The 72,089-nt window shown below is 43.1% G+C and overlaps 3 protein-coding genes across 3 annotated transcripts; 2 read left to right on the top strand and 1 right to left on the bottom strand.

Moving 5' to 3' along the window:
• The first annotated feature begins 46,402 nt into the window (after nucleotides 1-46,402).
• Nucleotides 46,403-51,622, top strand: LOC125511416 (homeobox protein knotted-1-like 3). Its single transcript, XM_048676782.1, has 6 exons — nucleotides 46,403-47,049; nucleotides 47,179-47,299; nucleotides 49,926-50,125; nucleotides 50,549-50,680; nucleotides 51,016-51,149; nucleotides 51,313-51,622. Exons 1-6 carry the CDS (start codon nucleotides 46,702-46,704, stop codon nucleotides 51,314-51,316), a joined length of 939 nt encoding a protein of 312 aa, XP_048532739.1. The 5' UTR covers nucleotides 46,403-46,701; the 3' UTR covers nucleotides 51,317-51,622.
• A 605-nt stretch (nucleotides 51,623-52,227) lies between these two features.
• LOC125511417 lies at nucleotides 52,228-56,041 on the bottom strand. Its single transcript, XM_048676783.1, has 8 exons — nucleotides 55,776-56,041; nucleotides 55,640-55,661; nucleotides 54,157-54,213; nucleotides 53,980-54,061; nucleotides 53,267-53,362; nucleotides 53,057-53,181; nucleotides 52,956-52,974; nucleotides 52,228-52,864 (listed from the first exon to the last, which is right to left on the bottom strand). The coding sequence occupies exons 1-8, from the start codon at nucleotides 55,876-55,878 to the stop codon at nucleotides 52,538-52,540; spliced, it is 831 nt and encodes a 276-aa protein (XP_048532740.1). The 5' UTR covers nucleotides 55,879-56,041; the 3' UTR covers nucleotides 52,228-52,537.
• An 11,397-nt stretch (nucleotides 56,042-67,438) lies between these two features.
• LOC125511415 lies at nucleotides 67,439-69,669 on the top strand. The gene is made up of 3 exons (XM_048676781.1): nucleotides 67,439-67,888; nucleotides 67,996-68,279; nucleotides 69,325-69,669. The coding sequence occupies exons 1-3, from the start codon at nucleotides 67,600-67,602 to the stop codon at nucleotides 69,376-69,378; spliced, it is 627 nt and encodes a 208-aa protein (XP_048532738.1). The 5' UTR covers nucleotides 67,439-67,599; the 3' UTR covers nucleotides 69,379-69,669.
• The last annotated feature ends 2,420 nt before the right edge of the window (nucleotides 69,670-72,089 follow it).

Raw genomic sequence — 72,089 nt, 5'->3', positions numbered from 1 at the left:
ATGCCCCAACCAACGCCTCTCTCTCCCCCCAACCGAATCATTTCCCTCCTATGCAATTTTCTGCTGCTCGTCGTCATCGTCTTGTCGACACATACTTCCAATACAACGCTATATACACCCATCCATACGCAAACCAAAGGACCCAGGCTTGCTTTAGAGTTCACACGGTATAGCTAACAAATTAAAAGTATACACGTGCATATCATATTGTTGCAAGTAAATTATTGTACAGTTAGTCGCAGGCCTACGTGTGCACTTGATCGATTGATAATGTTGCACCTGCAACCTTCGACATGAAGTTTGTTCCATGTAGGTTTGTAGAGTCCACACTCAACACAACATGGTGCAATTCGTCAAAGCAAGCAAGGAAGCAAGCTCACTTTCGTATTGGGCTATGATCATCTGATCATTAGGTGAAGGAACCCTGCAGTACCACAGCAATCTAGCACCACATCATGAGCTAGCAGCAAGCACAGTTTCCCTACCAAATGGAGATGGAGGTACGCACTGGCCACGTCCATCTCCATTTTCTCTTTGGCTTTCACTTTGAAGAAGCAGAAGCACTCTGCTTTCCGTAAAGCTTCATCAGGTCCTCCTACCACCCTACGTACTACGATGCCGCACTGTCCATTTCTGGGACTTGAAAAGAAGCATGTGATGTGTCTATGATGCTACTTTTCGACTTCCATGCATGAATGATGCCATGCAAATGCAATCCAAAGTGTAACGCTTCTTGCTCCAAAGTCTAGCTACTGCCTTTCTCGACGCCTTATAAAATTTGGCGCGTGTGGATTGGAATCATACACTCTAACTAATTCAATGTGGCGACCGGGCCACACCACTCCACTCGTGTCATCATTTATATACAGTATCTCCCTGTAGATGTAGTGGTGACGTATTTGAGTGAGAATTTGGGTGAAGTGTTGCACCTCTCGACTGTTCCTTAACACAACGTATAGATGCATGAAACTTTCTCTGCCTAGCTAGCTGTTGATGATATATTACAATGCAATTGGCAACTACGTATGTGACCGGCTTTGCTCCTACTCCCTCCGTCCCATATTATTTAGCACACATCCGTCTGAGCGTCAATTAATATGGGACGAAAGAAGTACATTATGCAGAGGACGCCTTCGGCTAGAAACAGTTTCTGCATTTTCTGAAAGTGTCATTGCAGAAAACATGACAGATATGAGGAACACGATGTGGGTCAGTCTAACAGCCAGGTATGATTGCTGAAATCATGTATGCAGTCACAAATTCAGAGGAGGATTCCAGTCACAAATCAAGTAGTGGTCGGGCCAGCCTTAGGAGGATGAAGCTGCGGCAACATTCTCACAAGTGAGTGCTCTGCATTTCAGATTATTACTGAAAGCAGGTTTAGAGCTTAGAGACCACAGAAAGGATGGTGATTGCCCGACTCCAATCTGCGGTCACAAATTCAGAGCAGGATTCCGTCCATGTAATGGATGATGATTAGCAAGGCCACAATTGTCGACAAGAAAGCATCGTTCTGAGATACTTCCTCTGTAAACTTATATAGGACGTTTTAAATCATAGTGCAGAGATGATTGGTATAGTACTACTTTGAGTAAATTGCATAAAACCACCACTTTGAGGGCTAGGTTTGCGAAAAACACTAGAATACAGATTTGCTGCAGAACGCACCATGTCTAGCGTAATTGCTTTGCAAAAACCACTGATCGGTGGATCAGACAGTGTTAAGTGAGTTTATGACAGGTGGGGCCTGTTTTTCGCCTACGTGGCACTCCAGGCCATCCCGACAGCCGGCAGACGGTGTTAGACGGCGATGTCGCCGCTGTTTGGTCCTAGCAGTCAAAAGCGTGAACCATTGCCACTTCTCCACCACTCTATCTGCTCTCTCTTCGCTCGTGCATCTCTCGCTCTCGCTCTGTTCTTGGTCGCCACATTCGTCGCCGCCGCAGCGCCATGGTGTCATGGAGTGATGGGTCGGATAGCAGCGAGCACACCGTGGAGTACATGAGCTCAGCTACCAACGACGACACCACTAAAGTCAGTTCTCAAAGTTAGGGTTAGGGTTTGATATTTGGGGATTTCTCGAATGAGCTTCTTTTCAAACTATGGACCAAATCTTTGTCATTCCTTTGCACTCCAGGTTCCTGCTAGCACCGAAGACTCAGATTTCGAGGGCCCTGAGACAAATATGTATGTTTTGTGCCATGGACACGGGAAGGCAGCAGAAAGGCGTGATGCTTTCAAAGTAATTCACACTGGCAGGGGGGTTCTTTATTCTGCAAAGAAGGTATGATCCCAACTTAACTAATTGGAAGTTGTTGATTAACTCAGCAGATCTGTCATTTGTTTGCCATGGACAGTGGATTCATTAATTGTTTACTCTGCCAGCATTGTTTAGTCTGGTTCTGGCAACATTGTTTAGTTAGGTCATTTTGTTAACTCTGCTAGGTTAGCATATTTTAAGATAGAAGATGCATGGGTTAGCACACCAGCATTATTTAGTCTCGATCTGGCAACATTGTTTAGTTAGGTTATTTTTTAACTCTACCATGTTAGCTTATTTTAGGACAGAATATTCATGGGTTAGCACACCAGCATTGTTTACTTAGTAGTTGTTTACTTTAGAGCAAACCATTGTTTTTCTTTAGGATGTTTGCTTTAGGACATGTTTAAATATTCTATCTTTAGCTTGCATGATCTGAATTTTAGTATAAAGTAATCTAGCCTATCATTGTAAGCAAGTCACTGTTATGTAATTCTTTATGTTAATACTGTTTTTTGGAAGGTAAAAACTATGGAAGAGTAGAATGGATTGATCCATCTTGGCCCAATACCCTTGAGAATGCACTGTCCAAGTTATGGTCTATGTATGAACAGAGTGAGATAGATAGGATTGAGGAATGTCTGATGCATTCATTTACTGTTCATGACCTGACACAAGAGAAGAAGAATCTCCAGGCCAGCTATCAGAAGTTGGTTGAAGATGTCAATGCACTTATGGATGCCCAGGAGCAGAGGGCAGTGATAGAAAGGAAAGATGCTGAAACAACCAAGTTGCAGGAGAAGTATGACACTGTGAAGAACATAGCAGCTGCTCAAGCTACTATCATTAGGAACATGAAGTTGAAGCTAGCTGAAGAGAGGAAGAATTTGCAGATCCACATTGATGAGCTCAAGAAGATAGTTGAAGAGAGCAATGTGAAGCTGGAGGGGATCAAGGCCATCATAAATGGATAAGCAGTGCAAGAGAAGAATGGGCAATATCATTTGGCATTTGCTGACCTTTTGCAGGGTGTGGTTTGGAATTTGTTGTAATGATAGTAGTTTAAATTCTATTAACTATGAGTACTCCTGAACTATGGATATGTAATCTTAAGTAAGATGTTTGCATTTGAACTAGTGCTGAATGTGGTGGTATTTGAACTAGTGCTGAATGTCAAACTATGATTATGTATGGATTTGAACTAGTGATGAATGTGGTGGTATTTAGAGATGGTTAATGTTATCTTAAGTAATCTGTTTGCAATTGATGATTTTGGCTTTAGTATGTTTCTGTTCAACTGATGATTCTGAGTTAAGTAGGGCAAGTGATGGGTTTTTTTTGTCGACACCGAGGCATCAAGTAGGACAAGTTAGGGTTTTTGGCTTTTTGTAGACGCCAAGGCATCAAGTAGGGCAAGTTAGGGTTTTTGGCTTTTTATCGACGCCGAGGCATCAAGTAGGGTCAAGTGAGGGTTTTCGGCTTTTTATCGATGCCGAAGCATCAAGTAGCGTCAAGTTAGAGTTTTTGGCTTTTTATCGATGCCGAGGCATCAAGTAGGGTCAAGTTAGGGTTTTGGGCTTTTTATCGATGTCGAGGCTTCAAGTAGGGTCAATAAGGGTTTTTGGCTTTTTGTCGATGCCGAGGCTTCAAGTAGGGTCAAGTTAGGGTTTTTGGCTTTTTATCGATGCCAAGGCATCAAGTAGGGTCAAGTTAGGGTTTTTGGCTTCTTATCGACGCAGAGGCATCAAGTAGGGTCAAGTGAGGGTTTTTGGCTTTTTTATCTATGCCGAGGCAGCAAGTAGGGTCAAGTTAGGGTTTTTGGTTTTTTATCGACGCTGAGGCTTCAAGTAGGGTCAAGTTAGGGTTTTTGGCTTTTTATCGAGGCCGAGGCGTCAAGTAGGGTCAATTTAGGGTTTTTGGCTTTTTATCGATGCCGAGGCATTAAGTAGGGTCAAGTTAGGGTTTTTGGCTTTTTATCGATGCTGAGGCATCAAGTAGGGTCAAGTGAGGGTTTTTGGCTTTTCATCGATGCCGAGGCATCAAGTAGGGTCAAGTTAGGGTTTTTGGCTTTTTATCGACGCCAAGGCTTCAAGTAGGGTCAAGTTAGGGTTTTTGGCTTTTTATCGACGTCGAGGCATCAAGTAGGGTCAATTAGGGTTTTTGGCTTTTTATCGATGCCAAGGCTTCAAGTAGGGTCAATTAGGGTTTTTGGCTTTTTGTCGACGCCGAGGCTTCAAGTAGGGTCAAGTGAGGGTTTTTGGCTTTTTATCGACGCCGAGGCATCAAGTTTGCCAAGTTAGGGTTTTGGGCTTTTTATCGATGCCGAGGCATCAAGTCGGGACAAGTTACGGTTTTTGGCTTTTTGTCGATGCTGAGGCTTCAAGTAGGGTCAATTAGGGTTGTTTTTGGCTTTTTATCGATGTCGAGGCATCAAGTAGGCCAAGTTAGGCTTTTTGGCTTTTTGTCGATGCCGAGGCATCAAGTAGGGTCAATTAGGGTTTTTGGCTTTTTGTCGATGCTGAGGCTTGTCAATTAGGGTCAAGTAGCACCATCACCATCATCACAAGAGTAACACAGTACTACTAGAATGCCATAGTAGTTTGACACAAGGTTTAAAACTGGAGTACCACTACATCAATTGATCATCACAGTAGTTTGACACAAGGTTTAGAACTGGAGTAGCACTACATCAATTGATCATCACAGTTGATCATCACAGGACTACTAGAATTCCAAAGTTTGACAGCATCAAGACAACATAGTTTCACACAACTGGAGTAGCAGAACAGTAGATATGTCTCCGTCGTATCTACTTTTCCAAACACTTTTGCCCTTGTTTTGGTCTCTAACTTGCATTATTTGAATGGAACTAACCCGGACTGACGTTGTTTTCAGCAGAATTGCCATGGTGTTAGTTTTGTGCAGAAATAAAAGTTCTCAAAATGACATGAAAATCAACGGAGAATTATTTTGGAATATATAAAAAATACTGGAAGGAAGATCCACATCCGGGGGGCTCCACCTGTCCACGAGGGTGGGGGCGTGCCCTACCCCCTAGGCGCGCGAACCTGCCTCATGGGCCCCCTGACGCTCCACCGACCTCAACCTTGACTCCATATATTCAATTTCGGGGAGAAAAACCAGGGAGAAGGATTCATCACGTTTTACGATACGGAGCCACTGCCAAGCCCTAAACTCTCTCGGGAGGGCTGATCTGGAGTCCGTTCGGGGCTCCGGAGAGGGGAATCCGTCGCCGTCGTCATCATCAACCATCCTCCATCACCAATTTCATGATGCTCACCGTCGTGCGTGAGTAATTCCATCGTAGGCTTGCTGGACGGTGATGGGTTAGATGAGATTTATCATGTAATCGAGTTAGTTTTGTTAGGGTTTGATCCCTAGTATCCACTATGTTTTGAGATTGATGTTGCTATGACTTTGCTACGCTTAATGCTTGTCACTAGGGCCCGAGTGCCATGATTTGAGATATGAACCTATTATGTTTTCATCAATATATGAGAATTCTTGATCCTATCTTGCAAGTCTATAGTCACCTATTATGTGTTATGATCCATTAACCCCGAAGTGACAATAATCAGGATACTTACCGGTGATGACCGTAGTTTGAGGAGTTAATGTATTCACTATGTGTTAATGCTTTGGTCTGGTACTCTATTAAAAGGAGGCCTTAATATCCCTTAGTTTCCAATAGGACCCCGCTGCCACAATGCTTATGGTTAAGCAAGAAGACTTCAATGCTTATTTTGGTAGAGAATTAAAACACAATGCTTATATGATTGAACACTTGAGTGATTATATGGCTAATGTTAAAGGTGAACTAAAACTTATTAGTAAACATGCTTCTATGGTTACCACTCAAGTAGAACAAGTACTTAAAGCTCAGAATGATTTGCTCAATGAATTTAATAATAAAAATAATGATAATGATGTTAGAGTTATGACTAGAGCTGGTAAAATGACTCAGGAACCTTTGTATCCTGAGGGCCATCCGAAGAGAATTGAGCAAGATTCTCAGAGAAATAATATTGATGCACCTAGTCCTTCTAAAATGAAGAAAAATAAAAATGATAGGACTTTACATGCTTCTAGTGAACCTGTTGTTGACACACCTCAGAATCCCAATGATATTTCTATTTCTGATGCTGAAACCCAATCTGGTAATGAACATGAACCTGGTAATGTTAATGATGATGTTCATGTTCATGTTGATGTTCAACCTAGTAATGACAATGAAGTAGAGATTGAACCTGCTGTTGATCTTGATAACCCACAATCAAAGAATCAACGTTATCATAAGAGAGACTTTGTTGCTAGGAAGCACGGTAAAGAAAGAGAACCATGGGTTCAGAAACCCATGCCTTTTCCTCCTAAACCATCCAAGAAAAAGGATGATGAGGATTTTGAGCGCTTTGCTGAAATGATTAGACCTATCTTTTAGCGTATGCGTTTGACTGATATGCTTAAAATGAATCCTTATGCTAAATATATGAAAGATATTGTTACTAATAAAAGAAAGATAATGGAAGCTGAAATTTCCACCAGGCTTGCTAATTACACTTTTAAGGGTGGAATACCTAAGAAACTATGAGATCCCGGAGTACCAACTATACCATGCTCCATTAAAAGAAACTATGTTAAAACTGATTTATGTGATCTTGGAGCCGGTGTTAGTGTTATGCCTCTCTCTTTATATCGTAGACTTGATTTGAATAAGTTGACACCTACTGAAATATCTTTGCAAATGGCTGATAAATCAACTGCTATACCTGTCGATATTTGTGAGGATGTGCCTGTTGTGGTTGCAAACATTATTATTTTAACGGACTTTGTTATTCTTGATATTCCCGAGGACGATAGTATGTCTATTATTCTTGGAAGACCCTTTTTGAATACTGCAGGGGCTGTTATTGATTGCACCAAAGGCAATGTCACTTTTCATGTTAATGGTAATGAGCATACGGTACACTTTCTGAGGAAACAACATCAAGTCCACAGTATCAATTCTATTGGAAAAATTTCAACAATTACTATTGGAAGTTTTGAATTTCCTCTTCCTACTGTCAATAAGAAATATGATATTCTTATTGTTGGGGACATGCATATCCCCGTTGAGGTAACCTAGTGTTATTCGAAAATTCTCTGGTTCCATGTTATTCGGAATGAGTTTGTTAACAAGACCTGATCAACCTTGTTAGTGGATTCCTTTTGATGAGAATGAGATGGATGAATTTAGAAAACACAACTCTCTGTACCCTCTTTTTACTTTCTGTTATTTATATTAAATAAAGCAAAAATAGTATTTTCTGTCTGTTTTCTGAATTATCAATGCAATAAAAAATACCCCGAAAATAAAAGTTCTCCAAATGCCCTAAAAATTAAATATGATTTTTCTGGAATATTTGAGAATATCTGGCACTGAAAACACAGCAGGGGGAGCAAGCACCTGGCCACGAGGGTGGAGGGCGCGCCCTACCCCGCTGGGCGCGCCCCCTGCCTCGTGGGCCCATGGTGGCTCCCCTCCACTTATTCCAGCTACCACACACTCCTTCCTCCCACAAACATCACCAACCAGCTCAAACCCAAGTCCAAGCTCATTTTGCTGCCATTTTTTATCTCCTTGCTCAAAGCTCGATTCAAAAAACTGCTTTGGGGGATTATTCTTTGGTATGTGACTCCTCCATTTGTCCAATTAGTTTTTGTTCTAGTGCTTTATTCAATGCAAATTTTTGCTGCTTAGGTGACCCTGTTCTTGAGCTTGCATGTCAAATTTATATGGTCAAAAGTAGTTTTAATGCATGATATATCCTCTACGCACTTGTAGGCAAGCTTTTAAATATAGGCCGATACGACCGATATATAGGCCGATATATCACTTTTGGGGCCTTACCAATATTAACATAACATATCATTTGGTAAATATCATTTTGCAACATATCATCCGATATGGACCGAAATATCGACCGATATGTCCGATATCTAGCCCGATATGTCCACCAATATAGAATGATATGTAGATGACAACAATTATTTATTAGAAAGCAGTGAAGTAAGATTATGCATTTACAACTTCATTATATATTATCAAAGTCATGCACAATGTTTCATACAAATTTATATATATCATATTGTTTTTAATCATAGAGTAAGGGTTTTGTGAATCTTTCCTTAATATTTTCCTAGTCAATAAGTAAATAAACTAGGAATCTAAAAAATTTATGTTAGATCATTGACATCATGCATTTTATTTTACTAAAAACAAATGTTTTGAAGAAGAAGAATGAAAAAAACTAGACATATTTTCTCTGCTATCTCTACATATCGTCCGATATATCACCCAATATCCGACATCCGATATGTCGAAGCCAAACCGATACGAACCCGATATCCGATATTTTGAAGCTTGCTTGTAGGAGTAGTTGCTATCAATTTTGTTGAGTTTGGTTCACTTTTATTTTAAAGTTACTAAAATTTCAGAAATTTTTCAGAGGAAGAAATATGTTTAGGAAAATGTACCAAGGTGGTCCTTCAAGGAAGTAAGGACCCAGGCTCGCAATACGCGATGCCGACGATGAACCACCGAGGGAAGCTCAAGTGTGGGCTTGTGAATGGCCTTCAGAGGACTTTATGGATCGAGCAGGAATCATATGTGCATAATGCTGTCTTGGGAGCTTCGAGGCAGATAAGTGCCGCCAGTACCACTATCTCATTGATTCCTTTGTGAGAAGGTTTGAATTTTCATCATCACACAATTCTCAAACTGTCATGTTTGATCTTTATGAAAATTCTTATACTATGGACTTAGAGGATTTTAATACTGCTTGCAAACTTCCACAATGGGGCAGCACTAGTGAGCCTCGCGAATCTGAGTTTACAGATTTTCTTGCTAGTATAACTGTGAGGGAATCTAGAGATATAACACAAGCTAACATAGGGAGCATTCATTTTCCTGCTATACATTATTTTGCTCTCTTCATAGGTAGGTGCATAAATGGTAAGGATGAAGCATGTCACATGTGTGTCCCTGACCTCAGTGTTCTCAGGAGTGTTGTATTAGGAGATAAACATTATAATTTGGGAGCCATTGTTGCATGTAGGTTGCATAATAATAGATTTAATGGAGATTTCTTTGGTGGAATTTATGCAACTCGTCTAGCTAATTTTCTTGATATACCCATACATGGGTATGATATTGAGTTGCCTCCTGTTTATTTAGATTATGAGGCCATGGTTCGTCATCAGTTTGTTGAGACGAACGATCAGTTCCTCCAGTACCGACTAATCTTTGACAGACGACGCACCTATCACGTCGCTCTCCCTGCTCCTACTTTCTTTGACTCTCAGGCAAAAGGGAGATATGTTATAACCAGGGAGGAGGCAGATGAGTATAAGAGGAGGACGGAGACGGCCCGTCTCCAAGCGGCAGCTCATGAGGCAATAGCTGCTGCATCTCAGCACGACCCCAACTATAACTTTGGATATCTGCCAGGCCAGCCGTGGCCATAGACCAACTTAGGCCAAAAGCCTAAGCTTGGGGGAGTACGTATTTCTCACCGACATTACATTCATGTTCACACACTCATTGCTAATTGTCGGTGCTCATAATTTTTCATTGTATCATCCATGCTAGTTTATTTTCCTTTTTTATGCTTTCTTCTTGTGTGTTTAATAAACCTTAAGAAAAACAAAAAAAATAGTTGTAGCTTTTACTTAGTTTACTTTCCATGCTTGTAGTAGTAAATAAAAAGAAAACCCAAAAAGATTTCTCGTTCTTCTTTTGCTTGTTGGGAGCTTTCCCGTGTAAATAGTTTTATTTCTTTTCTTTTTCTTTGGGGGTCGATAGGAGAAGACCATAATGAAAATATTGAGTGGCTCTCATATGCATTATTGTTGATCTAACAAAGAGTCCATATTACCTTGTCTTCTCACTTGAACTGAATGCTTGCACATTCCAGCTTAGTCCAATGCACGTGCACTATTATTATTATGACTGTCATTTGCATTCATTACTGTTAGTTTACATTGAGTATGATTTGACTAGATCTTTTTTACCATGAATTACAATGTCTAGTCAGTCCTTGATCTTTAAAGGTGCTCTGCATTTATGTTTTGCGGTCTCGGAAAGGGCTAGCGAGATACCATCCTGTTATATCATATCATGATTGTTTTGAGGAAGTGTTGTCATCTGAGATTTATTATTATTGCTCGCTAGTTGATTGTGTCATTGATATGAGTAAACATGGGACCTAAATGTTATTGTGAATATGGTTAGTTCATAATCTTTGTTGAAAACTTGAATGGTGGCTTTACATATTTACAACAACAAGAGCAAACAGAGTTTGTAAAAGTTTTTCTTTATCACTTTCAGTTTATCAACTGAATTGCTTGAGGACAATAAGCAAAGCTTTAAGCTTGGGGGAGATGATACGTCTCCGTCGTATCTACTTTTCCAAACACTTTTGCCCTTGTTTTGGACTCTAACTTGCATTATTTGAATGGAACTAACCCGGACTAACGCTGTTTTCAGCAGAATTGCCATGGTGTTAGTTTTGTGCAGAAATAAAAGTTCTCAAAATGACATGAAAATCAACGGAGAATTATTTTGGAATATATAAAAAATACTGGAAGGAAGATCCACATCCGGGGGGCTCCACCTGTCCACGAGGGTGGGGGCGTGCCCTACCCCCTGGGCGCGAACCTGCCTCATGGGCCCCCTGACGCTCCACCGACCTCAACCTTGACTCCATATATTCAATTTCGGGGAGAAAAACCAGGGAGAAGGATTCATCACGTTTTACGATACGGAGCCACTGCCAAGCCCTAAACTTCTCTCGGGAGGGCTGATCTGGAGTCCGTTCGGGGCTCCGGAGAGGGGAATCCGTCGCCGTCGTCATCATCAACCATCCTCCATCACCAATTTCATGATGCTCACCGTCGTGCGTGAGTAATTCCATCGTAGGCTTGCTGGACGGTGATGGGTTAGATGAGATTTATCATGTAATCGAGTTAGTTTTGTTAGGGTTTGATCCCTAGTATCCACTATGTTTTGAGATTGATGTTGCTATGACTTTGCTACGCTTAATGCTTGTCACTAGGGCCCGAGTGCCATGATTTGAGATATGAACCTATTATGTTTTCATCAATATATGAGAATTCTTGATCCTATCTTGCAAGTCTATAGTCACCTATTATGTGTTATGATCCATTAACCCCGAAGTGACAATAATCAGGATACTTACCGGTGATGACCGTAGTTTGAGGAGTTAATGTATTCACTATGTGTTAATGCTTTGGTCTGGTACTCTATTAAAAGGAGGCCTTAATATCCCTTAGTTTCCAATAGGACCCCGCTGCCACGGAGGGTAGGACAAAAGATGCCATGCAAGTTCTTTTCCATAAGCACGTATGACTATATTCAGAATACATGCCTACATTACATTGATGAATTGGAGCTAGTTCTATGTCACCCTATGTTATGGCTGTTACATAATGAACCGCATCCGGCATAATTCTCTATCACCGATCCATTGCCTACGAGCTTTCCATATATTGTTCTTCGCTTATTTACTTTTCCGTTGCTATTGTTATCATCACTACAAAACACCAAAAAGATTACGTTTGCTACCGTTACCACTACTATCATATTACTTTGCTACTAAACACTTTGTTGCAGATATTAAGTTTCTAGGTGTGGTTGAATTCACAACTCAGCTGCTAATACTTGAGAATATTCTTTGGCTCCCCTTGTGTCAAATCAATAAATTTGGGTTGAATACTCTACCCTCAAAAACTGTTGCGATCCCCTATACTTGTGGGTTATCAAGACTATTTTCTGGCGCCATTGCCGGGGAGCATAGCTCTATTCTTTGAGTCACTTGGGATTTATATATGCTTATCATTATGAAGAACTTGAAAGATCCAAGAACCAAGATTTATCCCTCAACTACAAGGGGAGGTAAGGAACTGCCATCTAGCTCTTCACTTGATTCACCTTCTGTTTTGAGTAAGCTTGCGACACCTAAACCTGCTTCTGCTATTAATTCTGATATGTTGCATGTTATTGATGATGGTACTTCTGCTATGCATGATACGTATGATGAAACTACTTCTATGCTTGATACTACTGTGCCACTTGGTGAATTTCTTGATGAACAACTTGCTAGGGCTAGAGAGAATGAAATTATTGAAACTGATAATATTGATGAAAGTGATGATGAAGATTCTCCCCCTAGATATGAATTACCTGTTGTGCCTGAGGGCTATGTTATGGATGAAGAAACTGCTAGAGATTTTCTTGCTTGCGATGATAGGAGTGATCTTAAGAAATTATTAGCTAAGATGAAACAAAAAAACTCTGAATGCTAGAATGAAATATGATCCTGCTTATGCTACTTCACCTATCTTTGTTACTAATAAGGATTATGAATTCTCTGTCGACCCTGCTATAATTACCTTGGTTGAATCTGATCCTTTCTATGGCTATGAATCTGAAACTGTTGTGGCACATCTTACTAAATTAAATGATATAGCCACCCTGTTAACTAATGATGAGAAAACTCACTATTATTATATCCTTAAATTATTTCCGTTCTCATTAAAGGTTGATGCTAAGACATGGTTTAATTCTCTTGATCCTGGTTGTGTGTGTGGTCCCCAGGATATGATTTATTACTTCTCAGCTAAATATTTCTCCGCTCATAAGAAACAAGCTGCTTTAAGGGAAATATATAATTTTGTGCAAATTGAAGAAGAGAGTCTCCCACAAGCTTGGGGGAGGCTTCTCCAATTACTTAATGCTTTGCCTAATCATCCTCTTAAGAAAAATGAAATACTTGATATCTTTTATAATGGACTAACCGATGCTTCCAGAGACCACCTGGATAGTTGTGTTGGTTGTGTTTTCAGGGAAAGAACACCAGATGAAGCTGAAATTCTATTGAATAATATGTTGACTAATGAAAATAAGTGGACACTTCCTGATCCAATCCCTGGTCCAATTCCTGAACCAACTCCTGAGCCAACTCCGAAGAAAAGGGGTATTCTATTTCTCAGTCCTGAAGATATGCACGAGGCAAAGAAATCTATGAAAGAAAAAGGCATTAAAGCTGAAGATGTTAAGAATTTACCTCCTATTGAAGAAATACATGGTCTTAATTTATCGCCTGTTGAAGAAGTACGTGGTCTTGATAACCCGACACGGGTAGTAAAGGTAAATTCTCTCTATAGATATGATAAAGTTGAAATCCCTCCTACTAAGTTTGCTAGCCACTGTTTGGATGAGTTTGATAACTTTATGGTTAAGCAAGAAGACTTCAATGCTTATTTTGGTAGAGAATTAAAACACAATGCTTATATGATTGAACACTTGAGTGATTATATGGCTAATGTTAAAGGTGAACTAAAACTTATTAGTAAACATGCTTCTATGGTTACCACTCAAGTAGAACAAGTACTTAAAGCTCAGAATGATTTGCTCAATGAATTTAATAATAAAAATAATGATAATGATGTTAGAGTTATGACTAGAGCTGGTAAAATGACTCAGGAACCTTTGTATCCTGAGGGCCATCCGAAGAGAATTGAGCAAGATTCTCAAAGAAATAATATTGATGCACCTAGTCCTTCTAAAATGAAGAAAAATAAAAATGATAGGACTTTACATGCTTCTAGTGAACCTGTTGTTGACACACCTCAGAATCCCAATGATATTTCTATTTCTGATGCTGAAACCCAATCTGGTAATGAACATGAACCTGGTAATGTTAATGATGATGTTCATGTTCATGTTGATGTTCAACCTAGTAATGACAATGAAGTAGAGATTGAACCTGCTGTTGATCTTGATAACCCACAATCAAAGAATCAACGTTATCATAAGAGAGACTTTGTTGCTAGGAAGCACGGTAAAGAAAGAGAACCATGGGTTCAGAAACCCATGCCTTTTCCTCCTAAACCATCCAAGAAAAAGGATGATGAGGATTTTGAGCGCTTTGCTGAAATGATTAGACCTATCTTTTAGCGTATGCGTTTGACTGATATGCTTAAAATGAATCCTTATGCTAAATATATGAAAGATATTGTTACTAATAAAAGAAAGATAATGGAAGCTGAAATTTCCACCAGGCTTGCTAATTACACTTTTAAGGGTGGAATACCTAAGAAACTATGAGATCCCGGAGTACCAACTATACCATGCTCCATTAAAAGAAACTATGTTAAAACTGATTTATGTGATCTTGGAGCCGGTGTTAGTGTTATGCCTCTCTCTTTATATCGTAGACTTGATTTGAATAAGTTGACACCTACTGAAATATCTTTGCAAATGGCTGATAAATCAACTGCTATACCTGTCGATATTTGTGAGGATGTGCCTGTTGTGGTTGCAAACATTATTATTTTAACGGACTTTGTTATTCTTGATATTCTCGAGGACGATAGTATGTCTATTATTCTTGGAAGACCCTTTTTGAATACTGCAGGGGCTGTTATTGATTGCACCAAAGGCAATGTCACTTTTCATGTTAATGGTAATGAGCATACGATACACTTTCCGAGGAAACAACCTCAAGTCCACAATATCAATTCTATTGGAAAAATTTCAACAATTACTATTGGAAGTTTTGAATTTCCTCTTCCCACTGTCAATAAGAAATATATTCTTATTGTTGGGGACATGCATATCCCCGTTGAGGTAACCTAGTGTTATTCGAAAATTCTCTGGTTCCATGTTATTCGGAATGAGTTTGTTAACAAGACCTGATCAACCTTGTTAGTGGATTCCTTTTGATGAGAATGAGATGGATGAATTTAGAAAACACAACTCTCTGTACCCTCTTTTTACTTTCTGTTATTTATATTAAATAAATCAAAAATAGTAATTTATGTCTATTTTTTGAATTATCAAAGCAACAAAAATACCCCAAAAATAAAAGTTCTCCAAATGCCCTGAAATTTAAATATGATTTTTTCTGGAATATTTGAGAATATCTGGCACTGAAAACACAGCAGGGGAGCAAGCACCTGGCCACGAGGGGGGAGGGCACGCCCTACCCCCCTGGGCGCGCCCCCTGCCTCGTGGGCCCATGGTGGCTCCCCTCCACTTATTCCAGCTACACACTCCTTCCTCCCACAAACATCACCAACCAGCCTCAACCCAAGTCCAAGCTCATTTTGCTGCATTTTTTATCTCCTTGCTCAAAGCTCGATTCAAAAAACTGCTTTGGGGGATTATTCTTTGTTATGTGAACTCCTCCATTTGTTCCAATTAGTTTTTGTTTCTAGTGCTTTATTCAATGCAAATTTTTGCTGCTTAGGTGACCCTGTTCTGAGCTTGCATGTCAAATTATATGGTCAAAAGTAGTTTTAATGCATGATATATCCTCTACGCACTTGTAGGCAAGCTTTTAAATATAGGCCGATACGACCGATATATAGGCCGATATATCACTTTTGGGGCCTTACCAATATTAACATAACATATCATTTGGTAAATATCATTTTGCAACATATCATCCGATATGGACCGAAATATCGACCGATATGTCCGATATCTAGCCCGATATGTCCACCAATATAGAATGATATGTAGATGACAACAATTATTTATTAGAAAGCAGTGAAGTAAGATTATGCATTTACAACTTCATTATATATTATCAAAGTCATGCACAATGTTTCATACAAATTTATATATATCATATTGTTTTTAATCATAGAGTAAGGGTTTTGTGAATCTTTCCTTAATATTTTCCTAGTCAATAAGTAAATAAACTAGGAATCTAAAAAATTTATGTTAGATCATTGACATCATGCATTTTATTTTACTAAAAACAAATGTTTTGAAGAAGAAGAATGAAAAAAACTAGACATATTTTCTCTGCTATCTCTACATATCGTCCGATATATCACCCAATATCCGACATCCGATATGTCGAAGCCAAACCGATACGAACCCGATATCCGATATTTTGAAGCTTGCTTGTAGGAGTAGTTGCTATCAATTTTGTTGAGTTTGGTTCACTTTTATTTTGAAATTACTAAAATTTCAGAAATTTTTCAGAGGAAGAAATATGTTTAGGAAAATGTACCAAGGTGGTCCTTCAAGGAAGCAAGGACCCAGGCTCGCAATACGTGATGCCGACGATGAACCACTGAGGGAAGCTCAAGTGCGGGCTTGTGAATGGCCTTCAGGGACTTTATGGATCGAGCAGGAATCAAGGAAGAATTTGACGTGTATGTGCGTAATGCCGATCTTGAGAGCTTCGAGGCAGATAAGTGCCGCCAGTACACACTATCTCACTGATTCCTTTGTGAGAAGGTTTGAATTTTCATCATCACAATTCTCAAACTGTCTGTTTGATCTTTATGAAAATTCTTATACTATGGACTTAGAGGATTTTAATACTGCTTGCAAACTTCCACAATGGGGCAGCACTAGTGAGCCTCGCAAATCTGAGTTTAGAGATTTTCTTGCTAGTATAACTGTGGGGGAATCTAGAGATATAACACAAGCTACCATAGGGAGCATTCATTTTCCTGCTATACATTATTTTGCTCTCTTCATAGGTAGGTGCATAAATGGTAAGGATGAAGCATGTCACATGTGTGTCCCTGACCTCAGTGTTCTCAGGAGTGCTGTATTAGGAGATAAACATTATAATTTGGGAGCCATTGTTGCACGTAGGTTGCATAATAATAGATTTAATGGAGATTTCTTTGGTGGAATTTATGCAACCCGTCTAGCTAATTTTCTTGATATACCCATACGTGGGTATGATATTGAGTTGCCTCCTGTTTATTTAGATTATGAGGCCATGGTTCGTCATCAGTTTGTTGAGAGGAACGATCAGTTCCTCCAGTACCGACTAATCTTTGACAGACGACGCACCTATCACGTCGCTCTCCCTGCTCCTGCTTTCTTTGACTCTCAGGCAAAAGGGAGATATGTTATAACCAGGGAGGAGGCGAACGAGTATAAGAGGAGGACGGAGACGGCCCGTCTCCAAGCGGCAGCTCATGAGGCAATAGCTGCTGCATCTCAGTACGGACCCCAACTATAACTTTGGATATCTGCCAGGCCAGCCGTGGCCATAGACCAACTTAGGCCAAAAGCCTAAGCTTGGGGGAGTACGTATTTCTCACCGACATTACATTCATGTTCACACACTCATTGCTAATTGTCGGTGCTCATAATTTTTCATTGTATCATCCATGCTAGTTTATTTTCCTTTTTTATGCTTTCTTCTTGTGTGTTTAATAAACCTTAAGAAAAACAAAAAAAATAGTTGTAGCTTTTACTTAGTTTACTTTCCATGCTTGTAGTAGTAACTAAAAAGAAAACCCAAAAAGATTTCTCGTTCTTCTTTTACTTGTTGGGAGCTTTCCCGTGTAAATAGTTTTATTTCTTTTCTTTTTCTTTGGGGGTCGATAGGAGAAGACCATAATGAAAATATTGAGTGGCTCTCATATGCATTATTGTTGATCTAACAAAGAGTCCATATTACCTTGTCTTCTCACTTGAACTGAATGCTTGCACATTCCAGCTTAGTCCAATGCACGTGCACTATTATTATTATCCACACTATTTGGTCGTGCAAGTGAAAGGCAATAATGATGATTATATGATGAACTTATTGAGATGAGAAAAACTTGTATGAACTCGACCTCTCTTGTTTTTTGTAAATATGATTAGTTCATCGTTCCTGATTCAGCCTATTATGAATAAACATGTTTGCAATGACAATTCGAGATTATAGTTGCTTATGCCATGCTTAATTAGCTAGGAGCTTATAATGGTTTACCTTGCGTGCCAACATGCTATTAAAATGGTTGTGATGTGGTATGATAGGGTGGTATCCTCTTTTGAACGATTCGAGTGGCTTGACTTGGCACATGTTCACGCATGTAGTTGAAACAAAATCAACATAGCCTCTACGATATTTATGTTCATGGTGCACTATATCCTACTCATGCTTGCATTCGGTGTTGATTAATTTTAATGCATGTTCATGACTGTTGTCGCTCTCTAGCTGGTCGCTTCCCAGTCTTTTGCTAGCCTTCACTTGTACTAAGCGGGAATACTGCTTGTGCATCCAATTCCATAAACCCCAAAGTTGTTCCATATGAGTCCACCATACCTACCTATATATACGGTATCTACCTGCCGTTCCAAGTAAATTTGTATGTGCCAAACTCTAAACCTTCAAATAAACATTCTGTTTTGTATGCTCGAATAGCTCATGTATCAACTAGGGTTGTCCGTATCTTCCATGTTAGGCGGGTTATTCTCAAGAGGAGTGGACTCCGCTCCTCACTCACGAGAAAATGGCTGGTCACCGGGATGCCCAGTCCCATGCTTTATGCAAATCAAATCAAAATAATTGCAAACAAAACTCCCCCGGGACTGTTGTTAGTTGGAGGCACTCGTTGTTTCGAGCAAGCCATGGATTGATGCTTGTTGGTGGAGGGGGAGTATAAACTTTACCATTCTGTTTGGGAACCGCCTATAATGTGTGTAGCATGGAAGATATCGCCATCTCTCGGTTGTTATGTTGACAATGAAGGTATACCGCTCAAAATATTATTCATATCTATTTCAAAACCGAGCTCTCGCACCTCTACAAATCCCTTCTTCCCTCTGCGAAGGGCCTATCTATTTACTTTTATGTTGAGTCATCACCCTCTTATTAAAAAGCACCAGTAGGACGCCAACTGTCATTTGCATTCATTACTGTTAGTTTACATTGAGTATGATTTGACTGGATCTTTTTTACCATGAATTACAATGTCTAGTCAGTCCTTGATCTTTAAAGGTGCTCTGCATTTATGTTTTGCGGTCTCGGAAAGGGCTAGCGAGATACCATCCTGTTATATCATATCATGATTGTTTTGAGGAAGTGTTGTCATCTGAGATTTATTATTATTGCTCGCTAGTTGATTGTGTCATTGATATGAGTAAACATGGGACCTAAATGTTATTGTGAATATGGTTAGTTCATAATCTTTGTTGAAAACTTGAATGGTGGCTTTACATATTTACAACAACAAGAGCAAACAGAGTTTGTAAAAGTTTTTCTTTATCACTTTCAGTTTATCAACTGAATTGCTTGAGGACAATAAGCAAAGCTTTAATCTTGGGGGAGATGATACGTCTCCGTCGTATCTACTTTTCCAAACACTTTTGCCCTTGTTTTGGACTCTAACTTGCATGATTTGAATGGAACTAACCCGGACTAACGCTGTTTTCAGCAGAATTGCCATGGTGTTATTTTTGTGCAGAAATAAAAGTTCTCGGAATGACCTGAAAATCAACGGAGAATTATTTTGGAATATATAAAAAACTGGAAGGAAGATCCATGTCAGAGGGGCCTCCACCTGTCCACGAGGGTAGGGGTGCGCCCTACCCCCTGGGCGCGCCCCCCTGCCTCATGGGCCCCCTGACGCTCCACCAACCTCAACCTTGACTCCATATATTCACTTTCGGGGAGAAAAAACCAGGGAGAAGGATTCATCGCGTTTTACGATACAGAGCCGCCGCCAAGCCCTAAACTCTCTCGGGAGGGCTGATCTGGAGTCCGTTCGGGGCTCCGGGGAGGGGAATCCGTCGCCATCGTCATCATCAACCATCCTCCATCACCAATTTCATGATGCTCACCGTCGTGCGTGAGTAATTCCATCGTAGTCTTGCCGGACGGTGATGGGTTGGATGAGATTTATCATGTAATCGAGTTAGTTTTGTTAGGGTTTGATCTCTAGTATCCACTATGTTCTGAGATTGATGTTGCTATGACTTTGCTATGCTTAATGCTTGTCACTAGGGCCCGAGTGCCATGATTTGAGATCTGAACCTATTATATTTTCATCAATATATGAGAGTTCTTGATCCTATCTTGCAAGTCTATAGTCACCTATTATGTGTTATGATCCGTTAACCCCGAAGTGACAATAATCGGGATACTTACCGGTGATGACCGTAGTTTGAGGAGTTCATGTATTCACTATGTGTTAATGCTTTGGTCTGGTACTCTATTAAAAGGAGGTCTTAATATCCCTTAGTTTCCAATAGGACCCCGCTGCCATGGGGGGGGGGGTAGGACAAAAGATGTCATGCAAGTTCTTTTCCATAAGCATGTATGACTATATTCGGAATACATGCCTACATTACATTGATGAATTGGAGCTAGTTCTGTGTCACCCTATGTTATGGTTGTTACATGATGAACCGCATCCGGCATAATTCTCTATCACCGATCCATTGCCTACGAGCTTTCCATATATTGTTCTTCGCTTATTTACTTTTCCGTTGCTATTGTTATCATCACTACAAAACACCAAAAATATTACTTTTGCTACTGTTACCTTTTATCACCGTTACCACTACTATCATATTACTTTGCTACTAAACACTTTGCTGCAGATATTAAGTTTCCAGGTGTGCTTGAATTGACAACTCAGCTGCTAATACTTGAGAATATTCTTTGGCTCCCCTTGTGTCGAATCAATAAATTTGGGTTGAATACTCTACCCTCGAAAACTGTTGCGATCCCCTATACTCGTGGGTTATCAACAGTACCAACACAACATAGTTTCACACAACACAACCAAAATGCCATAGTTTGATACAACATCAAGACAACATTGTCACCATTCTGCACCAGAGGCAGTCAAGTATCCCTTCATTCTATTGCTGGGCCTCCTGCCTCTCTAAGAACCATCACTTGGTCTTGGAGGCATGAAAGCTAACCTTGGTCCCTTTGCAGCAGCTGATGAAGATCTGGTTGCTAGTGCCTTACCGTTGGTAGCAGCTGGTGCCTTACTCTTGGGAGCAGCTGATGAAGATTTACTGGTTACTGCCTTACCCTTGGGAGCAACTGGTGCACTAGCAGCAGCTGATCTAGTTGGCCTCCTAGCTGGTGTGGTATTAGTTGCAGCACCTGATGCAGCAACAGATGTTGCCCTCCTTGCTGGAGATGGTCTACTAGCAGCAAATGTTGCCCTCCTTGATGATCCACCAGAAGTGGCAGCAGCAGAGGCTGCAGTCCTTGCAGGTGCTGGTGTACTTCTACTATCAGGTGGGTAAGAGCTGGTGCTTGGCTGCAATGAAACAAGTAGTTTAATATTAGTAAGTAACAAAGTAACAATAAATTTATACCTAATATTAGCAAAGTGGTTACCTGATGTATGTTATTTCTCATAGCAAGTGCAGGCTTGAAAGCATCATGGCAATTGGTGTACCTATGGCCCACCTTTTTACAGTTGGAGCAGGTAATTGAGGCCATCCTTGAAGTGTCTTTGGGTGCTGGCTTCTCAAACTGGCCCTTTCTCCTCTTAGTCTGTGCTCTGCCTTTGTGTTCTTTGAAAACAGGAGGCTCAATGTCCAAACTATCTTTCCTTGGCCACATGTTAGGGCCAGGTACAGGATATATTATAGGACTGTAAGCTGCCAGGTACATAAATTTTTTGAAGAAATCATAAACAAAGTCCTCTGGCTGAAGCTTAGCCTTGTGTATAGCAGAAATAACATGATTGCAAGGAATTGCTGTCATATCCCACTTCTTACACCCACAAGTCCTATGTGCTAGGTTGACAGCATATGTTCTCTCCCCACTAGTAACTTGGTAAAGGTTGGGGCCAGCCATCAATGATTGGCAGTTTCTAGACCACTTCTTTGCTCCTCTAATTTCTCTGCATATGTTGGACAAATCTCCCATCTGACAGTCTGAGTCTTGGTTCTATTTGCATTAAACTTGACCATTAACTTTGTTCTAATTCCATCAACCATGGTCCTTATTGGCTTAGCCCTGACATCTAGAACCCACTTGTTGAAAACCTCACTTAAGTTGTTAACTACTAAATCTGTTTTGCAATTTGTGTCCATGGCATGTCTGGCCCAAGTGTGCTTTGGGATTTTACTAAGCCAAACCCATGCTGCCTCACACTCTCGATTCAACTCATTCATTGCAACATTAAAACCATGTTCAGTGTATGAGTAACTTGCTTCATCCATGTATTTCTTTAATTCTGGCCCTCTAAACCCAACATTTTGAAAGTTCTGGTAAATGTGTCTGAGGCAAAACCTTTGTGGACAATTGAGAAAGACTATGTTTATGGCTTTAAGTAGGCCCTGTGTGAAATTAACTAAAACTTAGTGACTACACCTAAATGAAATTAACTACTATAAAGAACTAAATGAAAACTAAATGATTGTGTACAGAAAGTAACTACAACTAAATGAAAGTAACTACTAGAAAGAACTAAATGAATACTAGCACAAGTCGATTTCATTACCTTCTGCCTATCAGAAATGATTGTGTAGTTACCAAACTTTCCAGATTGGCCATCTAGTGCTACCCTCAGCTGATACAGAAACCAAGTCCAGGAATCTGTGTCCTCCTTGTCAAGAATTCCAAAAGCAATGGGAAATATATTATTGTTCCCATCTCTTCCAGTATCAGCAAGGATCTGTTGACCAGTAGTGAGCTTTAGGAAGCATCCATCCAGACCTATAACAAGTTAACAAGTCAGCGGGAACTAGTTGAAAACAAACATTAGTCAAACACACATTAGACCTATACCAAGGAATTACCTATCAATGGTCTACAGCCACTGAGAAACCCTTCTTTGCATCCATTTAGGCAAAAGAATAATGCATGAAACCTAGGGGTTTTGCTTGGATGCTCCCTCGGATATCTTGTTGTCACTATACACCTTGAACCCGGATTAGTATCTAGCACAGCCTGCAAATAATCCCTAATCCTAGTGTACTAGGCCTTCTGATCTCCTAGCACAATATTATTTGCTACCTTCCTAGCCCTGTATGCCATGTGGGTTGATATTTCCACTCCATACTTGCTCTTTGCAGTGTTAATTATAGTAGTGATTGTTGTGCATGGGTCATTTCTGATTGCTTCCTCACAAAATTTTGCAACCCACTTAGTAGTAACTTTTGTGTTCTCTGACACAAAAGGGCAAGTGTGCATCAAATACTGCTTCCCTATGGTAAATGTCTTCTCATTTGCAATCTGAGAAGCTGCTACATAAAAAGGGCATGTCTCATCTATGCATTGTGCTATAACTCTATCATTGCAATTTCTATGGTACTCATAGTTCATGTTCTGTGCAATGTGCATTGTTTTAAGTGCATTCCTCAACTGGTACACATCAAGGAAGCAAAGATGCTTCACAAATTGCTCATCCGGGTGAGATCTCTTCTCATCATACCATATCCTTTTCTTCATCTTCTTAGCTCTGCTTTTCCTCCCAATGGGCAAAACATATGACAATGCCTCTGCACCATCATCATCTTCCACACCCAAGTCCATTGGTTTCCTGTCTTCATCAGATGATGGTATTCAGTCCTCAAACAACTCCTCTACACTTGCATGTGATCTGCTTGTTGGGCCTTTTCTATGTTTCTTCTCCCTTTTCTTCTTCTGTCCATCTTGCCCTACCTGCTCCTCTTGTTCCTCTTCCTCCACTTCCTCATCCTCTTCCTCCTCTACATCCTCTTCTTCACTTTCAGGCTCATATAGTGCATCCTCCTCCTTCTCTGTCTCATACATTTCCTCAACATCTATGTCCCCTTCAAAATGAAGGAAATGGATCTTCCCTCTGTCTTTTCATCTCATCAAGCCTAGCAAGGATATCACCATATTCTTCCAAATTATCATCATCATTGTCCTCATCATTATCCATCACTGCAGCTTTTCACTTCAAAGAAGTGTCCTTATCTTTATTTTTCTTATTCTTCCTAAACATTTCAATTTCCTTCCTCCTTGTCTCCTCCATAACCTTTTCAATTTCCATTTGGTCCTCTGAATTGTTTACAGGATTTTCTTCCACTTTTACATAACCTAAAGCAAGTTGCTCCTCCAAATTGTTTGTGCTATGATGTGTTTGAAACTGTATGGGCATTGGCTCCACTTCTGCTGCTTCTGAACTTGTTGTTGCTTCTGAACTTGCTGCTGCTACATGCACATTTCCTGCACTGAACAACACTCTTTGTTCATCTATCTGATACAGTTTGGGCTCTCCAATTTCTTCTAGAGGGATTTGCTGCTCAATAACATTGGAGCTGGTGTTTATACTTGCAGCATTGGGAGAACTAGCCCTAACAACTGTCACATTCAATATCTTTTGATTTTGTAATGCTGTGTTATCTACAATTTCCTCAAGCTTGTCATCATCATCTATTTCTTCCATTCCTTCTATCCCTTGCCCAGGATCCCTGACATAGTACATGTAATCTTTAAATCCATAACCTTCTGTTTCTATCAGTGCTACTAGGTTGTAAAATGTTATGTTTGACATCGTCATAGATCTCTCAATATTGTCTCTGTCATGGAAATGCATCCTCAATTCCCAAACCTCATCATCCAGACTGCAAATAATATAAAATACATAGCAATATAAGTGCTTAATTATAATTGAATAACACTAATGAAACAGCTCATGTTATTGCACTAATACAATCATTTGTCACTTATAAAGCAGATAACAGGATAACTCATTTAACAGTGAACCTAACCAAATGTTTAACTTCACTCCAATTAACAGTGTACCTAAAATAAACTGAATGACACAGCACAAACATGCATTTTTCTAAGTTAATAATATCATAATCATATACTATACCAGGATAACTTTGTTGCTCATTTATAAAATCAACTAAATCAACTTATTTCTAAACTAATCTACACATGTCAACCCTAGGGCACAGGACAAACAAATCACAACATCTGAACTAATCTAAATAATGTCAACCCTAGAGCACATGACAACAAATCCACAGCATCTACTCCATCTGATAGGATAGAGCAATATGAACCCTAACCCTAGGAGTACACTGGCAACGCAATTGAATGGAGAACGAGAAGGGGAAGAGCAAAGAAAAGTGGATCTCACTAGACACCGCCATAGGATGGCCCGATGTGCTGGCTTCTCGTCGGATTGGCCTTCACCGCCGCGACGAATGCTCTCGCCGCCCGATATTCCATCGAATATTGTGGGTCCTCCTCCTCCGATTCCTCCGTCGGCTTGCTAGGGTTCGAGCTCCCGCAAAGCTCGCCTGGATCCACTGCTGGTCCTCCTCCACTACTTACAATGCGTGCGGCGCTACTGGGCGGAGCGCCGCCACCAGCAACTCCACCTTTCGCCGGACTACGCATCTCTGCAGTGCGAGGGGCAAGGGGGCGACGACGGCGGGAGTGAGGAGGAGGGGGGAATAAGAATGTGGGAAAAGAGATGGATGCGGGGATGACTAAAGATGAGACCTAATGCACCGTCTAACGCCGTCTGCCGGCTGTCGGGATGGCCTGGAGTGTCACGTAGGCAAAAAACAGGCCCCACCTGTCATAAACTCACTTAACACGGCCCGATCCGCCGATCAGTGGTTTTTGCAAAACAATTACACTAGACGTGGTGTGTTCTGCAGCAAATCTGTATCCTAGTGTTTTTCGCAAACCTAGACCTCAAAATGATGATTTTATTCAATTTACTCGTACTACTCTATATGATTGGTATGGCTGACGGCTTTGCAATTAGGTAGAGATGCTCTGGTACGGCGGCGCGCGCGACGTGGACGCGTGTGTGCGATGCATACACGCCATTCGAGCGGGAATGAGTCGGTTGCCCGCGATCTGACAGCCATGGATTGGAACGGTTGTACTGCGCCTACCATCGTCGTCACATCATGTAGGAGCACGATCTTGTACGTAGGTCGAAAACGTGTTGATTACTAGCGTACTACGTACGTTGGATGGGGCTGCCTGCGTGTTCCGTTGGCAAAGTCGGGGAGTTTGAAGCCGGCGAGGGTCCGGGCCGGCGGCGGCGAGAGAGGGTGCTGGAGAGCACGCGGCTGGCCGGCGGCGGCGAATGCGGATGGACGCGTGTGGCATCGAGAGACGGGTGGCCGAGGCAGTGGCTGCGGCGTCGCCGTCGCGGAACTCCACGAATGGATTTCATATAAGTAGTGCTCAAGACACCTCCTAATAACTACCGTGCCACTTCAAAAAAAAATAACTACCGTGCCGGAAGCCGTGCAGTGCGGTGCGAGACCAAGACCAACCACCGCCTCGGCCGTTCCGTTTCGCGTTAGGATAGGGTAGCTCCGCCTGGGGATATATCATATCGCTGTTAATTAAGCGTATGTACTTGCGGATTTAGTTGGGATTCTTTTTTTTTAACATGATTTACTTGGGATTCGGAGGACGTCTAGTCGTCCGATGGATCGGCGGCTCCTGTCACACTGTCACGTACTAGGACGGTAGGAGTACTATGGTAGTAGTACAGTACGCTACCTAAAAGAAAAGGTTGTAGCGTCGAATCACTAGGTTGAGCTTGTGACACTCCAAATTCACCGAGCATAGACCAAAGTCAAATGACTTATGTTATTGCATTGCAACGGGATATCAATATTCTAATACGTTAGCTTGTGATTTACCTGTCAATAATAATACGATTGTGTAAATAAATATTCATCAAATTCTGACCGTGAATTATCTTATATTTGGTTAGAAGTTTGGTAAGTAAATTAAAGTGGGATTGCTTTAGAAGGTAACTAAATTAAGGTGATTGATTATATCATATACGTGGAAGATTGGACGAAGGGGTGGTGGGAAGAAGACCCAGTTCTTTTGGTTGATTCTTGCAGAATATTGAGAAGCGACCCTCCACCCAACTTCTCCGAGAATCTTGTACCCATATTTTTTTCACAAAGCTAGGATTATAAAAAATATGGGTTCAAGATTCTGAGAGAAGCTTGGTCGAGGGTTGATTCTCAGGATTATGGGAGAATCGGTTAAAAGAACTAGGCCAATAGGTGAAATGAGAATCTTACATTTTTTAAGTAGTATGGTAAAGATTTGCTAATGCTTTATACTCTGCTTTTATACTTGATCCGGAAACAACGGCTTGCTTCTTTGCACCACATGAGATACAATTGGGTCGATAGAAAATAGCAAATCCACCTGTTGATCTTCTATCATCCAAGCGAACAACCCAATCCGCATGGGAGAAGGCACTGACAAGTGTGGAGGATGACTTGTTGAATGTGAGACATGTAGTCAATGTGTTCTTTATATACCTTAAGATTCGCTTGGCTGCTGACCAATGAGCTGTGGTGGGTGCATGAAGGAATTAGCATACTTTGTTAATTGCAAAAGAAATTTCTGGTCGATTAAGAGTCAAGTACTGAAGACCACCAACTATGCTTCTGTAAATAGTGATGTCCTCTTAGTTCAGAGGTTCTTTTCTGTCGGAGATAAAGGTCCTGAACTGGATAGTGGTGTTGGTGAAGATTTGCAGTTTTGTATTCCAATTCTATTCAACAATTTAGTTGCATATTTTGCTTGAGATAGGTGAATGACATCATTGTTTTCTTAACCTCAATACCCCAAAATAAGTGCAAGTCTCCCAAGTTCTTGAAAGCGAATTCAAAACCTAAGTCCTTGAGTTATGTTGTCACTACTCCATTAGATGAACTAGTAACAACAATATCATCAACATATATAAGAACAAATATGGATGTTTGGAGCTTGGTATAAATAAACAGAGAGAGGTGCCATATTTTGATGGAACAAACCAAAGTGCTTGGAGTTGTATACTCAACCGTGAGTACCATGCTCTGGGTGCGTCTTTTAATCCATACAGGGTTTTATCAAGCTTGCAGACATGAAACGGTGCATTTTTATCTTCAAACCCTGAAGGTTGTATCATGTAAACATCCTCATCTAGAACATCGTGAAGGACGTGTTCTGCTCATCTCGTTGTCTAAAGCTCCATCCCTTGGACACAACTATTGATAGTACAGGACGAATTATTGCAGGTTCAACAACATGATTAAATGTATCCTCATAATCTATGCCATACCATTGTTTGAAGCCCTTGGTGTAACGCCCTCGATGCGGCGCTATCTCCCACGTGTCGAAGCACGACTTAGAGGCATAACCGCATTGAAAGCAATGTCGCAAGTAAGGTAATCTTCACACAACCCATGTAATACATAAGGGAAAGAGATACATAGTTGGCTTACAATCGCCACTTCACACAAATACATGAATAAAGCATTACATCATCCAGATACAATCGGGGCCCGACTACAGAGCCAAAATAAAAGAAGACTACCCCAAATGCTACACAGATCCCTGATCGACCCCAACTGGGCTCCACTACTGATCAACTAGAACGAAACAACACAAAGGGCAAGATCTTCATCGAGCTCCTCCTTGAGCTTGGTTGCGTCATCTGCACGGTTCAATGGCACCTGCAAGCTAGTTTTGGAAGTATCTGTGAGTCACGGGGACTCAGCAATCTCACACCCTCGCGATCAAGACTATTTAAGCTTATGGGTAAGGTAAAAGGTATGAGGTGGAGCTATAGCAAGCGGCTAGCATATATGGTGGCTAACCTATTCGCAAAAGAGAGCGAGAAGAGAAGGCAAAAGCACGGTCGAACAACTATGATCAAGAAGTGATCCTAGAACAACCTACGTCAAGCATAACTCCAACACCGTGTTCACTTCCCGGACTCCGCCGGAAAGAGACCATCACGGTTACACACGCGATTGATGTATTTTAATTAAGATAAACTTCAGGTTTTCTATAACCGGACATTAACAAATTCTCATTTGTCCATAACTGCGGGCACGGCTTTCCAAAGTTCAAATCCCTGCAGGGGTGTCCCAACTTAGCCCATCACAAGCTCTCACGGTCAACGAAGGATATTCCTTCTAGCGGGAAGACCCGATCAGACTCGGCATCCCGGTTACAAGACATCCTCGACAATGGTAAAACAAGTCCAGCAAGACCGCCCGATGCGCCGACATCCTGATAGGAGCTGCACATATCTCGTTCTCAGGGCAACACCAGATGAGCGCTCCGTACAACTAAAACCAGCCCTCAAGTTTCTCCGAGATGGCGCTGCAAAGGACTCTAGTTTGGACCAACACTTAGACAAGCACTGGCCCGGGGGGGTTAAAATAAAGATGACCCTCGGGATGCGCGACTCCCAAGGGAAAAAGGCTAGGTGGCGAATGGTAAAACCAAGGTTGGGCCTTGCTGGAGGAGTTTTATTCAAAGCGAACTGTCAAGGGGTTCCCATTATAACCCAACTGCGTAAGGAACGCAAAATCCGGGAACATAACACCGATATGACGGAAACTAGGGCGGCAAGAGTGGAACAAAACACCAGGCATAAAGCCGAGCCTTCCACCCTTTACCAAGTATATAGATGCATTAATTAAATAAGAGATATTGTGATATCCCAACAAGTAAACATGTTCCAACAAGGAACAACATCTACATGTTCCAACAAGGAACGAACTTCAATCTTCACCTACAACTAACAACGCTATACGAGGGGATGAGCAAAGCGGTAACATAGCCAAACAACGGTTTGCTAGGACAAGGTGGGTTAGAGGCTTGGTTCAACAATATAGGAGGCATGATAAGCAAGTGGTAGGTATCGCGGCATAGGCATAGCAAAAGAGCGAGCAACTAGCAAGCAAAGATAGAAGTGATTTCAAGGGTATGGTCATCTTGCCTGAAATCCCGCAAGGAAGAAGAACGAGTCCATGAAGAAGACAAACGGACGTAGTCGAACGGTTCCTCACAAACGCGACGTTATCAGAATCAACCCGAATAAGCAACACCGGAAAGAAGCAAACAACATAGTAAACAAACCACACATGAACACGGTATGATATGCGGGATACGGTATGTGATGCATATGCATGATTTGCAAAGGAATGATTGAACCTGGACTCAACTTGGAAATCCAAGAGTGCCACTGGAAAGATGAGGTGATTTCGGTTGAAATCGATATAAAGATCACCGGAATCGGATGCACGGTTTGGAAATGGCAAGCAAAACAAATATGGCACCGGTCTGCGATAATCAGCAAGTGACCAACTAAATGCAACAAGATAAATATGCTACAACACTCAAACATGGCAACAAAATACATGGCAGGGATCCACTCAAGAAGCTTGACAAAATATGAACACTGAGCTACGGCTAAAACATCCATTAACAGGTTCAAACAAGCATGGCAAAAGTGCAAATGATAACAGGATTCAGACTTAGTGAAATTAACACAAGCCTGGAATTTATCATCAGGAAGCACACTTTAGAGTATGAAAACTACATGCTACAGGAACATATCATGGCAAAGCAAGGCATGGCATGAAGCTACTCAAAGCACTTAACAAAAGCCCCTTAGTGACCTTGAGCCAAAAGGGATCAGAAAATACAATTGCAAGCATGTGAACATGGCAAAAACATAAACAGATTCAGACTTGGTGAAAAACTGGAGCATGCAAATCAGTTAACGAGTAGGCATGTTTACGAGCTCGATGCACTCACTACAGAGCATGGCATGACAAACTAAGCATACACCCATCAAGAATACATAGCATAGAAGCTAGACATGGTAAGAACAACAACATAGCATGCACGGATCAGTAGCAACATCCTCGGCAAAATCGCTAAACAAGTCAACAATCTGTCAGGATTCACGATATAGTAAAAGTAGAGCTCGATTGACTCAAGGTAGGGTGCTCCATAAATGCAAAAAAAGACATGGATGGATAGAGCACCACAATGTTAACAAAACATCCTTAATGATCATCCTCAAAATAGGCACGGATCACTAGGAAACAACATGAACATATGGCATACCGACAAAAACAGAACAAGGACTTAGTGAAATTCTAAGTCCCTGAAATCAGCATTACCGATTACGCTACTTTCCAAGCTTGTGCTAGTCACCACAAATATCACAAAAATACATGGTAAGCACCTTTGTAAAGATGGCATGGCATATACCAAAACACATGTAGAGCTCAGGATCATAGCATGCACACATTAATCATGGCAAAAATGACAAATAGCTATTTGCTGAAACAGATCGGACAAATTCCTCACATAGCCCTCTTCCAATAGCATTTCAGGAATCAAGATGAGCTTAAATGAAAATGATGCAATGAGATAAAATGATGTACTTGTCGAGGCGAACATTTTGATATGCTACACGCGCAAAACGGAGCTACGGATGCAAAGTTATGATGCGTTGAAAAATGCAAAAAGATTAGGGTTAGAGGAGAAAAAGTCAACCGAGGGGGGATTTTCAGATCTGAGATCCGGATGGGGCGCGGATTCCGGGGTCGCCGGAGTTCCTATAGACGCCGGAGAACGGGGTCACCGGAGAGGAAGAAGGAGACCGGAGAGGCGAGGCGGCAGCGGCTTGCCGGGGCGAGGGGGGCGGCGCGGCGAGCTCCGGCCACCGGAGCGGGGAGCGGCGATGGCGGCCCGCGGCGGCGATGGCGGCCCGCGGCGGCGATGGCGGCGGAGGAGCAGGGCGCCGGCGCGGCGCCTTGCGTCGCTGACGACGAGCGGCGAAAGAGGCGGGTGGCGGCGTCTGGCAGGCGCGGGCGGCGAGGCGAAGTGAGCCGGGCGGCGGCGGAGTCGGGCCGGGGAGGGCCCGATCTGGGTTCCGCGGCCCGCGGCGGGGGCGCGTTGACCGGCGGCGGGGTCGGGCGACGTGGCAGGCGGGGATTGGTCCGGTGCGGCGCGCGGACATGTCTGACGGCGAGGGAGATTTGTCCGGGCGCGAGGAGGACGAAGCTAGGGTTTCGTGTGCGCGAGATTTCGGAGGAGAGCACATATTTATAGGTAGAGGGAGCTAGGAGAGTCCAAATGAGGTACGGTTTTCGTCCACGCGATCGTGATCGAACGACCAAGATGATGGAGGAGGTTTAGGTGGGTTTTGGGCCACTTTGGAGGGGTGTTGGACCGCAACACACACGAGGCCTTTTCGGTCCCTAGGTTAACCGTTGGAGTATCAAACGAAGTCCAAATGGCACGAAACTTGACAGGCGGTCTACCGGTAGTAAACCAAGGCCGCATGACAAGTCTCGGTCCAATCCGAAAACGTTTAACACCCGCACACGAAAAAAGGTAGAAAGAGGCACCGGGTGACATAGGAACGCCGGATTGCAAAACGGACAACATGGAAAATGCTCGGAAGCATGAGACGAACATGTATGCAAATGAAATGCACATGATGACATGATATGCAATGCATGAAACGCAAGCAATGACAAGGCAACAACAACGAATAACTGGAGGACACCTGGCACATCGGTCTCGGGGCGTTACACTTGGCCACAAGCCTTGCCTTGTAACGACGTATGGTGCCATGTGATATTTTGTTGATTCAATATACCATTTGCAGTCAATCAAGTTTCTATCTTGTTGAGTAGGAACTACATGCCACATTTTATTTTTCTGCAAAGCCATATACTCATCTTCCATGGCCGCTTTTCACCTAGAATCACCAAGTGCTTCCACTAGATTGTTAGGTTCACCAGTCATACAAGAAAAACTAAATATGGAGAAATTTTTGTAATTTAAACGAGTAATCTAGACTGTTGCAGGAGGGATCACAACAGGTGGTGGCGCAGGAGATTCACCAGCAGCGTCAGCGTCAGGTGCTGACGACCCCAATTCTGAGGGGGGGGGGTCATGTCACTGTTGCTATCGCGTGGGACCGAGTGAAGCTAGCTGGACAAGCGATGTGGGGCCAGGCAAATCTGGCGCTGGTCTACGAGCCCCGGCCTGCCATGCGGCGTCATCTGGCTGGCTCGGGGGAGCAACGTTGCTTTTGCGAACGTTTGCATGTGTGCGGGTGCCTGCACCGTTGTTCTCCCGATATGGACGCACGGAGGCCGTGGCGGGGCCAGGTCCTGCTAGGGTGGATCACGGAGCGGATCGACCTTGAACTCCGATGTCCAAATTGGGGATGGGAAACATGAAATGACATCCATTTTCACTGTGGTTTCCACCGTTTGTATCAAAATTTGAACTTGAGTTTGAATCTGCAACAGTAGACTGAATCAAAAGGGGGTGAGCAGCCAAAAGTTGATTAGTACTATTGCACAACTAACCAAGAGTGAAATGTCACTGATCCATTAACTCAAACTGTTTGCACACTTTAGGCCACAGACTCGGGAATTGATCAAATTTAAGAAATAAACTCATCTATTTGATCAAATAAGGCCAAACCCGATCCTGGAAAGGAAATAACTTGCCACGTGGCAGCCACATCATCGTTCCCTCGACCGCTCGTGAACTAAATATTATTTATGGGGGTCTATTTGCAAATTGGCCTGTTTTTCTCACAAACAATGCTAACAACGTTCATATGAAAAACATGTAAAAAAACTATGTATTTTCTATGATTCGATGTTGTGTTGGCAGCATACTCAAAGACTATTAGAACATGACCCAGTTTGTGCCTTAATATGCAGGAAACTCTATATATTAGACTGATATCTATGATGTTAACCTTTCTAACATTATGTACAATCTGCTTTGTCGATTTCCTTATCGTTCTTAGTTTCCTTCTGGCGATCCTCCATGTTAGCTCGTTTCATTCCTTTGCTATTAATTATTTTGGAAGCACTTTTAAAAAGATAAAAATATATAAGCCCGTAATGCATTGGGTAGGGCTTGAATCCACACCCACAAGATAAGGAGCAAAGTGCACTGACCGTGTGAGTTTAGGAAAGTTTGTGGGGTCGCTTGATCGACTAGGTTTTGAAAGTAAAAAAAACCTAAGCAGGGATCACGTTTCCACGTGTACATATACTATATATATGCTAATAGAAATCACTTTAGCTATATGTTAGTTAGCTAAATTTTAAATCTGGGTCAGTCAATTTCTTGGCTGTCGATTTTTCATCTGAGATTAGTGTTGTGTTTTTTTGTGTGTTTTGTATCTTGTTTCGTACTGAGAATAATTGCCTGATCTCTAACTTGGGTCAGTCAATTCCTTAATGGGCTGAGATTCATTAGTTGCGCGACCCAGTCTTTCCCTCTCTACCTTTGTTCTTTCTTAGCTTTTCTATTTTTATGCGTTTTATCTTTAGTTTTTCCCTTTCCTTATAAGATTTTTTTCCATTTTTCTAATTTGAGTCTTCTTGGATGTTGGGTGAGCATAAATGTATACACACAATACTATATAATATGTGCGAAATTGCATGATTATACGATTATTCTTTGCTTAGCACAAAAAGTTCAATTTCAGTGCGAAGTTTTGTGCAATTTTCCTTTTATTTTTTTCATTTTATTTTCTTCTTGAAAGGCAAAATCAATGCAACTACTCCAATGTTCCTCATAAAACTTCATTATTGTGATTTATTTAGTTATTACTTCATTTTTGTTCTTCTTTAGTAGTAATACCAATGTCATTACTATACGCTTACTCGAACATATATAGAAAAGCACATTTTTTTGTATACGCTGTGTGAAAATTTTGTCATTGTTTGTTTTAGATTTTTTTTCTCTATTTAATGGTAATACCAATTTAACTAATTAATGCTTGCTTTGAGAATTCATTATTTAATTTTAGTTTAGTTTTTATTTCTTTTTATTTTTTTGTTAAAGGGTCATACCAAAGCCACTAATTCATTTTTTCTTAGAAAGCTTCATTATTTTGATTTTGTTTCAGTTTTTTTTTATTATTTAGTCTTAAATAGTAATACAAATGCCACTAATTCATTTCTTATTAGGATTTTTATTTTTACAAAAAACTCGCTATTATATGCTTATTCTTGCATATTATAAAAAGTGCAGGTTTAGTGTTAACTATGTGGAAATTTTGACATTCTTTGTTTTAGATTATTATTAATTTTCTTTCTTTGTAAAGCGTGATACAAATGCCACCAATTCATTCTTTGTTACAAAACTTTATATTTTGATTTTTTTTGAGTCCATATTACATTTTCTTTGTTCTTCTTTAATTTCTTTCTTCTTAAAGCGTAATACAAATGCCACTAATTCATTCTTTCTTAGAAAACTTTTTTGCTTTGATTTTGTTTTAGTTTATATTTCATTTTATTTCTTTTTAAGGTAATACCAATTCCACCAATTCATCCCTTCTTTGGAAACTTCTTTACTGTGTAGATTCCACTATTATACGATTATTCTTGCATATTATAAAAAAAGGCACAGATTTTGCTTAAAATTTGTGCATATTTTCACATTGGTTGTTTTAGATTATTTTTTATTTGTAAAGGGTAATATAAATGTCGCTAATTCATTCTTCGTTGGAAAACATCATGTTTTGATTTTGTTTAGGTGTTTATTTCATTTTATTTCTTATTAATGGGTAGTAGTATTGTCACTTATTCATTCTTTCTTATAAAACTTCATTGTTTTAACTTTGTTTTAGTTATTTTTTTATTTTCTTTCTTCTTTAGTGGCAATACGGCCACTAATTCATTCATGTTTTAATTTTTTTTGCAAAACTTTCACTGATATATGCTTATTCTTGCAAATTATAAAAAAATGTAATTTACTTGTAAATGTTATGCAATTTTTTCCATTATCAGACTATTTTTATATATTTTGTTTTTCTAAAGGGTAATACCAATGACACTAATTCATTTTTTAATTGTTTTTGTTCAATTATTCTATAAGGTGACAACACCACAAGTATTAGAAGCTAAGGCAGCTGACCCTTTCTCTTCTTTTGGGTTATCAAGTAACAGCTCACAGTAATTAAATCCATGGTAATTAAAAAATTGAGTTCTAAGAATACTTACTTTTTTCTTCCCAAGGGGGTGTGTGTTGAGTAACCTTGAAGCCCACATCCACAGGGAAGGAGCACGGAGAAAATGTGGGTCGATAATGGTTGTAGGTGGACCAACCAGGCGACGAGGATTCGCAATTTAGCACCCTTCCTCTTCCTCTTCCTCTTCTTCTATACCCCCAACCAACGACTCTCTCTCTCTCTCTCTCTCTCTCTCTCTCTTTCTTCAACCGAATCATTTTTCTCCTACGTCAATTTCTGCTGCTCATCGTCGTCTCTTTGACACATAGCTTCAAATACAATGCTATATACGTCGGTCCACACACAAGTTAATAAATTGATCCGTAAACTTAAGGACCAGGGCTTGCTTCAGACGGTAGCTAACTAATTAAAATTATACGCGTGCATATCATATTGTTGCAGTGAGTCTGCAAATTAATGTACACTTAGTTGCATGCCTACGTGTCCACTCGGTTGATAATGTTGCCCTGGAATCTTTGGGATGAAGTTAATTAGTACTACGATATGAGAATAGGTTCCTAAAGTCCACACTCAACACAACATGGTGCATATAGTAATAGGTTTCTAGAGTGAGGGAAAGAGTCCACACTCAACACAATATGGTGCAGTTTGTCAAAGTGTCAACTCTATGATCGTCAGATCATTTGCTGAAGGAACCTGCAAGTAACCCTGCAGTACCTCAGCAATCTAGCTAGCTAGCTAGCACCACATCATGAGCTAGCTAGCTAGCAAGCACAGACGCCCTACCAAATGGAGATGGAGGTCGGTATACGCCGCGTCCCTCTCCATTGTCTCTTTGGGCTTTCACTTTGCTGAAGCACTATGCTTTCCGTAAAGCTTCAGGTCCTCCTAACCTACGTACGCACTGTCCATTTCCGGGACTTGAAAAGAAGCTTGTGATGATGCTTTTTTGAGTTGCTAGCTTGCACACACACACACACACACACACACACACACACACACACACACACACACACACACACACTGCATGCCATCCATGCCATGATGATGCCATGCAAATGCAATCCAAAGTGGGACGCTTCTTGCTCCAAAGTCTAGCTACCGCCTTTTCTGATGCCTTTTCAAATTTGGCGCGTGTAGATTGGAAGCGTACACACCAACTAATTCGATGTGGCGACCGGACCACACCACTCCACTCGTGTCGTGATTTATATACAGTATCTCCCTGTAGATGCAGATGTAGTGGTGGCATATTTGAGTGAGAGTTTTGGTGAAGTGCTGCACCTGTCAACTGTTGTTTAAAGTAACGTATTGGTGCATGAAACTTTCTCCGCCTAGATGTTCATATACAATGCAATTGGCAAGTACGTATGTGATCTGCTTTGCTCATCAATTATGGGGAACACGCTTTCGGCCGGCGAGAAACCATTTTCTGAAAGTGTCGCTGCAGAAAACATGACAGATAGGAGGAAGGCGGTGTCGGTCAGTCTAACAGCCAGGTACGTAAATGATTGCTGAAACCACGCACGCAGGGGTAGTCGTCAACGCCAAAGCCTTGCGAGGATGAAACTGCAGCAGCGTTCTGGGTTTCAGATTCTCTACTTTTGAAAGCAGGTTCAGAACTCAGGCCACAGAAAGGATGGTGATTGCCCGACACCAATCTGCATTCTGCAGTCACAAATTCATAGCAGGATTCCGTCCATGGAACGGATGATGATTAGCAAGGCCACAATTGTCGACACGAAAGCATCGTTCCAACTTCTAAGATAGTACAGTATAGTGCTGCTCCATATGATTGGCATGGCTGACTGCTTTGCAATCAGCTAGAGAGAGATGCTCTGGCCTCTGGTACGGCGGCGCGCGCGACGTGGACGCGTGTGTGCGATGCATACGCGCGGCTTTCGCGCGGGAATGAGTGATCTGACAGCCATGGATTGGAACACTTGTACCGCGCCTATCATGTAGGAGTACGAATACGACCTTGTATTGTACGTAGCTGGCCACAGTTCATTAGAACAAGTTGGTACGTGGGCGTCGAAAATCTGCTGATCACCAGCGTTGGCCTCCGGCTCTTTGGGCGAGCAGCGGTAGTGGATGGAGCTGCGTGTTCCGTCAGAAAAGTTGGCCGGCGACGGCGTGCGTCCGGCGAGAGAGGGTGCTGGAGAGCGCGCGTGGCACCGACGGGACACTCCCTCGACACGACAGACGGGTGCGGCTGCGGCGTCGCTGTCGCGGAACTCCACGAGCGGATGGATTTCATATGGTGTGACCCAGACACCTCCTAACCACCGTGCCGGAGGCCGTGCGCGCGGTGCCAGACCAAGACCAACCACCGCCTCGGCGGCTGCGCGGCCATTCCATTCCGCCGTAGGGTAGCCCTACCGAGCCGGACGCGCGCCCGCCACAGCCGGGGATAATATCAGATCGCTGTTAGTTAATTGTACTTGCCGGACCGGCGGATGGATTTCGTCCGATCGGCGGCTCCTGTCACAGGGTCACCTAGGGCGTCCTATATGGTACAGTAGTAGCAGGACTACGCTACCTGAAAAACAGTGGTGGCGTCGAATCGCGTACAGTGCTGCAAAGGACGACGACTACTGCTCAATGGTTGCAATGCAAAGGCAGAGAGTGATTTCGTCTGTCAGAGTACGCTTGTAGGGCAGGCACTGCTTTTCCTCCGTTCTGATTCAACAGCTGTAGTTTTTTTTAGCACCTAGGTACGATCTTCCTTCTGATGCAGTTCATAAACAGCAGGGCTCCTCTGCTGCTGCTGCTTCTATAACAATTATTATCTTCCGCTTACCAAACAAGCTCAATGGAAGTTTATTATCTCTCGAAACAGGCATTTGTCCAGCTTTTATATAGATAAAACAACCCACCGATGTGTACACATTCTATGAAGTTACCAATTTAAATTCTTTCAAAAATCAAAATGATACATTGTGTTTTAAAAATTGAGAAGTAAAAGGAAAACAAAATAAAAGTGATTGATCTGATTTCAAACTGGTATTGCACCATTTTTGGATATTCGATATTTGATTTGGTATTACAATTTTTTTATGGCTGTTCTAAAAAAATCTCAACAAAGAGAATCACCATACTTTTCACTACTTCAACATCTTGGATAATAAAGAATATTTCCCACATATTTTAAAATCATGTAGTTCTAATATCTTAGCATTTTATATTTAAATACATTGTCAAAGATAATAATAATCGATACAAAAGCTTTGTTTCATCAGGTTTTAAGATGGCGCAGATTTTAATTTTAATAACTTATAAACTTAACCGTTTAATATTTTCAAAGTCAAACAATTACATTCGCAGGGGGGGAGGGGCGAAACAAAAAAAATCTGCGATTGTTTTTCAATATAGAGAAATAAATACAAAGTTCATAGTTTATAAAATACAGATATTAAAAAATACTCTCTTTGTCCCATAATATACTCCCTCCGTTCGGAATTACTTGTCGCGGAAATGGATGTATCTAGATGTATTTTAGTTCCAGATACATCCATTTCCGATACAAGTAATTCCGAACGGAGGGAGTAAGATGCTACTACAACCAATATACTCATATACTCCCTCCATCCAGAATTACTTGTCGCAGAAATGGATAAAATAAGTCTAGATACATCAATTTCTTCGACTAGTATTTACGGACGGAGCGAGCATTAAAAATCTTATATTATGGGACAGGGGGAGTATTTACCAATTAATAAAATTTTCATTGTTTTAGTATCTTACCATTTTTTTATTAAAATACATCATCGATATGAAACCTTTTATTTCATTAGACATTATTATACTATAACAAAAGAATTAACATTGTATATTTTGCATTTGATACTTTTGGTATTATAGAAAAGTGAAATTTTTAATTTCTTCAAAATTTAAACTATTTAAAAATTTATGGTATAATTAACAAGTAAATGGGAAATAAATAATGAACAATATTCATCTCAATTATAAATTCGATTTCCAAATCAGCACCAAATGATTTTGGGATGTTCAAACTTTTATTTAGGTATACCATTGGTTTCATGTTTATTTTCCAATAAATATTTCAGTGTTGAAAATCTATTTATGTATGAAATTTTGGTTATTCCTAATTATTTTCTATGTATTTAAACTTTTACATAGTTTTGAAACTGCATCATTTTAAAATTAAATACATCACCAAAAAGAGTAATATATACAAAAACATTTAATTTTTCAGATTTGTATAATTACTACAGAAACATATATATTTTAGTGTTATATCTTTCAAATATTCCCTCAGTCCGGAATCAGTTGACGCTCAAACAGATGTGTCTATACAAAATATTTCAATTTTAGATACCTCCGCTTGAGCGTCAACTCATTCCGCACGAAGCATATATTTTTCATATTAAGCAATTTTTTATTTTGGAAATTTAATCGGTTGCAAAACTGAGGATTTTTGAATCAAAAGAAAATAAAATGTAAAAGTCAACAATTATTGTCTCTACTATAGCTTCTAATTTCAAGTTAGCATCCGATATTTTTTGAATATTTATAATTTCAATATGTATTTACAGCTTTCATGGTTCCTTCAGGATGGATATTTTAGAATTTAGAGATATTTATAAATATTGCATAGGTTCAAAATTTTGAATCTTGATGAAACACATCCTCGCATTAAAAAAATAGTTTCCCAGTATTGTCCATAGTATTCCCCACTTTTCCACCAGGTATCCACTCCCTGAAATACACAAACTCCTTATGGTAGCATGTAAATTATGTGCACATTCGTAGGGCCTTCATTTTATTTGTGCACGCCATCATGATGCGAAAAAAGGCGTCCCAGAAACAAGCCCGAATGTTTTAACCTATCAAAACTTAAATATGACTTCTAAGAGCATCTACCACCAGAAACACCTAATTTGGTGCCATATAAACAGCATAAAAACTTAGCAGTTGCGGACATCGGACATGCAATTTATTCATCCAAAAGGGACGAGCTAGTTCAAATTGAACCTAAAACAACTAAAATCTAAACATGCATGGCGAGCGGCCGAGGTTCACCACTTCTTGGCCGGGCCCTTGCCCTTGTAGCCTGGCGCGGCGGTCCATTTCCTCCATGTACGCGTCGGCGGGGGGAGGGTCGTCGACATCGTTGTCGATTGGTGGTGCCTCTCTTAGATGCGGATGAAATGTACTCGTAGAGGCAGCGGAGGAGGCACTGTCGCTCCTTCGCGTAGCGGGCCGCCTTGGCGGCGGCGGTCTCCCTTTCCCGGGCGAGGCACTCGTGCGCCTTGAGGCCGAGGCGAAGCGCCTTCGCGTTCTTGCGCCGAAGGCGCCGTGCGTAGGTCTCCGCCGTGGTTAGCAGCAGCTGCATGACCTCGCGGAGGAGTGCCTCCTCCGGGTTGACGGGGACAAAGCGCGCCCGCTGGCATGTTTGTCTCCTCCTTCACGAGACCGTCCCAGTCGATGGTATCAGGTTCGCTGCCGAAGCCCTCATCGGAGTTGGCCATGGCAGGGGAGGGGGAAGGTTTGGGAGGAAGCGGAGGAAACATGGAGCGCAAAGAACACAAGTGTGGACTGAGGTTTGACTAGGGTTCATCGGATGGGATAGGTTTCTATGTGGGCGTCCACATATCCGCCTCAGATTTGAGCCGGATATGAGGAGTGCCGGTCAGTCCGGGCATTTGGTCCGGCTATGAGTAGCCGAGTTGGGCGGCCGAAAAACGTCTGAGCACTGATCGAGCAAATTGTCCGGACGCTTAGGACGGGTATGGGATGTCCGGTCGTAGATGCTCTAAAAAACAACACACGGAGCACCTTTGAAACGCAAACGGACAATAGACAACTCATTTGTAGTTTTCATCAGGACAAAAGAATTTTAATTTTAATTGCCAATTAGTTCAAATTGTTTGCCAAATGATTAATCGGGTCGTGCAAACAGTAGTTTAGGCGTAGTTAATGGGTCAAGCGAGCTAGCAAGCTCGAATGAGTAGGCCATCCGTCGGTCAGCACTCAGCAGCGAGAGGCTAATTAGCACTGACCTACACGCCATGAATCGATCAGCACGACCAACAACCGGGTTATCGACCGATGGAATCATCCACATCCATCGTCCCGGCCGGCCGGGCATTATAAACGTGTGGGACTTCAATTAAGGTCGCTTGACCGCAACCGTACGCCGGTCGACCTGTGTGGTCCTCCCTCACCGTCGCGCGCACGCTCAGCTTGGTGCATGGCGCCATGGCCGCGGCCGACCGGACCGAATGGGCATCGCCAAGGTGGCCAAAAGTACAACCCGATACCCACGCATCCACTTGAGCTCCGTTCGACCGGTGACCACACTAAAACCCACTGATTAATTAGCTGCTAACTACTGTAGCTTGCTAGCTAGCCAGAGCTAGTTAACCGGGCCCCGGCCGCCGGCCACCAGCCACCGCCGTAGAAAATGATCGGAGCTGAGCAGTTGTCCTGAAAGGATTGAGAGATCCCAGAATCGCTTGGGGAACCAATTTTTCGCGCAGAGAGCCGAATTTCAGGATTCCGTGGAGGTGGAGGACTCGCTTAACTAGCTAGTTTTACAAAAAGTTAAGAGCAATTTTAACACGGTCCTTCTCACTTAGCTATGTTTGACCAAGTTTATAGAGAAATATATCAACATCTATAAAATCAAATAAATAAAATGTGAATTTATTCCGAAATATTTAGCTATCTCAAATTCGAATATTTACTTCATGATGAATCTAAGATACTGATTTGGTATTGTAACTATTGGTATTTTGCTCTATAAACTTGGTCAAGCAAAGAGAACTTTGATTTTTCTGAAAAATAATACACCTTCATTTCGAAACGAATTATCATTTTACAGAAGTAAAAGGCCTGAACCATTCTCTATTCCTTCCCGAGAAGTCATTTATTCATTTTCCACCTTGTAAATGAGCGTATAATGATGCAAGAGTAAGGTGGGCCTCTACAGAAATTTAAGCAGGGCAAATTTATGCAATTAAGGATGAAATAACATAGTATTGGCATATGAGTTTGGGCCAGGTAAACCCAGATGGACGGAGTATCCTTTATATGTTTGCATTTTCTTTGAAGCTCCAATTGGTTCTTGTCAAAGAAAAGGCAGAGGCAACTCGGGGCAGTGTCGCCGTAGGTGAGATTGGACCGAGACGAGGGTGGCAACGGGCTACAGACGTGCAGAGGTGGAAGGTTTGCAAACGCGGGGTAGGGCACCTACATCGGGAGAAGAAAATTGTGTTCCGTGGGGATAGAAGGGATGGGTAGAAGCGGAAGTAGTGCCGGAGATGATGATGGTTGGGTCACACCGAGGCGATGGGGTAGCGCTGGTGGCAACTAGCAATAGAGAATCCGACAGGCCGAGTTAGAGGGCAGTTCGGCAAGCCGGTGGGGGTAGCAACTAGCAACGATGTCACCGGCGATGAGAAGACGGATCGTATGAAGGCTGACAAGTTAGGATCCGCGGATGATAAGAATATGATTATTATGGGCCGTTGGATGAAAGCCGAGTAAACAAATATGAAAAAGGCAACATAGAACTTTTTTTTTTGCTTGTTAAGGCAACATAGAACTTGTTAATAGAAGGTCCCCTGCTTCGTTGTTAAAAGTAAACATGATGATTGATGTTTTATTGTGTTTTATTGATCACTGGGAGAATAGATTAGCTCTACATTGTCACAAAATCAAATAATATACTAGATTCTATCCCCACAAAGAACAGTTCACGCACAAACCAAATACCATATCATACAAAAAGTGCACCCCTGAAATGCTGCTGCCTTGCTAGCTGGTCGATGGATCAATAGAAAATAGAAGTTGACAATCATGGCAGTAGCACGCGTAAGGGAACGGAGCTACGCCGCCGTACCAGACGCCATATATTTAAAGTTATTATTACAGAAACCCTAAACAGCAGGCAGCATATATGTCATTATCCGTCTGTTAAGATATGACGACGACAAAGCTACAGAGAACCCGGCCCACGGCCATGGACCATACCGTGTTGTCTAGTCCATATACAAACAGCTGCCATCGATTAATCCTCCGACCGCCGCTAACCCGATACGATTGCCTGATTAGCGTCGCTGATCTCGCTGCTAATCTGGGTGCTTAAGCTCTAAGCAGCATTGGAAGCAACAGTGTAAACCTAAACCCAATAATGGGGGATACGACCAACAGCAGCCGGCCGGCAGAAGAAGCTGGCCGGCCATTCCCGACGCCAACCGCAAGGTTGGTAGAGAGAGGCCAACCGATACTCCCAAACACTACCAAAAGTATTTCCTTCCTTTTTCTTGAAACCAACTCCTAACCCTAATTATGCACGTACCAAATTAGAGGGAGACCAGGATTAGCTAATTGATTAAGCAGCTTATTTTAGATGGGTGCATGGATTCTATGCGTGATTGCAACTTCATTTCGTATTCGAATTAACAAAGAGATTGCTTGGTACTCCTATTCGGGGGAAAAGGGGATTTTGTTGTCTTGGAGGTTGGACGCCAGCAGGTGTGATGCTTTGATGTCAAAATGATCCATTATGTCCGACAAAAGGAAATTAACATAAAAAAAGTGATGCACAACCATAATAGGGCAAAACTGATTGATCAGGTCATTTTAGATGGGTGCATGGATTCTATGCGTAATTGCAACTTCAACTGATATATTCAAACAAAGAGATTGCTTCGGTATTCGTCTTCAGGGGAAAAGGGGGGTGTGATATGACCCTTCTAGGTCAGTAGGTATGATGATGTTTTGCCTATGTCAAAATGATACTTTGTTTAAAAAAGGAAATAGCTAAAAAAGATCACGGAAATGCATGAGAGGGTAAACGGTAGCCTCTACATCAGGTGATGTACACAGCCATAATAGTGTTGAATAAAGTTAATAGAGAAAGATAAAGTAAATGGGAGCCACAACTACACGAGGTTACAATAACCACGATAGGGATTGCATGCTACAATTAATTCCTCATAAATCATATTATTAGACCGTCATCCAAAGTGGTTGTAGTTCAAGCTACCATCTCCAAGTGGTTGCATATGGAAACCAAAATTTCACACTCCACGCTCCGTAGCAAGCATTGCGTACATACTGAGTTAACTAATCATTTCTAGGCTATATTCTTGTCTATTGACTTGTAATTTCGGTCTATATTTCAATGGCTGAAGGACAAGGAGACGTTGCTATTGTTCCCGGCGCTTTAAGAGATTGCCAAATATTTATGTTCTAACATGGATGGTAGTTTACTTGTGTAAAAATATATGATGTAATGCTTGAGGCCAATGGATGTGCTATGTAGTCACTCACTTTTTGGCGCCAAGTGGCGCAAACTTTTTAGCCTTGTGATTATTTCGATGCAGAGCCATGAGGAAACAAAGTTGTCACTATTTGACTTAGAATTTTGAAGTTAAGAGAGTGATAGTTTAAAAGAGGTGCTACATATGCAACATGCATGGCACTTCCATAGTGTGCAAGCCACAGACCTCACTGGCTCTTCGCTACGGAGGCTACATTTGTCAGTGGCAAGCCCCCTGAGGGCAGAAATCCCTTATAATTAAAGGAGGATGTAACACACCACTTTTAGTACTACATCGGCAATATATTGATTTACACTTTCATATACCTCACTTTAGCTCCAGACGTAGTAACACCTGATTTTTATTTTCTCTTTAATCGAAATACAATGTTCAGACATGTCCACATACTCCAATTAAATTTATCAAATATAATGTGCAATTTAATTTGGCAATTATTTAACTTGAATATTCGTAAACAATTAAAACCAAGAAATTATGAAATGTCTTCTTAGATATATTGACTTTCAAAGTGTCATCACTTTTTACTCCCAAATGGGTCGATATTTTCTTGGTCACTAGTGATGGGTCAAATGTGTCGTATTTTTTTTAACTATTTAAAGCCATCTCAAAGTCAAAGTTAAGCTGTAAAAGTGAAGTACACTCCTAACACTGTTTCACCAAATTTAGTAATCTTTTACCACAGAAGTAAGATATTTTTTACTGCATGCTTTCTAGAACGTTGTTTACATCATCACCAGTAGGTAGTACTTGAGTGGTAATTGTATGTATTCCATATGTAGTCCAAAGTAAAGTTGGTTGTCTACGTACACCATGCTGGAGTATGCTTCAAGGAAAACGGTTGAAAAAACAATTGGACACATGATCCATGCTGGCCAATAGATGCAACTAAGTTGCTACTTGAGGTAGTAGTTCTTGGGTGTGGGTTCTCCCCCCTTGGAACCCAAGGGAGAGACCACAATGGTGCAATTTGGTAGGCACCTTTCTTTATTCCAAACCCTCACCCTCCTTCCCCACCTTCTATCCCATCTCTCTTACCAGCCTTATCACGACCCTACCTTTTCCCCTACCCTCCTCGATCTCTCTCATACCTTAAACCCCACACTCTCTCTCTCTCTCTCTCTCTCTCTCTCTCTCTCTCGTGCCATAATAGAGTATAAATTTATTGGTGTCCTTGCATGCTAGTTTAGCTAGGAGGAGGGGGAGGGGTACAGTACTTGGTTGAGGTGATACGGCCCGGCTCACTTTCTTTTGCGGTTACCGCCACCTTAGGAAGCCTCGAAAAGACCCCTCACCATCTCCTTTGTGTCCTTGCTAACCAACTCTCCTCATTAAATCCCCCTCTCCTCCCTCCTCTCCATTGTACAGCTGCTGCTAGCTAGCTTAATTGGCGCGCTTGTTAGCTCTCCGCTAGCTACCTGCTGCCTGACTATACATACCCGACGCCACCGTCACACGCGCACGCATACACCTACCGGCCCAAGAAAAGCTCCTCTGGCCCCCCTCTATCTAGCCGGCGAACAGGAGATCGGTCGGCGCATGCAAGGCGTCGGTGACCAGGGAGGAGGCATGGAGATGAGCTTCGGGGGTGGGGGTGGAGGCGGAGGGGAGTGCTCCTCGTCGTCCGCGGCGGCGGTGGCGGTCGCGGCCGCGTCGGCGGCCGAGGCGGAGGAGCGGCAGCTGCTCAAGGGGGAGATGGCGGTGCACCCGCTGTGCGAGCAGCTGGTGGCGGCGCACGTCGGGTGCCTGCGCGTGGCCACCCCCATCGACCACCTCCCGCTCATCGACGCGCAGCTCGCGCAGTCCAGCGGCCTCCTCCACTCCTACGCCGCCCACCACCGCCCCTTCCTCTCCCCGCACGACAAGCAGGAGCTCGACTCCTTCCTCGTACGTCCTACCCTACCTACCACTTCTTTCCGCCATGGATCGACTGATGCGTCGTGCTCATCCTCATGTGCGTGCGTGCGTGCATGCACGTCGTCGTTGACGCTGGGTGTTGTGTCTGTGTTTGTGCAGGCGCAGTACCTGATGCTGCTGTGCTCGTTCAGGGAGCAGCTGCAGCAGCACGTCCGGGTGCACGCCGTGGAGGCCGTCATGGCGTGCCGGGAGATCGAGCAGTCCCTGCAGGACCTAACTGGTAAAAAAGGATTCTCTTCTCTACCTACCTGGAAATTTCATTTCTATACAACATCCATGTCTGTATTATATTCCTCTCTTTCCGTTTCTGTTTCACTTTTGGACTAAAAAGAAAGTGCTATCATCGGGTCATGCTTTGGTGCAATTTTATACACCCTTTGCTTGTTAGTTAGTGAATTTAGTATTTAGTTGTTGTCATGTCTCAAAGGTAAAAGGAAAACTGTAGTTGTTGTCATGTCCTCTTCACGTCGAAAATCTCAAAGCTGTTATGCCTTTCCTTCTAAGACTTCCCCTCTTCGAGCAGGTGCGTCGGTTGAGCATGTACCAAACATAAACAAACTTTATTATATATACATACTCTCTATGTATCACTATGAGATAAGGTTGCAGGTGAGGGAGAATACATTTGGGCCGGGGTTTACCAGGACTGGGTCGTGCCCTAGTACGACGGACGCCCGAGTGGAAAAGCCCAGCAGCCCGGCCGGTTAAAACCCTAACAAACTCCAAATTCCTCTTCTTTGAGCATAATTTTTTTTTCAGATGTAGAATGGCGCAAGCCTTGTGTTTAGGCATGCTAGGTAAAGTTAACAAGAAGGACATCACTGAAGCATGATGTTCGAGCCCTACTCCCAATATCTACGGAGTCACCCGTAGCCCTGCGGTCCTACCCGCCTAATCTTCCTCGCTGCACCTCCCCATTTTTGCACCCCGTCTACCATCACCCCCAGCCTCTTATGCCTCATATGGCCATTAAATCCTCCTCCATGAACCACCAATTACCTTCTCCTAACCCCGATCAGATGATCCATTCTAATCTCGAGGGTATACCCGTCCAACTGCCGATTAACACCGGGAGTGCCAGTCACACATCAAGATCCCCCGTCCACTTCTTCCTCCCCATTCTTTCTCCTCTCTGGAGAATCCCTTCCTCCTCCTTCCACACCACGGCGAGTTCTCTATGACCAGGAAGCAAAATTACACTCGATATTTCATTATAAGAGGAAAACCAAGGGGTCACTGTATCTCAGGTTAATATTGGTAAATGAAATCTAGTAACTGGTGAAAAAAATAACTAAATATCAAACTTATAACATGGAAGACTTCGGTAACAATGTGAAATTTTCTCTTGGCACCCCCTCTCACGCTCCTTGGTAGGTAAGAAGGGGCAATATTGTTCATGTTGTTTATACATAATCCCAAGCGATATTTTTTTTGTTTCTTTTTTGCTAGAGACCGGAATGACCGGTTTTCGGAAAATTCCAGAAATCTTAGGGGGGGCGGTTATTTTCACCCCAAAAGCATTTGAAAATTTTCAATTTTTGATCAAAATTTGTTGAATTCGAGGAAAGTTTGCCAAAACCATAAAATTCAGGTGGCTGGTATTTTGTCTTTCTGCTCCCTACCGGAAAGGCCTGTTTCTGTATTTTCCAACTGGAATTGAAAGCCCTGATCCCAAGGCCCTCCATTTTGCTCCTTCCGTGTATGCATTACAATTTCATAGCATGCTCCATATTACTTGCTTTTACTGGAACATGCAGTAGAAACTGTGTATTCAGCTTACAAGGTAGAAATAGACACCCAAATTTAAGCAAGGTGAACTTAAAAACTATGGGTGGTGGAAATATACGTTCACTCTCCCACCCAATTGAGCTCAACCATATACTCCGAATATGCACCGTATCTCAATCTCAACGAACAAAAGTTGATACCTTGGTATGAGCAAACACAAAAGTGAAGTAATTTTTTTTCTCAAAAGATTGTCGATGGAACAGGTGACTCTTGTCTAACTATCTAGCTATGGGCTCTTACTTGAGTATCACATGATCCTAGAGACAAAAGGTGTCCCATGACATGACATGGCCATACCCTTCGTGGTCGCGCCCTTATTATGACAAATATGTGGATTGCCCTTCAATTATATTCATTGCACTAGCTCTTTTGACAAGTGCGGTATCTCATATATAAAGCTAACTAGCTAGCATGGAGAAATATATGCGCTGAAATGGCTGTACACATAGCTTAGCATTCATGCAAACTTTAATAATTAATGGTTTCACAAAGTTTTACTACTACTAGCTTTTGTTTCTAACTCAAGCCACGCTCAGGTTTTGCCACCATATATTCATGTCGGCTCTATCTTGCTTCTTCCATCTCCAGCGCTTCACGTAAAACCTGAAGTTGCATGGGAAGCATCCACATGCATGCATGTGTCTCTACTCCACTTGATTAATCTGTTGATGCATGAGTAGTTTCCTGGCTAGCGTTTTTTTTCCCTCGATCTTTCTAGCGCTGTAGTGCGTCGAACTGTTGCACACAGCGACCATCTGCAAAATTCCAAACGCGTATAAGATCATGCGTCAAATCAGCAAGCCTTTAATTTGGCACTTAGCTTTCGTGCTTCATGTAGCCCATGCTCATGGCTGGTACGCTTGTCTAGCTTGATTCGGTTCATGTGTCGCGATAACGATTTGATGCATCCATGCCCCCCTTAATTAGCTATAGTTGCTCATCAAGGTTAATTAATTAGCTATAGTTTTCCCATTTATGATTTATCTAAATTACATTGTATATAGATTGCCCTATCTGAGTTTCATTGTTAACCCTTGCCATGTGGATGTATGGATCAGGTGCATCGTTGGAGGAAGGGACGGGGGCGACAATGTCCGAGGACGAGGATGAGGGGCCACCGATGATCATGGAGGCGGCGCCGATGGATATGAGCTCGAATGGACATGACATGATGGGCTTCGGCCCGCTGGTGCCCACGGACACGGAGCGTTCCCTCATGGAGAGGGTCAGGCAGGAGCTCAAAATTGAACTCAAACAGGTATTGTGAATTATAGTATGTTCTAGAAAGTGAGTTTGCTACAAAATTTACATGTTTTTACCACCATCCAAAATCAGATCCAGTACTCCCTCTGTAAAGAAATATAAAAGCATTTAGATCACTAAAGTAGTGATCTAAATACTCTTATATTTGTTTACGGATGGAGTATGTCTTAGTAGAATACATGCAATCATTTTCATTTACTAAACTTTGGATACGTACAAAATTGTTTGGATTTCCCAAGTGAAGATTTTTTTTTTCCTCAAGGGAAGATGCTGGCACCAAATTTGTCTTCAAAATACTTTCATGACATTACCACTCAAAATATCACTCACAGAGTCATATAACAGTAAGGGTGAAAATTATGTACTAAACACCATATCAAACCCTAAATCATATCAGTGTTAAACTCGTTCGTTGCAGGGCTTCAAGTCAAGGATTGGGGACGTGAGGGAGGAGATACTCCGGAAGAGGAGGGCCGGGAAGTTGCCTGGGGACACCACCACTATACTGAAGCAATGGTGGCAGGAACACGCCAAGTGGCCCTACCCCACGGTGCGTGCACCGTACCTATCATGCATGCATGCAAGAATGCAACTAGCCATCCACTGCTGCTGCTAGCTAGCTAGCTAAGCAGCTGCCATGCATCCTTAGCTGTTCTCCAACTTGTTGATTGAGCTTAGCTTGCACCAAAACTTGTTCCATCGGACAGCTTGCATGGTGTGCATGCCTCATACAATCTCATTCCTTGTCTGATGTTATGTCCGTGGTTTTAAATTATCATATCTCAATTGCACGATGTTTACTTTGTTTTGTTTCTAATGTTGTGTATATGTGCATGAGTAAGTCAATAATAGTTGCGTGGAATGCGTTTCGTTGTGTTTGTACAGGAAGACGATAAGGCCAAGCTTGTTGAAGAGACTGGCCTGCAGCTGAAGCAAATCAACAACTGGTTCATCAATCAGAGGAAGCGCAACTGGCACAACAACTCCCAGACATCAACCCTCAAATCAAAGCGTAAAAGGTGAGCCAACCGATATCATCATCTAAAAATCAAGATTCGTTCGCTTCGGGGTCGATGATTTCTCAATCAACTCAACTTCTGATCCATCAGTTAGAGGGCAATCTCTGGCCTCTACCATATAATGTTCTGATTTTTCGTTTTTGGCTTTGATATGTATGTGCAGGTAGCTAGGTTCAGAGCTGCAAAGTATATACATGCATATATATACCTGACGCCTAATCACACGAAAGATCTCGGTGACACACACACACACAGAGAGAGAAATAAGAAGATCTCGATTCAATTGTATATCTAGTTATTAGTCAGAGGTGACACCTTAATGACATACGTACACGCTACTAGTCTGACCACTGGCATACGCGTTGCAATTGTTGAGCTGATATTATATACTCAAAAGGAAAAAGAAATCTTCTTGTGGTTTTTCTGTTGTGGGTGAACGTACATACGTCTCCAAAAATTCGTTCTTGTGCATATATGTATATTGATCTGTCCATGCCCTTCTACGGCGTCTCGAATGACCAATGAAAAAGAGATGCGCACCTCTGCTTTTATCAAGTCTCTCTATGTATGTACTGTCCATAGCTGTTTTGTTTCAACTTTCAAAGGATGCTACATCTACAATCGGTGATAACATTCAACGGTGTACGTACGCGTCTTGATGCAGGAACGGAATCTCTAGTGCCGTGTGGGCCTTGTTGTATCAAATTAGGTACACCAAACTTGAATTGGACGACTGAAAATTAATTGGATAATTGGGCCTAACCACCGCCACAAGACAAAGTCCCAGACTTTTCCAGCGTATAAAGAAGCCTTCTAAGGTCTCAACCACATACACACATATATATTGTGCATCCTCATCATCTAAGCAGCTATTGTGCCGATTATAGTTATGCAAACTGTAGGCCTTACTGGTGCAAGAGACAAAAGCCAAAACCCAGGGTCAAATATCAGGGTAAAGCCAAGTTCACACACAGCTTTCAGGTTCAAATTGCTGACCGCATACTAGAAACAAGCAAAAATCTCCACCTAGAATGACATCACCAAATTAGATGAAACCTTCCAACACTGCAAGCACAGCTTAGTAACACACCACCGCTCATATTTATTCAGAGAACAACATACTCGGAATGCGAAGAGTTCACAGTTTTAACACCCAGAGGAACTACAAATGCGATGCAGTTCATAGTTGACCAATGACCACCCAGAAGAAATCCATACAGTTCACCACCCAGAGGAGACCCAAATGCGGTTCCCAATTCAGCACCCAGACCAATATCGACGAGTACCTTAACATCACCTATATATCACTACAATAGTCCTACTGTTTACATGTTCACCATACTTGTGTTGCCTCACCAACGAATACCACTCCGATCGCTGCATGTACTTTACTTTCCGTAGTAGCCCTGCGGAGGGGGGTAGGAACCAGGTGGGGGAAACGAACCAGGTGGAGGGTATGAACTGCCCTGGGCCTGGGGGTAACCTGCTGGCGGGTAACCTGCCGGTGGGTAGCCTTGAGCTGGCGGCGGTGGGTAACCCTGAGCTGGAGGAGGTGGGTAGGCACCATAAGGCTGGCCGTATGCTGGTTGTGGTGCATAGCCAGCGGGTGCAGGGACAGGCTGATCGATGCGTGACATCTGCTGCATTGGAGGCACTTGCATGGGTTGTGGCCCGAACTTCCCATCCCTCTTGTCCATTTCAACCTTGTGCTGTGTCTGCATTTGCAATTCAATGTCATAAAATGGATACATATGGGTTAAGCAGGGCGATTCATTAGGTCACGAGCAGATATGGACGTATATTTACCTGCATACAGGCGCAAACCCTGCAAGGATTGTGGCAAAAGATTATCAACATTGCAGGCTTATTGTGGAGAAGAGAAAAGATCAGAGGTATAAGAGCCTTACGAGCAGTAGACCATATCAGACAGGCAGGAAAGGATCTGGGAAGCCTCTGAAAGCTCCTCACTACCAACAATAGCAGCAACTATTGAGAAGATGCAAGCAACTTGTTGAAGGCAGAACATGAAACCCTGTAGTAAAAGGTGGTATTCAGTAGAGAATTGTAAACAGGAACCACAGAAAGAAATCTGTAACATAGGAGGGCAGTGACAGTACAATGATGCAGTTATCACACTTGGTTGTCTGTATGTTGAATTCGTCTTGAAGCAAGAAGCGGGTTGAAGCAACTGAATTACCAAAGCACAGAAACACCTGCAAAGATATAAATTCAATGAACCCAAATATAAGCTAAATCAGAAGGGCAGCGGTATCATTAGAAGTTTAACTATGAAAAATTGCACTTAACATCATTTAAGATCAAATGTGTATTGTTCTGTTCGATAACGGTGGTCTAGTTGATCAAATAAATCAAAGCTAGCTTATGGATCATCTCAAGCTAATTGGTTGAAAAAATCAAAGCCTGCTTATTTGACCCATCTCAAGCTAATTGATCTACTCATTGTTCTTTCATGCCAAAAGAAATACAACGAGACGGAAGAGATAGGCATACTGCACGGTGTTTGAAACTACCAGACATGCAACGAAATAACTAAGTTAGCTGAGCCTAGAAATACAAAAACTCCGCACAATCGGTACAGAATACTGCTAATCAAATAACCAATGGAAGGAGTTATCTATTATCAGATCCACATGAAAACTATTAGACATGTCAATATGTAATCCAACCGCATCAAGAAAATAAGTTAGGACAGGTACAGTAAGAGGGAACTGATACGTCTATATGGATCCAACCACATCAAAATCATCAGCTAAGAGAGGTATAGTGAGAAGAAACTTCAGGGCAAAAGCACATAAAATGGGCCATGTACCTCAGTTGCAAGACAGAATTCTGGGCATTTGCTTTCACCACACTTGCCACTACATGGCATATAGCCAGCACAGCACGTATACCTAAAACACACAGAAGCACGGAGGGGATCAAGGGGGTTGTAAAAAAAGCGACGCTTCTAACCGTGACAATTAGAACATAATATAATTGACACTACCTTGACATGTCATTGTAGAGAGCCCTTTTACGAAGCATGTATGATACGCATGGTCCACTGAACAGCAAATAGAGGAGATGTAGCAGATTAGAAAGTAAATAAAAATCTATATGCTGCAAAATGCTAAATCTATGAACCCAATGCCACCCATTATATTGTTCCACAAACTATAGCATCACTGTAAATATTGAGAATCTACTTGAGCATTTCAATTTTAGAACCCACTGCATTTGCAAAATGCTGGGTCTGCCACAAGATAAAACTTCCTAACATGATTGCTTGATTAGATATTACAACGAAGATAAACTTCCCAATATGATTGCTTGATTAGATACTCTACAGTGAAGATAAACTTCCCAATACGATTGCTTGACTAGAAAATCAATAATAAACTTACAAACATACATTGGACAGGAAATGAACATTGTTCACCAAGAAACCAACACTAAAGGAAATACTATATCAATATCCTTTGGCAAAATTCATTTGGTGTCGTGTGGACTAGTAGTAACTACTGGGTCTTATTTGAATGTAAACTAGCAGATCCAGTTAAATTGACCTCCAAATTTGTAAATCACATTGCAGCTGCAGAGGAAAAATTAATGCAGTTGAGGTGGTAATTGACTCTCATACTTCAGTTTTAGTCCCTGTGCAAGAATAACTTCACTTTCCATGCTGTTGCAACTCTCATGTATCACCGACTGTTCTAATTGCAATGTGCTTCAAAGAATGACAAATGTAACATTCTGGGTCTTACTATTTTACGAATATGAACTCTACTTGATTAGGATTCTTCTGAATGCAAAAGAACTGAGAGCACACTACCACAGCCAGCCTGAAATGATAAGAGGACCGCTGATTTTCACATGCATGCTTTGGCGTAGGTTCATCTCGGAAATGTTTTATTCATAGCCCCTGAAATCTGGCTCAATTTCAGAGGCCCAAACCGGTCACAGAATAACCAGTCCTGCCTGGTTCTGAGAAGCAATTGGCCGTCAACTGGTAACTGCTAGTAAGTACGAATCTAGGCATCTTCATGATCGCTAGTAACGTCAACAACACAATGCAGAACAAACAGAGTTCCCGTGTATTATGCCAAAATTCCCTTAAACCCAACCCAGTTCACGAAAACACGGACAATTCATCCCAGATCAAGCAGAAAAGGGTGGCTCAAAAACCATGAGACGGGAAGCACGGCGTTCGGGTCAGGGATCGCTTACCACCATACAAGAGGTCGTCGATCGTACTACGAAATAGCACATAACTGCCACCTAGTACTACGAATCTAGGCATTTCCATGATCGCTGGTAACGAAACAACACAATGTAGAACAAACAGGGCGCGCGTACTCGTCGAAACCCCCTTAAACCCTAACCCAATTCGCGGAAAACACGGGCAATTCGTCGCAGATCTAGCGGAGACGGGGGTCCAAAAAGAGACCCTGAAATGGATGGCACAGGGTTCGGGGTCGAGGATCGCTTACCACCAGAGCGACAGGCAGCAGTCTGCAGGGGAGAAGAGCGCGGGTCAGAGACGGGATCAACCCAGGAGGAATCGACGAGCGAGGGGGCGAGAGACGGCGGCGGCGCCGGCGCCGGCGCCGGCGATATTTTACTTACACGGGAAGTCGGCCTGGATGGCGTTGGGGAGGTCGGTGTGCCAGAGGTTGCGGTAGCTCTGGCGGAGCTGCATCTTGTCCAGATTCGCCTGCGACGACGCCATCGCCGCAGTCGCCTGCTTGCTTCCGCCTGCCGGCGCGCGCGGGGGAGGGCTCCGGTGGGGACTGCGGAGGAGATCTGGCGGGCGGGGGCGGGGGCTGGGAAGGGGGAGGGGACGACGCGGCTAGGCTGGAGTCGACGGCGGGTGGGGAATGAGTAGTGCGCTCCGCGTCATTCCGTTCCCTTGGGCGGAGGAAAAGAACAGTGCGGGTGTGGGTCCCGTCGTCCGCCCACATGGTTGGCGGGCCCGCCCAGGGCCGTTCCACCCAGTCAACGGGCCCAGCCGTACGATGTTTTCAGAACTGAAGGCCACGTCGCGAAAAAAACAATTGTTCCGTTAGAAAGTTCGGCCTGATCACACGGGCCGGGCTCGTATGGACAGGCCGTACAATCTGGTGGACGACAAAGCGATGCCGCACGCAACCTTTTTTTAAGTTAATTAATACCACAATTAGCCGAAATCACTAATTAAGGAGTACTCGTTACAAAGAACACTTCACTTCCCCGGATCATGTGCGTCACTTATCACAACTTGGGAGTTTTCCTTTTTTCGTAGATCCGTTTATTCAAAACGTTTTATCTTTTTAACCGTGCGTTCAAATCTCGAACCGTGTTCATCATTGGATTCCTCGTGTCGAGATCTTCAAAACTAGATCCCATGTTGATAGGTTTTGATGAACTTTTTTTTCACGAAAAAACTGGACGGAAAAAACCGGGCGAAAAAACCGAACCGGGAGCACGGTTTTTTTCCCTTTCCGAAAGAGGCACGCCCGTGCCTCTCGCGAAATCACAACCATGCCTCTCGTGAAAGCAAAACCGTGACTCTCGTGGAAGGAAAAAACAGAAAACGCGTTTTTTTTCGTTTCCGAGAGGCACGGCCGTGACTCCCGCAAAGACACAACCGTGCCTCTCTGAAAGCAAAACCGTGACTCTCGCGAAAAAAACAGAAAACGCGTATTTTTTTCCTTTTCCTAGAGGCACGGCCGTGACTTTCGCGAAAGCACAACCGTGTCTCTCGCGGAAGCAAAACCGTGACTCTCACGAAAGAAAAAAAATAGAAAACGCGTTTTGTTTTTTCACTTTCCTAGAGGCACGGTCGTGACTTTTGCGAACGCACAATCGTGCCTCTCGCGGAAGCAAAATCGTGACTCTCACAAAAGAAAAAAGCAGAAAACGCGTTTTGTTTTTCCCTTTTCCGAGAGGCAAGGCCGTGACTCTCGCAAAAGCACAACCGTGCCTCTCGCGGAAGCAAAACCGTGACTCTCACGAAAGAAAAAAAATAGAAAACGCGTTTTGTTTTTTCACTTTCCTAGAGGCACGGTCGTGACTTTTGCGAACGCACAATCGTGCCTCTCGCGGAAGCAAAATCGTGACTCTCACAAAAGAAAAAAGCAGAAAACGCGTTTTGTTTTTCCCTTTTCCGAGAGGCAAGGCCGTGACTCTCGCAAAAGCACAACCGTGCCTCTCGCGGAAGCAAAACCGTGACTCTCACGAAAGAAAAAAAATAGAAAACGCGTTTTGTTTTTTCACTTTCCTAGAGGCACGGTCGTGACTTTTGCGAACGCACAATCGTGCCTCTCGCGGAAGCAAAATCGTGACTCTCACAAAAGAAAAAAGCAGAAAACGCGTTTTGTTTTTCCCTTTTCCGAGAGGCAAGGCCGTGACTCTCGCAAAAGCACAACCGTGCCTCTCGCGGAAGCAAAACCGTGACTCTCACGAAAGAAAAAAAATAGAAAACGCGTTTTGTTTTTTCACTTTCCTAGAGGCACGGTCGTGACTTTTGCGAACGCACAATCGTGCCTCTCGCGGAAGCAAAATCGTGACTCTCACAAAAGAAAAAAGCAGAAAACGCGTTTTGTTTTTCCCTTTTCCGAGAGGCAAGGCCGTGACTCTCGCAAAAGCACAACCGTGCCTCTCGCGGAAGCAAAACCGTGACTCTCGTGAAAGAAAAAAAATAGAAAACACATTTTTTTTTTGTTTCCGAAAGGCACGACCGTGACTCTCACAAAAGCACAATCATGCCTCTCGTGGAAGAAAAACCGTGACTTTCGCGAAAGGAAAATAAGAGAAAACGCGTTTTTCGCGCAAAAAAATCAATTTTTTTGTTCGAAAAGCTAAGAAAGACCTGGGGAAAATCAAAACGTCAAAAAAAACCCGAAAAAACCGTTTAAAAGCTGAAAACGCGTGCGAAAAAATTAAAAAAATTCAAAATCCAAAGGAAGCATCCAGAGCGCGACACGTGGCGAATGGCTCAAAGCGCGTCAGGTGGCGTTGATCGTTGCGAGGCTCCCGAAGGAGCGCTCGTTAACTAGTTGCTCCCATAATTAGCTGGAAACAGAGTCATATACAACTAAAAAACCTCAAAGAAGTAGTCCTTCGACTTACCTAACAATTTTCGAACTTGGGGCCTTTGCACGAGATGAATCAAACGCACGCGCGAGATAACCAGCAAACCTGAAGGGACTATCAGTTCAAAGCTGGGATAGATTCTTATTATCTCATTCACAGAGATGAAGAAAAAATAGAAGACGAAAAACAATGCGTTGAGGCGGGGCTCCGAACAAATCGAACAAAAGACCTCTGGTATGATTTTCGTGTGCGTTACCATGACGACATGCATTGCTTTACGTTCAAAACGGAGACCAATAGTTTTTATATTAAGAAAACTAGACAATTCCCCGCGCGTTGCTGCGGGAGTTGATTGCAATATATCTGAATGAGACTTGGTTTTAAATGTGAATATTCAGATAAAGGATAACCGGAAATGAAAAACTATATGATCTATTGTACTTGATTAGTTTATTCTTGTAAAAAAATTGGGGTGAAGGGCACGAAGTATGTTCTCGTACCATATCAGGAAACGTATGTAAGATCTGGTGGTTGAAATGCAGGCCGTGTGTGTTGATTTCTCCCACCATACAAAGAATTTTTTCTGAGGGGTACCATATAAAGAATTAAAATTTAGGGGAAAATAAAATGCAAGGCTATATACTCAATCAGGCAAAATTAAATTGAAATATTAATCAAGCACACAAAGATTCAAAATTTGCAATGAATGGAAACAATATGTACCTATAGGAGTCGTAAATCTGTAGTGCCTGAGTATGCATCAGGGGTAGAACAACCAAGATGACTGCCACAGTGTCCAAGTCGCCGGGCACCTAAAGATGTCCAAACTTCTGATTCAACCACCAATATGTCATGCAAGTCTATCTATCCAATCCACCAAAATTAAATTTAGAAATTAATCAAGTATACAGAAGTTCAGAATCAGCTATTAATCAAGCACATGAAAATTTAGAATTTACAATGGATAGCAACAGTATGTACCTACAGGAGCGGTAAATCTGAGGTGTTTGTGTATGTTGCAAGGGAAGAACAACCAACATGACCGGCCGGGCGTCCAATTCGTCCAGTGAATGAGGAAGTCCAAATTTATGATTCAACCGGCAATATGTCATTGGAGCAAATTGGTTGAGGTGAAATATGGACTTTTAAACGGGAATTCATCAGGCGATGTGAACAAATGATTTAAGATGGAGCACCGACTTTAAATAGGAATTCATCAATTTATTGTGGAAATCGCGGGGAGAGGAACTGAAACGTCAATCATCAATTACCTGCAACAGAAGTGATTTTTTGTTGTTACGAGAAGCGGGTTGTTTTGTGGCCTTATATGAAAATGAAAAAGATAAATACCGTGTGCCATTCGTAGCATTTGGCTGCATATGCATGGAAGCAGTGGGATGTGTACTGTTGGTGTTAGCAAACAAAAAAATAGTGAAGAAAACAGGAGTACATGAACATGACCTGTAATTCCAGAAGCGTGGTCGGCTTGGGATTTGTAGTGTTGGTGTTAGCAAACGAAAAAAATAGTGCCGAAAACAGCAGTACATGACCTCCAATTCCAGAAGCATGGTCGGCTTAGTACATAGGTCACCAACCTTACCAAGTAGAAGCTAGGCGAGGCAAAATTTTCAACCTGCAGTCCTTATAAAAGAGGCAAGGTGTCTTAGACACAATGGATTCATCGCGTCACATGCTGAAAGTAAAGGCCGTGATGCTAATGTGATAAGCTATGTGCCAAACCTGAAGGTGGAGTCATGGGGTCGTTGCAGATCAAGCCGGACTGCTCGCTGTCGGCAACGGTCGCGCAGCAGAGCAATATCGGGAGAGGCTCTCCATCGATAGTTCCCTGCTCGATGATCTAAGGTTCTGGGTTGCCGGCCACTAAACAACGGACAGCCCACGTCCCAACTGTTGGAAATATGCCCTAGAGGCAATAATAAATTAGTTATTATTATTATATTTCATTGTTCATGATAATCGTTTATCATCCATGCTAGAATGTATTGATAGGAAACTCAGATACATGTGTGGATACATAGACAACACCATGTTCCCTAGTAAGCCTCTAGTTGACTAGCTCGTTGATCAATAGATGGTTACGGTTTCCTGACCATGGACATTGGATGTCGTTGATAACGGGATCACATCATTAGGAGAATGATGTGATGGACAAGACCCAATCCTAAGCCTAGCACAAGATCGTGTAGTTCGTTTGCTAAAGCTTTTCTAATGTCAAGTATCATTTCCTTAGACCATGAGATTGTGCAACTCCCGGATACCGTAGGAGTGCTTTGGGTGTGCCAAACGTCACAGCGTAACTGGGTGGCTATAAAGGTACACTACAGGTATCTCCGAAAGTGTCTGTTGGGTTGGCACGAATCGAGACTGGGATTTGTCACTCCGTGTAAACGGAGAGGTATCTCTGGGCCCACTCGGTAGGACATCATCATAATGTGCACAATGTGATCAAGGAGTTGATCACGGGATGATGTGTTACGGAACGAGTAAAGAGACTTGCCGGTAACGAGATTGAACAAGGTATCGGGATACCGACGATCGAATCTCGGGCAAGTATCATACCGATGGACAAAGGGAACTGTATACGGGATTGATTGAATCCTTGACATCGTGGTTCATCCGATGAGATCATCATGGAACATGTGGGAGACAACATGGGTATCCAGATCCCGCTGTTGGTTATTGGCCGGAGAGTTGTCTCGGTCATGTCTGCATGGTTCCCGAACCCGTAGGGTCTACACACTTAAGGTTCGATGACGCTAGGGTTATAGGGAAAGTATGTACGCGGTTACCGAATGTTGTTCGGAGTCCCGGATGAGATCCCGGACGTCACGAGGAGTTCCAGAATGGTCCGGAGGTAAAGATTGATATATAGGAAGTATGGTTTTGGCCACCGAAAGTGTTCCGGACATCACCGGTAGTGTACCGGGACCACCAGAGGGGTCCGGGGGTCCACCAGGTGGGGCCACCAGCCCCGGAGGCTTACATGGGCCAATAGTGGGAAGGTACCAGCCCCTAGGTGGGCTGGGGCGCCTCCCACCAAGGCCCAAGGCGTCCTCAAGAGGAGAGGGGGCAAACCCTAGGCGCAGATGGGCCCTAAAGCCCACCCTAGGTGCGCCCCCTCTCTCTCCCCCTTGGCCGCCTCCCAGATGGGATCTGGGGGCTGCCGCCACCCCTAGGGAGGGAACCCTAGGTGGGGGCGCAGCCCCTCCCCTTCCCCTATATATACTTGAGCAAAGGGGCCGCCCAAGACACGATTCAATCTCCCTGTTGGCGCAACCCTACCCCTCTTCCTCCTCGTCTCTCGTAGTGCTTGGCGAAGCCCTGCTGGAGTCCCGCGCTCCTCCACCACCACCACGCCGTCGTGCTACTGCTGGATGGAGTCTTCCCCTACCTCTCCTTCTCCCCTTGCTGGATCAAGGCGTAGGAGACGTCACCGGGCTGTACGTGTGTTGAACACGGAGGTGCCGTCCGTTCGGCACTAGGATCATCGGTGATTTGAATCACGATGAGTACGACTCCATCAACCCCGTTCACTTGAACGCTTCCGCTTAGCGATCTACAAGGGTATGTAGATGCACTCTCCTTCCCCTCGTTGCTAGATTACTCCATAGATTGATCTTGGTGATGCGTAGAAAATTTTGAATTTCTGCTACGTTCCCCAACACCAACATCCAGACGGACGTTGGTCGAGAGCTTCCAAACTCCATAGGACATGCCTAAGTAGGTCTGAGCATAGGAACAACATACGCATGGATTGAATCAACTTGCTCCTCGACGACCCGGTGTGCGTGGCAATGGAACCGCGGCAGGGTCAGCGCCCTAGCGCCCAGGGAGGTGTCGAAGGCGATGGAGACCGATGACCATGCGAGAGGAGGGGGATTCAAGCCGAGATTGGATGGGGATCGCCGGCTAGCAACCGTGCGGGAGGAGCAACCTTCACATGAAGATTGGCTGGGATCAGAGCGAGGCAGGGGGAATTGGTAATTTTCTCGATGGGAGAGGAGGGGATCCGTCGCTGTATGTAGTTGTAGGCAGACTCGCAGGGGAATTTTTATTTTTCCTGATGAAGGGAAGACCGAGAGGCCGAGACGGGCTGTTGAGAGAGAGATAGCTATTGATCGATTGATAGGTGTTTGCAACTGAAGCTGACATGGCATCTTGATGACGTGGACAGTGTGCATGGTAAGAGAATAGAGAGAAGTGGGGAGCAACTTTTTAAGAATTGTAGATATGACCAATGGCCATGACAACCAGCACCAGTTATTAGTCAGTGTGATTTACTGAAAGTAAGAATTAAACAATTTTTCCAGTGTTATTTGCTCAATTTAGGATTTTAAAAAAATTGTACACCATTAAACAAGAATTAATCTCATACATTATGTTAGATTAACTAGAACAGTGGCCTGCAACATGCGCAAGCAACCTCTTCTAAATAGTTATCCTTCTTATCTAGTTTATTTCCAAAAAAGAATTATGCATATTTAGATGATTGTCTTAGATGACTCATTGCTAACGTCTTCCCCCATAATGTGCAATAGAATAATGATCCATCTGCCTTCGATATTATAAAACATGCTTTGATAGAGAAATCCAAACCTTGGCCAATAACTAATATTATTTGATTATAAAATTTATTTCATTTTCAATAAAATTAAACCTACAAGTATATGGTTTAATTATGTGACATAAAATTGATTTCATTGATTTGGTGTTAAGATCTATCTCTAAAGATTTGCGGGTTTTTTAGGGTTGATTAGCGATTATTAGTTAGTGGAAAAGTATATAGAAGAAATTATTATTCACAGGTTAAATTTGAATAATGAAAATTGACCATGTATATCACAAGGGAGAGTAACATTCTTTGATACTATAAATTTGCAACGACATATATTTCACATCTGAATGAATACAACTAAAGTATAAAAACAAGAATTGTTGGTATTGTTGAACCATGAATTTTGTCCATTGGTTATTCAATGCAATAATTCTCTGTTAAGGCTGAAAAGAGGTGAATCAGCTAACTTGGAGTTTAACGTTTCATAATGACTTATTCCCCCAACAACAGATCATCTTTCATTTATCTACCAGATCACAGCAGTAGTTGCAGACAATTCTCAGAGTTTAACAATGTCACTAAATTGTTTGTCAGACTACATGACAATTTCAACAACAGTTTTAGTAAACTGTTTTTTTCTTTTTGAATCAGAGTTTCATTAAACTGTTTCAAGCACGAGAAAAATAGTAGTACCTCACTAAAGTACACCCCCAAAATATCATTTACAGGAAAAAAAGATGTTTCTATTTTCCAAATTAAGCAATGCATGTTGTCTTGGTAAAGCATTGGGCGTTTCAAACAAACGTTGTGCGTCAGATTTAACAGAATTGTATTAAAACGTTGTGTTAGATAAGTTTAAGGACCACTTCTTTGGTTTTTTTTTTAGTTTTTGTATGTATGATTATGTTCCTTCGGGTACAAGTTTATGTATCAATAGTGGTATTAGCTCTTTTTTTTTACTAGAAAAGAAAGCTGCACGCAAGCTGACTCCATGGATTCCTCCCAGACTGCTCGCAGCTCCCGGTTTCAGTGGAAGACACTTCGCCCATCCCTGTGCTTGTTGTCATCAGAAGAGAACAACCTGCTGTAGCACGTAACGCGCCGTGGACGACGTGTCGTTTCGTCACGCTTCTTTTCTTCTTCCTTCTTCTTGATGAGAAAGTTTTTGGTCAGTCACTCGGACGGCACGCTCGCCCGTCTCCGCACCGCGTGAGCAACCCAACCTGGGTTCGGTTCAGACCATGCGCCTCCCCTCCCCTGTGCTATCAGCAGAACCGACGCGACACGACCCGACACGACGACGCGGAACGCGCGAACCGCACGTAGTACGATACGAATTGCGCGGCAAGAGCGACGGACGGAGCGAATGCTTTGCTTCCTGCCCAAGGACAAACCAAGTTGCCTGCCTGCCTTCCTTCCCCAGCAAGTCGAGAGTCGTCCTCTTCCTCGCCGCGGCACGTTCCCTTCCGCTCCCCGTCACAAAGTCAGAACTGATCCCTCCCGGTCGAGGGTCGCCGTCGACGGTGAGGTCGGGCCTACCAGGAAATCGCGCGGGCCGGCGTACATCGTGACCTAACCCTCCAACGGCTGCCCGTTAAAGTTAAACTACTCCGGCCGCCCCTGCATCGCACTGATGTCACTCGCACACTTGCAATATACAGAAATAATGTGCCGATCAGCTGATTGTAGCACAGTACATCATTCACTTGGTTGTTGTCTGGTTCGATAACTATCTGCCGTCCCGGCCGCCAGGGTAAATATGTTCCGGCAGAGGGTCTTGCCATCTTGGCAAGTGATCGACGAACGTGGCTGCAGGAGGAGCCTGGGACGATGGCGTTAATTCGGTTTGCCGACTTGCCGTCGACTAAGCGCCCACGCAGGCAGGCCAGTGGTTGGGGCAAAGCAGGAGGAAAGGAGCCGCCCCTTGATCCCCTTTTGTTCACCAAGCTGCCGATCCGGTGAGAAACACTGTGGATAAGAACCGGATTCTGATCGATCCTAATCACGGCCTATAAGGACCAAAAGCAAGCACTACTTTAGACCCCAAAAGAAGCTTCTTAACGCTTGCATGATGCAGCCGGGGAGAGAGGGTTTAATTTGATAAATCCATCCGGTGGAGCAGCCCATGAGGAGGGGAAGAGAGCGAGAGGAGATGTCAAAAGAGGGGCAGATTTTTTCGAGCGGATAGAGAAAAGGAGCAGATGTATATATATATACAAATAAAGGCGTACGTGATGCAAGGCGCACTATAATTAAACTAGAATTGCAGAATAGCTCAGGCATTTCAGGTGGCGGTGACGTGGTCTTTGCCTTATCCACTCGTCGCCCTCCATTTGGCCTCGCAATGAGGGGGCATCTATCTAGATCTAGTCCTTAGCCCCGCTGTAATAATAATAATAATCATCATTTTTAGTTTTTTCTGCTGAAGATACCCCAGCCAAACAGCTGGGAGCAGGAGTAGTACTGTAGTACGCAACATGAGTTGATGCATGGCTGATCGGGATGCGCATGGTTTTGTCTGTCTGTCGTGGCTACCAAGGATGCAGCATGGGGCCTCCTGCCTCCATCGATCGATCGTCCTTTCCAACTTGCAGGCTCGCGGCATGATGAAGCAGCTCACGCTGGACCATGCACGAGACATCATGGCGATCCATCTAGACCGGACGCACGCACGCACCAACACCAACACCAACTCCAACTCCAAATCGGGCAGCGGCAGTGGTGACCGGTGACCGGTGAGAGCACTTGCCTGCCTGTGCGCTCTTTATCCGTTTCACATGCGTTCACGGCGTGCATGATTCATCGTTGATTAGTCGTAGATTCAAAGACACACCTTTTTTAAGTTTTGAGAGGGGATTCAAGGACGCACCTGGTTGCATGTGAATTCATGGATCTGGCCCGAAATTCCTGACCAGGGAAATTGAAAGGAGGAGAGGCGATGCGTGAAGCGAAGACCAACTGCAGTGAGAGAGTGCAACCAGTAGTTTTTAAAGTTAAAAAACAATTCTCTTCTGCTTAATTAATACATGAGGCCTCCGTTTCGAAAAAAAGAAAGTTAAAACACGGTACCAAAGTCTCACGTCAAACGGATGGATGACAGAGGACTGATCGCGCCCGTTGAATCGACATTCCATCAAAAAAAACTCTGGTGTGGCGTGATCATCAGCGCGAGGAAACTTGTATTCCTCGTGCGCTTCTCCCTTGTGGTGGTGGATAGTCAAAGGGGCAGGAGGGGACAATCGGGGTGACGTCCTGAACCGGATCCTCTCAAATCAGCTGTCAGGTCAACGGAGAGAAGCCGGTTCATTATTACGAGGGAGAAAACGAAGGCACAAGCAACTGTGAGCAAGAAAAGAAAGTACTCCTCCCTGGTTGCTGCGTTTCGACCGATCAATCTCTGCACAACACCCGGGGAAACACCTCGATCAATCTGCCTCATGCACGTACGAGTGCGTATATGGCCGTATAACCTCCTTTTCAAAAAAACAAAAACAAAAACAAAACGTACGAGTGCGTATATGGCCGCCGATCGTTTTTCCATGTCCCCAAGTGCTCCGGTCAACTCCTAGAACTGAAAACCCTCGTCAAATTTTGGACTGGAATAAAGGAGGAAAAGTAGTTCTACTCTCTGGCCGCTCGTACTAATCCACGGCCACGGCGGATGAATCTCTCTCGGCAGCGCGCCAGGGAAGACCGGTCAGCACTCACACACGCTTTGTTTATGAGATGATTGGCAGGCAGGGCCGGCCGTTAACGGTTGGCTATGCGCCTATGCTGCTGCAGCTCCACGCATCACATGGCGAGGGAGCGCGCGCGCGGCCGGTCCATTTGCCCGAATGTGCGCGGCCTCGGTCACGTGGATTCGATGGGGGTTCGGCCGAGGGATGTCGTACCACATGGCGCCCATGTGGTGCGCTGCCCCTGAGCCAAACAAGATTCACGTACACTGTTCTTATCGTCGTCAAAACATGATACCACACTTGTGTTTTTATCATGTTTTTCTCTTTCGGAAACATAGGTTTTGTCTTTCCACGCGTCTGGAGCGTGTCATTCTCTGTCTTTTATGGTCGATTTGACACTTGGCAGACAGACACGACAGGTGTGATTTATGTGCCGAATAATAATACAGTTTGTCTAATTCACATCTAAATGTTTTTTAAGGATGTCACATCTAAGCTCTTACAAGTATATAATGTCGTGTCTGTCTGCAAACAGAAATAAGAAATAAGAAATAATAAGATGTGTTCCGTGTGTTGGCAAAGTTGAGGACGGATGATGACGCGGCGTTCCAGTGAAAATCAAAGCCAAAAGTTACTCGTAATTTGAAAGGAGAGGCATTGCAAATCTCATAGCCCTCGAGCCCATATCCGGGTCTCGTTTTTTGAAAGAGAAATATCTGAGACAGATAATCGTTCATCACGCAACCTGCCCTCGTCCCCCGTAATTAACCGGAAGCTTCTCCAGGCGCGCTGAGACGCGGACGCATCTGCTGACGCGTCGCCACCCGTGGCGGCTCCCGGCGCGCCCCGGGCCCGAGGCTGCTGCCGTGGAGTAGGAGTAGGAATAGGCCCTGCGCTACGCGGTCAAACCCTCCCACAACCATCATCCATCCCCGACCCCAGCATCCCCCCCTCCCCGCTTAAAACCTCGGCTCCAACCGAACCCACTGCCCCCTCACACCCGCCGCGCCCCGATTCGTCGTCACCACTCCCACCAGACCGTCATCCACCGTCGACTGCTGCCCGGCCGGATTCGATCTGCCACTACTAGCGCAGCACGGCGCCTGACCGATCGGCCGGCATGGAGAAGAAGCTGCCGCTGCCGCACGGGGAGGGGCTGTGGGCGCGGCCCTGGCGGTGGGCCAAGACCGCCTTCTTCCTCGTCTCCATGCTCGCCTCGCTGCTCCTCGTCTGCGCGCCGCCGCTCCTCGTCGTCCTCCTCGACCTGCTCCTCCCGCCCGCGCTCCTCTCCAACTTCCTCCGCGCCTCCTCCGCACACACCCTCCTCGACCAGGCCAGGGGCTTCCACTTCCGCTCCTCCCTCGTCGACCTCCCCGCCGTCTCCGCCGCCCGCTCCCTCCTCATCCTCTGTGAGCGCCCCGCCCTGCCCCTCCGCGCTGTCAATTTCCTCATCTCGAATCGACTCCAGATTTTGTTCCTCTGTGAGTTTACTAATCGTTCGGCCGATTTCGTGCAGGCGCCTACACGGCGTGCGGCGGAGGCGCGGCCTACCTGTGGGTGGCGGCGGCCTGCAGCGTCGGCTCCCTCTTCTACGTCCTCGCCAAGGCCGTCGCCGTCTTCGGCGTGCCGGCCGACGGCGCCGCCGGCCTCGAGCTGCACGGCAAGGGCCAGCTCCTCGCCGTGGAGGCCATGTTCCTCATGTCGCTCGCGTTCGCCGCCGCGCACCTCGCCATGGCATACCGGGCCAGTAGCCGGGAGAAGCGCCGGCTGCACGTCGTCTACAGAATCGACATCGAAGCAGTGAGTCCCCTCACCCCCTCCATGCCAATCTTCGATCGCATTAAACACCATCGCCATGATCAGTGTGTCGGTAGCAGCCACCGTCACACACGCCAAACAAACAAACAACTAAAATTCAGATAAACTGGAGCTTTGCAATTCGCCATGCAAGCTCGCAGGAAAGAATTTTAATTTTCAAGATTCCGCAGCACAATCCAGGCGCTTCTTTGGGTGTATAGTAGTATAATTCATCCATTCATCCCAGCGCTTTCGGCCTGACAGCTGATCCAACCTTGACACTTTGTGTGCAAAACGCGCCAGCGTAGTGTGTAGTGTAATCCGAGGCGCGCCGCGGAATCTACTGTACTACTTTCCCCAGCCGGCGCAACTGTACCGAGCAACACGACAGCTCGTGCAACGGGCGGATGGGAGCCTGAAATTCTGAATTAGTCTACTTGCGCCTGCTACCGGGCGCATAGATTAACCCAACTGGTCAGTGCTGCACCACATTAGCTTAGCTGTACCATCAAATTTTGATTAGTGAGTAGTGTGGTTGCTCCTAGCTAGCTGACTCCGGGTGCTCCAAGGACGGACGGACGGACGGAGAGAGTCAAATTCAAACAGCGCCAACCCTGCTCAAAATCCGCACGAAAACCGGACGGAGACACGGTCCAGCAGCTGCTGAGACACGTTTCGCCACACGTGGACGGTACCATGGTCGACTGATCTGGACAGTGCGGGCCGACTTGTAGAGATATCTGGATGGATGGTCGCTGCGGCCATCTGTGCATGCAAAATGGGCTAAAAATGACCTCACAACCGCAACCAAAAACCCGGCGTGTCACTGTCGCGCAGTGTGGCCGCCTGATGAACCTTCTTTGCTTCCGTCGGAAACACAGCTCGACCGATGGCTCTTTTGGCGTGATCTTCGTAGCGGAAGAATCTCCTCGACTTTGTCAAATGTTAGCTGTCGTGAAAGCGAACAAAAGTTACAACTGTTTTGTTACTGTCTCGTTACTTGTCGGGTTACTAGTAAATTAACTCGGGTTGTTTGTCAATTGTGTAGGTAAGGTTAAAGGGAACCCACACGCCCAAGTCGCTGAAGCAATGCATCGTATGACACCCATCCATCGTCCGGTCGGATGGGAATGGATTCTGGAGAGGCGACGGCAGGGGTCTCTGCTTCCTCCTCCGGTCTCAAATTTTTGGCTCGAGCAGTAGTTTGTGTACACTCCGATTGATCGATCGATCGACACGACGCGCCATGTGTATATGTTACCCGCACCAACGTCCCTCTCTCCCAAGTGGACATAGTGTGGAGCTCAGCTGTAAATATGGTGGGACATTTGTGCTTCGGCCTCCTGCAAAAGGGATGAGCCGTGCGGCAGATGCGATTGCTGTTTTTTCATCATCTTCTTCTTCTCTCTGTTTTAGTTTCAATAACTGGACGTCACCATGTCTGACACTCTGACTGAAACTGTGAATTGTCAAAAGAACGAAATTTGGCGGACTGGTAAAATTAATCTGGGCGCCGGGAAGAAGTTTCAAACACGTTTTTCCTGCCGTAGAAACTTCAGGCCAGCGAGTCAAGTAATGACGCACGGGATAATAGTTGGTAAAAGTGACTTGAGAGGAGCTTTCCCATTTGCCCAACGATCTAGACCTTGACAAATGGGAAATGGAAGACTTTGAAGAAAAAAAATTGAGAAAAGAAAGAGGACTTTGATTTGTTGCTTCTGGAAATCTGGGATACTTTTCAGCATGGGAAAAGGCCAGCATATCACGAGAGGATGGCTGCTAAACCGATCTGGATAGTGTTCTTTTTCTTTAGCGAACCCATCTGGATGATGTGCTCCTCGGGGGCCGTCATTGCAACAAAGGCAAACATATTTTAGTAATTCAATATTACATGTTGTACTACTCGAAATTAGAAGAAAAAAAGTATACTTTTTATAATTAACGTGATCCTTCCGTCCAATGTCAGATGCATTTTTTCATAAATTAATTCATGTTATTTTTTAAGGGGATGAGTACAAGAAAGAAAAGAAAGTACACCGATTTGGTTCAGATTATTTCAACTTACTATATATATATATATATATATATATATATATTGGCATCTGTTGAGATTACCAAAAAGATATAGAAAACCAAGCGGAGATGACGCGTGCGAAGGAAAAAACCGAGGAGGAGCTGAGGCAAGCCTGAATGGCCCGCCTATCCAAACGTGTGCTCTCAAGTTTGATTGGCCCGGTGATCATAGGAATGGGGAGCAACTAACTGACGGGTATCCCTTCGGGACATTCCTACCAGACAGTGTGGGCAATCGAGAAGTGGCTCATCCTATTCGCCGCCTGCACGCGACAAATAGAGAAGACTTCGCTGAATAAAGGGCAAATGGGCCAGCCCAATCTGCCCATGACCGGGGTTTTCTCTCTTCAGTTGTTAGTAAGTTCCTCACCAAAAAAACCGAATGTTGTTTTTTAGGAGCTAGATTGTAAAAACCTAGTAAAATTGAAGACAAAATATTTTATGAGATTGTTCAATATGTGTTTTATAAAAAAAATGTAACTCTATATTGAAAAACTGTTCAATGTATGTTAAAAAATATTTATCATATAATTAAATAAGATCATCGGACATTAAAAAGGGTTAATGTATACAACAAAAATGCTTGTAATGCCATCACTCCCCCCGCCTAGAATGCTTGGCTATGGGACAACCCATTATGGTGCCAGCTCTAGCGATCATAGCGTGTATATATCGCTCAAACAAAAAGAATTGTGTTTTTTCATCTGGTTTTTTTTCACGAACAACAACAGAAAAAATTGTATCGCTCAAACAAGTACTCCCTCCATTCCAAAATATAGTGCGCCCGCGCTTCCCGAGGTCCAACTTTGACCATAAATTTAACCAACGAGACCAACTGCGGCGGGAGAAAAAATTATATAATTGAAAACTTCTTTCGAATACGAATTCACTGATATAATTTTTGCTCCCACCGCAATCGGTCTTGGTAGTTAAATTTACGGTCAAAGTTGAAGCACGTGGATAGAGGAAGCACTACATTGTGGAATGGAGGGAGTATATGCATGGCCTTTGTGTTTTTTCATCAGGCATGTTTTCCCGAACAACAAAAAATAAATCTGTATCTCTCAAGCAAAAATCTATAGGGCTTTTGTGTATTTTCATCAGATTTTATTTCATGAAGAACAAAAAAAGTCCATGAAAACTATAAATAGTTTATGAATCCAATTAAATATTCGACAATTTTAAAAGTGTGCAGGAGTTATTTAAAAATATTACAAATTCAAATTTTTTCTCAAATATAAAAAATATTCAGGAAAATGTTTATAAATTTTAAAATTGACCACGAATTTGGAAAAAATCGTGAATTAATTTTTTTTCTTCAAATTAAAAAATTGTTGGTAAAAGATGTTTAGAATTTTGGAAAAGTTCCCGAATTCAAAAAAGTTTTTTGAAATAAAAAAAATCATCAATCAACAATTTTAAAAATGAACATATTATTTGTAAAAAGTTTCAGCAACGTTTGAAAATTGCGAACAATTTTGAAAATTTATGAATATTTCTTGCTACTGGGAGCCAGTTTATAAATTCTGAACATTGTAAATTTCCAAACACTTTGATAAAAACACGAAAACATTTATGGAGAAATCTTGAAAAAAATGGAATCTTGTTTTTTAAATGAATAAATATTTTGATTTAAATATATTTAGATATTTTTGGTTGTTTTAGTTTGTGATTTCAAAAAAAAAGGAAAAGGAAAAAGAACACATAATAACAGAAAAACCAGTAGAAGCAAAAAAGCCC

Source organism: Triticum urartu, chromosome 5 (genome assembly GCF_003073215.2).
Source record: "Triticum urartu cultivar G1812 chromosome 5, Tu2.1, whole genome shotgun sequence".
Classification (NCBI taxonomy): domain Eukaryota; kingdom Viridiplantae; phylum Streptophyta; class Magnoliopsida; order Poales; family Poaceae; genus Triticum; species Triticum urartu.
This window is presented reverse-complemented; position numbering and strand designations above follow the sequence as displayed.

Coding starts and splice junctions, on each gene's coding strand:
- LOC125511416 (XM_048676782.1), top strand. CDS start 46,702: ATGCAAGGCGTCGGTGACCAGGGAGGAGGCATGGAGATGAGCTTCGGG. Junction 47,050..47,178: donor AGGAGCTCGACTCCTTCCTC/GTACGTCCTACC, acceptor GTGTTTGTGCAG/GCGCAGTACCTGATGCTGCT. Junction 47,300..49,925: donor GTCCCTGCAGGACCTAACTG/GTAAAAAAGGAT, acceptor TGTATGGATCAG/GTGCATCGTTGGAGGAAGGG.
- LOC125511417 (XM_048676783.1), bottom strand. CDS start 55,878: ATGGCGTCGTCGCAGGCGAATCTGGACAAGATGCAGCTCCGCCAGAGC. Junction 55,662..55,775: donor CATCCAGGCCGACTTCCCGT/GTAAGTAAAATA, acceptor TCTCCCCTGCAG/ACTGCTGCCTGTCGCTCTGG. Junction 54,062..54,156: donor CTCTACAATGACATGTCAAG/GTAGTGTCAATT, acceptor TGTGTGTTTTAG/GTATACGTGCTGTGCTGGCT.
- LOC125511415 (XM_048676781.1), top strand. CDS start 67,600: ATGGAGAAGAAGCTGCCGCTGCCGCACGGGGAGGGGCTGTGGGCGCGG. Junction 67,889..67,995: donor CCGCTCCCTCCTCATCCTCT/GTGAGCGCCCCG, acceptor GATTTCGTGCAG/GCGCCTACACGGCGTGCGGC. Junction 68,280..69,324: donor ACAGAATCGACATCGAAGCA/GTGAGTCCCCTC, acceptor TCAATTGTGTAG/GTAAGGTTAAAGGGAACCCA.